Source organism: Arvicanthis niloticus (genome assembly GCF_011762505.2).
Source record: "Arvicanthis niloticus isolate mArvNil1 chromosome Y unlocalized genomic scaffold, mArvNil1.pat.X SUPER_Y_unloc_21, whole genome shotgun sequence".
Classification (NCBI taxonomy): domain Eukaryota; kingdom Metazoa; phylum Chordata; class Mammalia; order Rodentia; family Muridae; genus Arvicanthis; species Arvicanthis niloticus.
Genome location: NW_023045012.1, coordinates 15,489 through 87,577, shown reverse-complemented (window position 1 = coordinate 87,577; position 72,089 = coordinate 15,489). Strand labels below are relative to the sequence as shown.

The window sequence follows — 72,089 nt, the reverse complement described above, 5'->3', positions numbered from 1 at the left end:
TAGAACACAATGGGCATACAGGAAAGGTTTCAATGTCAATAAGTCAGGGAGTGACACTCTCAAATCGAATTGTACAGATGGAGAAGATCCTAGACTCACTATGGAAGATGGTGATAATTTTTAATATCCTTGTGAAGCATTGGTTATTCCTGGTTTTTATGTGTACAGGTATAACATTCCAGATTCTCCTGTAAAGACAGGCAAGGGCCTTCAGGTTCTTCAACAGATATCATATGTTCAGGATTTACTTGAACACATAGAGAAATTGTCAAAAGCCCTGGGGAAGATGATACAGATCCTAGTGTTTCTTGTCCAGATAAAGAAATTATCATAGGATATTTGGAAGAATGCATAGATCCTGAAGATTCTGAAGCAGATTGATCTATTTCTTGGACTCACTGAGTGAAATTCAAAGACTCTTTTGGTCTGCAGCATGAAGTTTAAGGTCATAGAGTACCCTATGTACATTTAGAGAGAACAAAATTCCCTTCTACAGAAAGGGAAGAATCTGAAAGCCTTAGAGAAGTAAGAAAGGGAATAAGCTGAGCAGATATTAAAAGTTATAGAAGTGAGCCACCAGATATCACATGTCCTGGGGTAGCTGTTGAATTTTTTGCACACCTGGTGCAGATGGTGAATATACTAGAGGCCCCTGGGGAGATGGCAAAGGCTGTATACACCCTTGTGCAGTTGCAGAAATCATCAGAGATCTTTGATCATATTTCAATGTTCTTGCCATCTTTTGATCAGGGTTGCTATGTCCCTGACATACTTGAGTAGATGGTGAGTCTGATACAGTGAACTATGTAGAAGTGGACTGTGTTCCTATATGTTGTATATGTGAAAAAGGACTTGAAAGCCTTTATGGAGATTTAGAATATTGGGCAGAGTTTTGTGTACATGTGGACTGACATACTGTCCTTTGTGAAGATAAACATGGACCCACAGCTTGATGAGCAGAACCTGAAGATGATTGAGTTCCCTGTACTTTTAAAGAAAGACCCAGAGGACTATAAGAAACTTCAGAACATTGTGATGTAATAATTATTGCCTGGGCTGAGATTTAAAGTTTCCAAAGCTGGTAGGATGATTGCAAGGGTGCTCAATACCCTTCACTGAATCCAGATGTTTCTGCACCTCCTGATGATGAATATGAATGTAGAAGATGAATGACTACCAGGTTCTAGAGGTTATGGGACAATGTTTCTAGAGTCTGTGGGGCAGGTTGAAAATATGCCACATTCTCCACTACAAAAGGCAAATGGCCCGAGGTATTCTGTGTTCTTCAGGCAAAGATCCCTCTGTTGTCCTGGAAATTTTCTTGGGCTTTTGAGAAGATAGCATATCTAGTAGATATCTTGGAGAAAGTCCAGGAGTCTGTGGGGAACATGGTGAGTATTGTACAATATGTTGAGTAGATGAGGAATATGTAAGAGAACTCTGAGAAAAGTTGCAGGTTTCAACTACATTAGGATAGATGATACAGCGTTTATATGTTCTTGTTTGAATGTGGACACTTTCAGAGACCCTTGGGCAGATAGGGAAGTTCCCCTAACTATTTGTGCAGATGGCAAAAATCTTACAGTTTTTTTCAGCAGATAAAGAATTCTCAGATGCACTTGGGCAGATGGAAAAGTTGCATGTTGGTGCTTGACACTTTAATTATATCCTAGAGTCCCTGAGCTAGGAAGCAAAGCTCCTTCATGTCCCCGGGCAGCTATGTGGTTTCCCAAAGTTTTTTCTCCATAAAGGGAAGCTTTTGCAGTCACCTGAGTAAATGGTGAAGGTAAGGAAGTAATTTGTGCAGAGGTGTTTAGCTCAAGAGCTGCTTGTGAATATAGGGAATTGGACACAGCTCTTGTCAAAGATGCTGAAGGGGTTGGACTTGCTTGTGTTTGTGAGGAATGGACCAAAGGCTTTGGGGTATGTGACAAAGTTTCTGTAGTCCTTGGAACACATGGAGACATTCCCAAAGAACCTGAGACAAAAGAGAAATCATTATGAGTACAGTGGGCAGACTCGGATGTTCCAATAATCCTTTGGGAAGATGATGACTGCTGGTGAGATTCTTGAGTATATGGTGACAGGTCCAGTGTTGCCTGAGCAAATATGCAAAGCTTGGTAGACAGCCAATGTGCTAGTTTACTTGAAACTCGTAAAGAAAATTTCCCAGATTTTTGATCATTTAGCAAATGTTCTGTAGGCTCTGAAGGAGATGGCAAAGTGCCTGTAGTCACTTGAAGAGATGGCAAGAAATTCTGAGATTCTACCATGGTGCTCTAGCTTCTTTTGGAAAGATGTTGAATTCTCTGGAAACTCTAAGGTAGATGTCAAAGAAACCACAGTCCCTGGGACAGACATAAAATTTTCTAGAGCCACTTGCTTACTTCTCACATTTGTTAGAGTCCCTGGTATTGTTTGGGGAGGTTTATAAGCACATGGTTCATATGATAAATTTTTCACACTCCCTTGGGAAGATAACAATTGTTTTTAGTTCCCTTAGTAGAACAAGAAGATCCTTGTTTAGATGGCAAAATTTCTAGAGTCCAAGTTTCATATTTGGGCCATCCCATAGCCCCTCTAGAAGACAGAAAATGTTTTTTCAGCCCCTTGATTAGTTGGCAATATTTGAGCCTTCCTATATGCTTGTCTAGTAGATCTTAAGCTTCCTTCTTACATGGTGAAGACCCTCAAGTCCCTTGAGTTTATATAGCCTGTCTCAGGTAGTCATTTTGATTGGTGTTTTGTCTTTATTGTTGGTCAGATACCAAAGGCCCAAGTGACCCTTGTGTAGAAGGATTTTTAGATGCTATAGAAGTCACAGAAGCTTTCTCACACATTTGAGATAATGACACACACTCTAGACATTTTGTTTGTACAATATCTCTTAGTCCCTTGGAAATATAGAAAATGTTGTGTACTTCTGAATTCTATTTTGCAGTGTTAGAAATAACTTTGAACATGGAAAACATATTCTGAAACTTTTGGTAGAGATGAAGAAATTCATTGAAGCCCTGGAGCAGATGGTGAAAATACTAAAGCATTTTTGATAGACAGAGAAAGCCAGAGACTTTTGGGAAAATATGGATTGTCCAGCATGACCCTGGGTAGATTGGCCGCTTACCACACTTTCTTGGTCATTTGTGGAACATTCCAAGGATTTTGAGACAGATATAAATGATGTGGGACAGATCTGAGGAGTAGATGTAGCTTCTGATGATTCTTTGGCAGTAGTAGACTATGCAAGACCCCATTTTGCAGAATGCTGGAGGTTCAAACTATCTTCATCAGACAGGAAAATTTAAGCCTCCTTTCTCAGAAAAATCAATGTTAACTTGTTTTTTTCCTCTGCAAGCTGGTTGCCTGGGGACCACTTTGGTAGAAAGAGAATGCCTACAATTCTTCCCAGAGAAGGCATGTAAAAGAAAATCTTTTGGATAGATGCAGGTAATTATAAAGCACCATGGTCAGATATGGTAGATCCTAAGGCATTTTGTTGAGATGAAGAAATTCTTAATGTGTTTTGTGTACCTGTGCAAGAATTGACTGTAACTTCAGACTGAGGGGAAAATACTAGAGCTACCTGTGTAGATGCGGTCTCTCTTGGTGCATTATGGACACATGAGAGAGGTCTAAGTGCCTCATGGGCAGACATGGAAGTTTCTAGACCTCCTTCTTGTGTACTTTGGAAGTTGGAAGGGAACTTTTGTTAGCTGGAAAAGAGCATAAAATCTTTTGTGTAGAATGTCATGTTTCATAGCCAACTTGATGGGCAAAACAGATTCCAAGGATGCTTTGGAAGATAAGGCTAAATCCATAGCCTTGGGAGTATTAGGAATATGTTCTGGACACACTAGTGTGCATGAAGAAGAACCAACTGTCCTCTATGCAGATTGGAAAGAGTCTATACTATCTTGTGTAGATGGAGAAGATAGCTGATACTCTTGAAGGAATAGGGAATTTCCCAGCCCCTTTTCAGAAGTTTGGGGAGATCCTATGGATTCTTGTGCACAGGCAGAATTTAATGTATCTCCTTCTTTAGATCTACAAGACACTACAGAATCTTGTGTATGAATATGATATCCCATAGGCCCTTGTTCACATGCAAATGGATTCATAGCCTTTTCTACAGATGAAATATGTCTTAGAACATCTGTTGTAGATGTGCAACATCCAAGAGCCATTTCAAAAATGGGATAGTGTCTAGAAATTTTTTTGTATATGTATTCTGTCTAACAGACCCTTTCTGAGTTAGGGTAGTACTTGAAGAACTTGGTACAGGTTTGGAAAATCTTAGCTTCTCTGATGTATTTGTTGTAAATTTAGGAGCCTCTCCTATCAAAGCTGAATGCTTTAGAGTCTCCTGGGTAGGCAGGGAATGTTGTATCTTCTGAGCACACTGTACAAGTATGGAGCTTGCATGGCTCACTGGCATGGTTTTGGCACAACCTTGGATCTTTTGGTCCTGATGACAATCAGGAGGGTCCTTTTGGATGGTAGGGGACATTTGAATAATTCTCTGTCAGATATGAATATTTGGAAGACTGGTTGTTTAGAAGGAGGATCTTTCAGTGTTGTTTTGCTAGAATCTAAATTTTCAGGGTCCCTTTTCATACAAGGAAAATAATTTTTTTTTTCTGTGGGAGAGCAGATTTGTCTTTGACCATCTTCTCTAGAGGGGGTCTATACTAGTGACCCATGACATATTGGGAATGGCCCAGAACCCTGGTAAAAATGGTGAATGTAATAGATTAGTTTGTGTGTGTGCAGAAGGCACAATAATAATTTGGGTGGATTCAGGGGTTTCTCCCACATCTTGTGTATGTGCGGAACACTCAAGAAACTCATCTGGAAATGGAAAGCATCCTTGAGCTCCTGATGTACTTGTAGAAAATGTTTTTCTTGCTTGGGGATGTGTTAGTATTGTGAGGCTCCCTTGTGGAACTACAATTGCATTTAATCCTCTTTGGACTGTAAGAGATGATTTAAGCCCATTTTTTAATGATGAAGGACTTTGATTTTCTTCCTGATCTGATGGGCAAGGTCTGAAATCACCTTGGTCAGCAAGCTCAGGTCTCAAGCTCACTTTACTGAAAGCAGATTACATAGGGAACTTTGTGGGAGTTGGAAATACCTTTGGTTGTCTTTGTGAGAAGACTTACTTATCTGCCATGGTTTGGCAGCTTTCAAATGTGTTAAACTCTCTTGGGACCAGTGGTCCGACTTAATCTATTTAAGAATTGTTAAAGGAGCATCATAATTGGAAAGTGAAAGGTGTGCTGAGAAGACTGTGCTCTCACGTCCTGCTTGCACCAGGATAGCACCCACTAATGGGAGGCCATCTGTGTTGTAAGAATGTCTGTTGGAGCTTTGTTAACTGAATGAGAAAGGCTGATTTAGAACCTTGCACCTCAGAAACTTTGGGGGCTAAACAATCACTTGGACATTGTGCTATTGAAGAACAAGTGATAAAATTTGAATACAGTGTATGGAATACATGGAATGATATTACAGATATTATTCTGTATTTTAAACATGACTTATCCTAGATAAATTTATGACAATTGTGAGTCATCCTGGATGCTGAAAGGCATCTTTAAATGACTAAAAATACCCACTACAATATAATTATTGTACAATAAATATTTTAAGTATTGTTTGGAGAATAAGAAAAAAACAATAGTCTCCATATGGTACAGTTGCCAGTTGCATTCCAAATACTCTCATCTGTGTGTGACTAAGTGCATCGATTGAGAACACAGATGCTGTTGTACTTGTGAATATAGCACATATGGACTTAAACAATTTCATTTCCTCTCATAGTTTACATGTTGCGTCTCTATATTATTTATATATTTGGGTTGCTTTTGAAAGATCATATAATTCTCCTGAAGGCACAATAGGCTAATGGCTCATATCAGTGGCTCCGCATGGGCCATTCACTTTCATTCCAATGGCACAGCTGGAACATAGTTGCACAGAATGATTTTTGAAACCCTTAGTCAAGTTGATTCTTTCAAATGTCCGGCTGTAGAGCTGTTAATACACTGAGAAAGTGTAAAATTGAGGATATATATGAAGATACCATTTTACTAACCGAAACTTGATTTGGTTGTTACACATCCTGCCAGTGTTTTATGCAGATTTTTGATCTTGCTGGTTGAACAGCATTTGTTTGCTTGTTTGTTTGTTTGTGTACTTTATTTTATTTTGGGAATGATTTCTGTTTCCGTTTGGCCACACAGCCAATAAGCCTGGCATCATTCAGACGCACAGGGGCACTTTACTTTCATCTAATTATTACTCTGTGCCATTACCTTAGTGCTTTGCTGCATTGTTTCTTTTTGGAATTTCAAAATTCTTAATTGCCCACTTTCTATTTTGGACCCAAATATATTCCAATAATTCTAATTTTAGAGGCATCTGCTCCCAGGAAATCCTTTCTTTTCCTACAACGTTGGGTAAATTCTGTTCGTGACTAATTCTGTATTCACAGTGGTTATAACTGTACTAGTACAAGTCATAACTTCTATCTCGCCTAAATAAAATTCCTGTTGCTATTTAAAGGCTCCCAGAGACGGTGTATTCTTGTTTTCAGAACTCCCTGACAAGAAAAATGACAGGAAGGCACCTGGGTGATCATCTTCTAGACAGGTCCAGTATTGGAAAAAAAAGAAATCCAGGGGCTTACTGAATATCCGAACCAGACTTTGTTTAACTGACTTCCAGTCTCAGGCTTCTCCCATCCTAAATTAATAAGGTTACTAATGTGGTTGTTGACAAGGCATGGTCTTCTCTGTCTTTCCAGTGCATCCAATTGTTTATTTATGCAAAGGAATGAACTTGGTAATCAACAAGACAACAGTAAAAAACTCTTTTAAAAACATGCAATATAATCAAAAAAACCATATGTATGTGAATATGTATATGAATAAAAGCGTATGCATGAAAGTGCTGTAATGAATCTTATTTCTTTGTAGTCTGACTAAGAAAAAGAATAACTTTGGAAAGCTTGAGAAAATAATATTAATCACTGAAGTAAATGCTACAATTATTTAGTTGTTTTAATTTTTAAATATACTATGAAAAAAAGTTATTTAATCTGAACAACTTTATAATGTTTGTATTAATGATATTATTTAGGAGATATTCACAAGTGTGGAAAATAATTCACAGAAATCTTAGCCAATCATAAGTCAAATAATGTCATACATGTAAATATAACTCCTACTCTGTTTACCTTGATACATTATGTGAGGTAAACATAGTCACTATAACTGAAATTGATAAACCCATTTAGTGTTGACATTAGAATTGCCAAGTTAATTCTCAAAAGGTATATATTATCTGAATTGATACTAATAATTTTCTGTCCATTAACACTGCAGCAAGTTCTTCATGCCTAGAAGGATTATTTTTGGTTTGTAAAATCAGTCTCTTCAAAGACTGTAAAAGACCAACTAGAAATTCAGATAAGCCAACCAAAATTATGATACTTACTAGCATGAGGATAAGGACTGTGAATACATAAATAGTCAAGAACAGAATTTACCACAGTTTGAAGAAAAATAATGGATTTCCTGGAAGCAGATAGATTCCTTTAAATGAAAATTATTTGCATATATTGGTATTAAAAAAGAAAGTGAATGATTAACATTTGGAAAATACAAGGAGAAAGAATGTTGCACAGCACTAAAGGAATTGCACAGTATTATAATTAGATAATAGAAAAGTGCTTATGTGCTTCTAAACTATACAAGGCTTATTGGCTGTGTAGCCAGAGGGAAACAGAAATTATTCACAAAATAAATCAAATAAAACAGAGAAACAAACAAAGCCCTTTCAACCAACAAGATCAAAATTCTGCTTAAATATACTGACAAGGTGTGTGAATACCAAATCAAGTTTCTCTGTCAGTAAAACGGTATCTTCATACATATCTTCAATCTTACACATGCTCTCTGTACTAACTGCTCTACAAACATGACCTTTCAAAGAATCACCTTGACTAAGGGTTTCAAAAATTATTCTGTGCAACTATGCTCCAGCTGTGTCATTGGAATGAAAGCAAATGGCCCAAGTAGAACCACCAAGATGAGCCAGTAGCCTATTGTGCCTTCAGGAGAATTATGTGCTCTTCCAAACACAATCCAAATACATAAATATTATAAGAACTCAACAAGTACACTGTGACAGGCAAAGCAATTACTTAAGGTGCTACATTCAAGAGTCCCACTGCATCTGTGTTCTGAATCTATACAGTTAGTCAAGCACAGATAAAAGTATCAACTTGCATCTATACTCCAAGTAAAATAATATTTTGTCTTTATTTTCTAAACAATACCTATAATAGTATATAATTTGCACAATAACAATATTGCAATATATATTATTTAGTCTTTCGGCACCCAGAAAGACTAAGATTTGTCATAAATTTTTCTAGGATATGTTATCTTTACAATACAGAATAATATCTGTAATATCATTCCATATATTTTATGTTCTATTCAAATTCTATCACTTCTTCTTTCAATAGCACAATACCAAAGTGATTGTCTACTCCACACAGTCTCTGAGGAGCAGGGTTCTGGATCAGCAATATATATTATTTAGTCTTTCAGCATCCAGAAAGACTAAGATTTGTCATAAATTTTTCTAGGATATGACATCTTTACAATACAGAATAATATCTGTAATATCATTCCATACATTTTATGTTCTATTCAAATTCTATCACTTCTTCTTTCAATAGCACAATACCAAAGTGATTGTCTACTCCACACAGTCTCTGAGGAGCAGGGTTCTGGATCAGCATTTTCCATTCAGTTACGAGGCTCCAATAGACATCTCTGCAACACTGATGGCCTCCAGTTAGAGGGTAATATACTGGAGCAAGAAGGACTTGAGAGCTCAGTCTTTTCAGCATCCTTTGCCCTTTCCAATCATGATGCTTCTTTAACAATTCTTTGTCATGGCCACTGACAGTGGCACCAGACCAGGTAGCACTCTGGATTCTAAGGTAAAGGGTCCTCAGTGTCCCTCCACATTCAGAATGCTTGGATGATTGCCCTGCTACTGCAAGCACAGCTTCCAGGTGAGACACCTTGAGACAGGCCCATGCAAGTCCAAGCAGACACTCTGGAGCTTTACTTGATTCTATAGAACAATGGTCATTCTAGTTCTCTGCCCTTTGCCTCCCAGATGTGTCCACAGTTGTCGGGAGAGAAATCTTCTCTCAAATGGTCCTGCTTAACTGCTTTTTTTCTGTAATTTACCATTGGCAAGTACATTCACTGTCTCTTCAAGCAATGGTAGCTTATTTCCCATTTCTGCTGTCAATTTTGTTAAAGACTGAAAATGATCAGACATGTGAAAAAAGGCCAGCGAGCCTCAACTCGGACTTTAACCTCTGACCATAGACCTCCGGTTTCTCAGCCTCCTTGGCCTGAGATTCCTTACATTATCTGCCATCCAAATATTTACATTCTACCCCAAAGGGGCAAGCAGTTGCTGAGTTCCCAGACTACATGTCCTGGAGAGCCCCTTCAGTGTCCCACAATGGGGGAAGCATTTGACTAGCAAAGACATGAGGGACTTTGCACCTCATGGTCTCATTAGACCAACTTGTCACAAGTTCAGGTGTCCAAAGATTCAAAAAACTGGATGCTAAGTTACAGAACAGCTACAAAGGAACTCTGGCAATTAGTGAAGCAATTTTTCATGCCCTAAAACAGCACCTTCTATTGGATTCACTGGGCAGGCACTTTGTAATTTACAGTTGGTACTGAGCATCCAATTGTAGCTTAGAGCTTGGGGCAGTGGACAACCCATGATTAGTCTACATTCAGGCCCAAGAACACATGAGAAGGACCCTATGTCCAACACTGTATAGATGGTCAGGATCTAAAATTTTATTGGCACAAAATGCTAAGTTAGAACCAAAGGGGACTTTGGCAACAAAAGTCATTGAAATAATTGTTGATATTTGGCTATACCAAAACAAGTTTCTCTGTCAGTAAAATGGTATCTTCATACATATCTTCAATCTTACACATGCTCACTGTACCACCTGCTGTACAAACATGACCTTTCAAAGAATCACCTTGACTAAGGGTTTCAAAAATTATTCTGTGCAACTATGCTCCAGCTGTGTCATTGGAATGAAAGCAAATGGCCCAAGTAGAACCACCAAGATGAGCTAGTACCCTATTGTGCTTTCAGGCTATACCAAATATCAAGATCACTGTCTTACCTAAGCATCAGCGACATTTCTATAGCAGCTGATGGTAGCATATACAGAGATCCACAGCCAAGCATTTAGTAGAGATCAGGAAATTGAGTAGATGATGAGGAAGTATTGTAGGAACCAGAGGGTCAAGGACACCAGAAGAGGACGGCCCACAGCATTAACTAAGCAAGGTTCATAAGGGTTCAAGATAGAACCACAGATCTCCTGTGGGTCTTCAGTAGGCCCTCTGCATACATGCTGTGGTTGTTTAACTTGTTATTCTTGGACTACTCACAGTGGGAGTGGGGATGATTCTGACAGTTTTTTCTGTTTATGGGACAGTTTTGTTCCTAATTGATTGCCTCATCCAGCCTTGATATGATAGTTTATGTTTACTCTTGCTCTATTTTTTTGGCATGTTTAGTTGATATGCCAAGGAATACTTCTCTTTTGGAAAGGAAACAAAGGAGCAGTGAATGAGAGGAAGAAGGAAGGTGAAGGAATGACTAAGAAAAGTGAGTTGGGAAGGCTGCAGATGGCATGCATTACATGACAGAAAATAAAAAAAAAATCAATGTAGCCTTAGAGGTTACACACATGTACAAGGTTTAATGTGACCAATGTCTTTGACCAAAAGGAATATACATTTCTTTTCTGCCAAAGGTTAAATTTTATATACTTTTTTGAATAATATTACCTCATACCTTTCAGCATTATTTCATGCATGGTCAACTCAATTCCTTATGCATTGGGACAAATAAGTCCTAAGCTACTCTAAGTAAGAGAGACTTCCACTTTTAACCCAAGTGGCTAAAAAAATATTCTTATGACACAAGGAATTCATACTACACTGATTTATGTTTCCAGAGCCCACAACTCATGTTATGTGTCTTTATGCTGATAATCAGTCATAGTGGAAAATTCACCCTTCATACCAACCCCTAAGTAGCTGATGATAGATTTGAGATTACAGAAAGAATGCTATGAGACTGGTATATGTACTTTAATATTGTTCCCAGCCTGCAATGGACATTCCAAACTTATGTCTATTCTAGATTATGAGAATGAATAGAAGCCGAGTGGTATTGTGGATGTTACTGGTCACAAGGAATTACTTAATATGTCTCCACTTAACAAATTAATATGAAATGCTTTCATTTTGTTCAAGAGGGTTTGCTCCTGGCTCTTTGGCCTTCTCTGTCTGACACAACCCCTCTAGTGCCTGGCACAAGAGACTTTCTACATCTCCTCAAAAAGGTTTCATTTCTCCCCTTTCTAAAAAAACAGGATGGGTTCCTAAATTCTTCCTGACTTGAAATGCTTTTGGAAGACTCCATATTTCACCAAGGCTGTCCTCTCTGCTTAGAAGTCCATAAAATAAAAGCTGGTCCAGAAAATCAAGTATAGCCTTGAGTCCAATTACCCATAATGGTGTGGTTTCATCTACACACAGATCTGAGTAGCTGAACCCAAAACTGAAGAGTTAGTCTTGTTTGGCATAGCTATCCAACCTGTGCACAAATAATGCAATTGCTGCCTGGATTCTCAAAGTTTCTACTAATAATATGAACATCCTAAGCTGTAAGGAAGTGTAGACAGGGAACACCCCATTCATGTTAAAGGTATTAGAAAATTATGGATACAAGGCACACATCTGAACAAAATCAAAGCAGTACACAGAGCAACCCAATAGCCAAAGCCAATCTAAATGGAAAGAAACTTAAAGCAATTCTAGTAAAATCCTGGACAAGACAAGGCTGTCTACTCTCTCCCAATCTATTCAATATAGTACTTGAATTATAGCCAGAACAATAAGACAACTAGAAGAGATCAAGGGGATACAATTTGTACAGGAAGTCAAAGTATTGCTGTTCACAGATGATATGATAGGATACACAAATGACCCCCAAAATTCTACCAGAGAACTGCAGGTGACAAAGACCAACACTGTGGGTAGACACACAATTTGTTCAATGAAATTAGTAGCCTTCCTTTATATAAATGATAATCTGGCAAAGAAAGAAATCAGGGAAATAATACCCTTCAGAATAGCCACAAATAATATAAAATATCTTGGTAAAACTCTAACCAAGCAAGTAAAAGACAAGAACTCCAAGTCTCTGAAAAAAGAAATTGAAGAAAACATAAGAAGATTGAAGGATCTTTCATGCTCATGGATAGGTACAATTAACATAGTGAAAATGGCTATCTTACCAAGAGAAATCTACAGATTCAGTGTAATCCCCATAAAATTCCAACAATTTTTTTACAGACCTTGAAAGAACAATTCTCAACCTCATATGGAAAAAAATAATAAACTTAGGATAACCAAAACAATCCTGAACCAAAAAGGTCAGGTGTAATCCACTGACCAACCCTAGATATAACAACTATCTTTGACTGGTGGAGATACATGAATATCTGCCTCCCTGTCTCCCCCCTCTTTCTCTCTTTCATCACCTAGCTGCTCCTCTCCTTCCTCTTCTCCTCTTCTTACTCCTTTTCTTCCTCTCAGTACTCCTCCTAACTTGGCTCCTCCTACACATCACCCTTCCTGTTAAAATGAAACTTTTCTCTCAAAATACAATTAGAGCATAATTATGCCAATTTGTACCAGTGAGGTTCAGGATAGTCCTCATACCCAGTCCATCCTTTTGTTGACGAACCAGCTCCTCTGTCATGTATTCTAACTAAAACATTTAGTTCTGAACCTGGCTTTAGGATGAATGTCAGCTGACGACCATCCACTCAAATCTTTTCTCTTAAGGTCAATAGCTATATGTTTTCAACCCCATCAGAAATCCAGAATGACTGAGTTAACTATAATTGTGGGAAGCAGAAATCATAGTTTCTAAAACTTAGCCAATTTATAGAGACCTCTGAACACCTGGACACATGCTCTACTTCAGAACGTTGGAGCAACTGTTCTTCTGCCTTCTGGCCCAGGATCATCTGACAGACCTTAGTGCTGCAGAATTATTAAGGGCTGATTACTCTGAACTTAGAGCTCACTAATTGCCTAGGTTGGCCAATACTATTCAGATATCTACTAAGACCCTAGTGCAGTGTGAGCATTAAATCTGCAGATCTTCATACCTGGACTTTTCATGTGGGTTTTGTGGATCTGAACTTAGGTCCTCAGGCTCATGCATGGCAAACAGTTTACTAACAGAGCCATCTTACCAGCACCTATATAAGTTTTCTTTTTTAAAAACCACACTTTAAAGTCACTAAGAACAAAGGGTTGAATATGCAACTTTGGAGAAAATTTTGCCATACATAAAAGGCCCTAAGTTTAATTCCTAGCATTGCTAACAAACAAACAAACCGATACATAACGTAAATGTGAACAAAACCAGCCCAGAAGAATGATTTGTACTGTTGACAGTTTGACACTTGGATGTATCTTCCGTGATAAATTTGATACCACAGATTATTGTCTACTCTTTAAGAAAGAAATGTGTTACGGTAATGTGATTTCACAGTAAATTATTTTTATAGGAACCTGCTTACCCTAGGATATAGAAAAATAGCAAGTATAATCTCAGCCTTTCTTTTAATGGCATAAGCCTGAGAATTATAACCCTTCTTATTATAAAGATTTATTTTATATATAGCTCTGTTACAGTATTTTCACTTCTATTACATCATATTTTACATGTCTTTATTCTTGTCCACCAGCCTGAGTACTGGAGCTTTATGACAAGCCTTGATATCTAGTATGTAAAGACCCATTCTTTTTTACATTCTTGTTCTTATATTATTATAGGGACTTGGGGCTCTTTATTTTCCACAGCTAGTTGAACGGCAAAGACTTTCTGAATTAATCATAAAATATCGAGCTGTTGTTATGGTTCATTTGGGTTCCATCTCAGCCATGCAGGAGTTGTGCATGATGGCAGAGACCTCTAATTCCAGTACCTGTGAGCGGGATGCAGGAGGATCTAGAGCTTAAGGTCAATTCTTGGGAGTTAAGGGAGCAGCTAATTTAAATTTCATTCATATGATAGGTCAAAGAAAACAAATAAAACAAAAATTTAAAAATTAAAATATCCACAGTAATCTGACGTGGGGAGCCAACAGATGGCGGCTATCATCCTTGCAGCCATCTTGAGCCATATACCCTGACAAGAGACTTGTTTTCAACAGCCTACAACAGCTGAGCACATTCTGATAACATCTTGTTTTATATACCCAGGATATTCCCTTGGGTGTGTGACTTAAAGGTGTGACTTAAAGGCATGACTTAAGAAGTGATACTTATAAAAGTTGAGAGGCAGACAGAAGAAGGAACTGGAAACGTGGAACTTGGAGGCACTAGGGACTAGGAACTAGACTTGGGACTTGGACTAGGAACAAGGGACTTGGAAAGTGAGAAGAGGAGAGACTTCAGAATAAACGGGACTGAATCAAACTGTCCTCTCTCTCGCTCTCGCTCTCGCTCTCGCTCTCGCTCTCGCTCTCGCTCTCGCTCTCGTTCTCTCTCTCTCTCTCTCTCTCTCTCTCTCTCTCTCTCTCTCTCTCTCTCACTGAACCCTGACCCATGGACTGGAGCAGCAATATGAGCCAGGACAATTTAGCCCCATATGCTTGGGGCAGTGTGGGCTCTAACAATTTTGGCCCCCATGCTTTTGGCAGTGTGGGTTCCAACATTTGGCAGAGAGGTACCTGAAACTTTGGTGCCCGAAGTGTGGCAATGAGAATGAGAGACCCAGTGAGTGACATTACTGGAAGAAGGATCTGCCGAAAATTCAGATGTGAAACAAGGGTGATCATTGAGAATCCGCCGTGTTGAGGAAGGTAAGTCATGATAATGAAAATGAAGCAAGAAATAAGTCAGCCTGAACTCAAATCTCTGTTTTTATTTTGCTGTTTACTCCTCATGGGTGTTAATTGTCTGCTTTTGCTTCATTCCTTAAATGCTATCTTTCATATTCAAAATAAAAAGAAACATATTTATCCCAAATTAGAATCTAAAATACAACCAAAGGTTGATGACGATTTGTCAGAGCCAGGTTGTGCTGATCAATTAATGACAAAAGCAGGGAGGATTTTTGGTTATGTAGAAGCAGGAGTAGATTATGTGAACCAACTTGCATACGAAAATGCCAATCCTACCTGCCAAGTGACCATTAGATCCTATAGGAAAATGACAGACTTTATTGGGTATATCAGACCCTGTTCTGAAATAGGTCTCTCCTACCAACAGGGATTAGCTATGATGGTTGCCATGCAAGGACAATCAGTAAAGGTTTTTGGGGCTAGTAGAAATCAAAAGGCCTGTTTTAAATGTGGCAAGCATAGACACTTTCAAGAGATTCTGCAGAAAATCAGTTAACCCAGAGACAGCCCAGAAAACAGCCTGAGATAAGCCCACTTTGCAAATGTGGAAGGCATTGGGCTAGTGAATGTAGGTCCAAAAGGAAACACCCTTTCTCAGAATCAGGGAAATGGGAACAGAGGCCAGTTCCAGTCCCCGAACCAACACAAGCCAAAACAGGCTTATGGAGCAGTCAGTTTTATACCAGCAAGCAACAACCCCTTTCAGAACTTAGTTGAGCCACACCAGAAATGCAGGACTAGACTTCAGTTCTGCCACCCACACAGTATTAACCCCAAAAATGGGACATCAGGCCTTACCCACTGGTTTGTATGGACTGCTCTATCCAAATGTGTTTGACCTGAAAGTGGGAAGAAGTAGTGCTAAAATTCACGGACTACATTTTTTTTCCTGTAGTCATAGACAATGAGTATCAAGGTGAGATTAAGTTAATAGCACAGGCAATTCAGAATATAGTCAGCATTCCTACAGAGAGGAGGATAGTTTAATTATTGTTACATTCATTCGTCCCTACTAATCACAAATATAAGCATCCTAAGAGAGGGGATCAAGGCTTTGGTTCCTCTGATGCATATTGGGTACAGCCTACAGTTAAACAAAAACCTATGATGACACTATGGCTGGATGGAAAGGAATTCTAAGGCTTGGTTGACATAGGAGCTGATGCGAGTATTCTAAAACAAAGTGACTGGCCTGCCACTTGGCCTCTGACCCCAATCTTAACCAATCTAAGAGGTATTGGCCAAAGTCAAAATCCACAACAATGCTCTTAATTGCTGATGTGGAAAGATAAAGAAGGTAATACAGGGAATATACAACCCTATGTCATCCTGGGCCTCCCCATTAATCTCTGGTGCAGAGGTCTTTTATCCCAGTTGAGATGGATTATTTGCAGACCTGATGAAGTAATCATGGCTCAAATGGTAAACTCTGGATGTTCCCCAGGGAAAGAATGAAGAAAACATGAAGAAGGGATTATTCATCCTGTTGAGGTCCATGGTAACACTGGAAGGAGGCTTGGGGTTTTTTGAATGGGGGGCTACAAATAAAGCTGAACCCCTAGGGCATTGTGCAGACCCCATTACCTGGAAGGGGGACTCGCTCATCTGGGTGGATCATTAGTCCCTAACCACCAAAAATTTCAAACTGCTCTTTTGCTAGTGCAGGAGCAATTATAGGCAGGACATTTAGAGGAGAGTAACTCTCCCTAGAATACCCTTATATACACCAATATTTCTCATTAGGAAAAAGTCAGGAAAGTGGAGATTGTTGTAAGACTTAAGGGCTGTTAAAATGACCATGATTAGGATGGGAGCCTTACAACCTGAACTGCCCACACCGGTGGCCATATATTTAGGTTATTATAAAATAGTTATAAATTTAAAAGACTTTTTTTTCCCATCCCATTGCATGCTAAGGACAGAAAACACTTTGCTTTCAGTGTTCCCACTATAAATTTTAGAGAACCTATGAAGAGATATCACTGGAAAGTCTTGCCTCCGGGTATGGCTAAGAGTCCAACCTTGTGCCAAAAGTTTGTGGCTTCCACTATAGAGGGTGTTAGAACCATGAGGAAGCAAATCTATATAATTCATTTCATGGATGATATTTTAATAGCAGGAAAAGATGGAAAACATGGACTCCAGTGCTTTGATGATCTTAGAACAGCTTTACAGACTGCAGGATTACCAATAGCACCAGCAAAGGTACAATTACAAGATCCATATTCTTCTTTAGGATTTCAGATTAAAGGTCCACATATTATTAATAGTAAGGTCACCTTGAGGACTGATTCCCTTAAGACACTTAATGATTTTCAAAAATTATTGGGAGACATTAATTGGCTAAGACCATAATTGAAACTCATGACAGGAGAATTGAAGCCTCTGTTTGAGATTCTCAAAGGAGATCCTCACCATAAGTCTGATAGGGCTCTAACAGAGGAGGGTAGAAAATCCTTACCAAAGGTGAAAAGTGCTATTTCATCCCAATTTGTAACTCATATTAATTATTCTAGGCCTTTATATTTTCTTATTTTTAACACTAAACAAACTCCTACTGCAGTTTTTTGGCAAAATGCACCCATATTATGGGTTCATCTTCCCTCATCCCCTAAGAAGGTTCTTTATCCATACTATGTTGCTGTAGCTGATATAATTATGTTGGGCAGAGATAATAGTCAAAAATGTTTTGGAAAGGATCCTCATGTAATAGTACAACCCTATAGAAGGCATCAGGTTGATTGGCTTATGCAGAGTTCTGAAGTCTGGTCTATTGCATGTGTCTCATTTGCTGGTCAGATAGATAACCATTATCCACCAGATAAATTGATTCACTTTTGTAATCACCATGCATTCATTTTTCCAACTCGGACTGAACATGCACCTATCAAGAGAGCATTGTTAGTTTGCACTGATGGTTTCTCATCAGGAAAAGCTGCTTATGCCTTTCAAGATCAAGTAATCTCCTTTGATACATCATCTCTGTCAGCTCACTTCATTGATTTACATGCTGTTATTGCCGTGTTTTAAGCTTTTCCAAATCACACACATTAATATTTATACAGATAGCTCATATATAGTTCAAGCTATCCCTCTGGTAGAAACTGCTGCACAAATAAAGCATTCCTCAGAAGCAGCCAGTTTTTTTTACAGTGCCAACAATTAATTTTGAGGAGAAATTTCTTTATAGGACACCTGAGAGCCCACACTGGGCTACTAGGTCCTCTCTCTGAGGAAAAAAACAAGGCAGATCTAGCTACTCGTGTAACTGCAGTGCCTTTGTCAGATCTGCCATCTAACTTGGATCAGGCCATAAAGGCTCATGAGTTACATTACCTTGATTCTAAATCTTTACAAATTATGTTTAAAATTACCAGAGGACAAGCTAGACAAATTGTTAAGCAATGCCAATCATGTGTTACACTTTTACCAGTCCTCATTTGGGCATAAATTTAAAGGGACTGATAACAAACAGTCTCTGGCAAATGGATGTTACTCATTATAATGAATTTGGATATCGAAAATATATACATGTATGTGTGGATACATACAATGGTTTCATGTATGTGACATTACAATCTGGAGAAACAAGCAAGCATGTAATCACTCATATGCTTGCTACAATTGCTGTTTTGGGTGTGCCTAAACAGATAAAGACTGACAATGTCCCAGGTTATAAAAGCTCCAGTTTCCACCAATTCTGTGAAAAATTGTAAATACTACATAAAATGGGTATTTCATATAATCCACAGGGCCAAGTTATGGTAGAAAGAGTGCATCGAACCATTATATGTCAATTTGAAAATAAATCAAAAAGGGGAAAGGAACCCTACCATGGAATACCCCAGAAATATCCTTCATTGAGCCAAGCCAACCCTGACCAGCAGGAGTTAAAACAAGGAACAACCGGTTCCTTCTCACAGCAGTTTACTCAGGATGCTTAGCAGTTGCTAATCAAGATGGCAAGCCCGTGATCCCTTCCCAGGCACAGCTTATAAACCTTGCCAGGAGCCCATGAACTCATTCCAAGAGCACCATATGTAGGGCACTGAGCTGAGAGACAACCAGGTGTCTGGTTGAACGAGTTTCAAACCCCGGTGACCCTTTGAGGGACGGTAGGCTGTTTGGCTCTGTTCCTGGCCCCCTGGTGCTCTCAGCTTCTGCCCTTTACCGCTTCACAGCCCCTCCCTCAGAGAGGTTGAGGTCTACGACCATCGGGTCACGTATTAATGGTGCCCCAGGCTCTCCTCACATGCATATGAGGCATCCCCAAAACCTAGACCAAGCCAATGAGGTTACCTGTTGCTAAAACCTTCACCCACCCCAAACTGTATATATTGAGCCTAATTGACAAGTAAAACACACAAGAGAACCATCCAGGTGTCTGTGAACTTCCTTTCCTCGTTGACCCGCCGCCACCGCTGCCCTTCTCTGCTACCTGGCCGCCACTTCCCGGCTTGAGAGCCGCAACCCTTTAGAGCCCGCTGGGCTCCTACCTAGCCGGCACCCCGGCTTAAGAGCTGTAACACTTCAGAGCCGAACACTAGGCTCTTCTGCTGTCTAGCCGCATTCCCCGGCTAAACAAAGAGCTGTACCGCTTGTGACTGCCGGCTCTCTCTGGAGCCTGCCTGGAGCGCCCGGCTGCCTTTCCGTCAGCTAGACTGGCTCCTTATCGGCCTGGCCCGAGCCTGGACCAGTTTAGCACGGAGTAGCAGGGCAACACCTGAAGAAGATTAGCCGGTGGACGCCAGCGGCTGGGGCAGGCAATCCCCCCCTCCCCACTCACGCCCTGCCACCAGCCGGGAGACCACCGTGGGACATCCGCAGGACCAGGTCCCCACACCATACAGCTGAGGTCTTTAAACAGTAAAACAAGCTGTGTGGGATAAGCAATATATTTATCAGAGTGTGCTTCAGCTGTTATAGGCTTTTGAAAACCAAGTCTTTCATGAGGGTATATGGTTCCAGATGGCTGCAAAGTTGATCTAGCTGCTTTCTACTAAAATTGGCTCCCAACAGGTCCCCTTTTTAAATCTTTTCAAAAGGGAAGGATGTGAAAACTTATGGAAACCGTGCCTGTGCTAGGTTGGAACAAAAGACCCCAGCCTGACTTAAGATGGTGAGGCCTCCCTTATTTTAGGGTCAAGGGTCTCGATATGCTCTCTTACCTGTCATTGGCTATCTGGCTTAACATGTAAGTTAGGGGTTAATCCTCATCAGTCTTGATGACAGAGGTTTTAGAGTCCACTACTTCCAGCCTGTAATAGTGGACCTGTATGGGTTTCATTTGTTATATGTTGCCTTACCAAAGACATCAGTTTGTTGAACAGCATGAACCTGAGAGACAAGAGACTTAATATCTAAACTGTTGATATAAAAGCAACACTCTTTAAGGCAACACACAACTTCCCCTGTTGGAGAAGTGAAAGGTCTAAGCCTTGTACCCACAAATTTATACCAATGAAATCCTTGAATTTTGCATCAGCTTAGTAACAATTATACAGATAAAGACAGCCTAATATTTACCACCTCAGTCCCCAAGTCCAGGGAATTGGGGCACCAACACTTCATTAACTTCTTCAAGCTGAACATGGGCATTGAGATATTAGAAGAGGGATGAGGGGAAGCGTAAATTGATAAGCCTCTGACATCTGTCTTAACTGCATCCAGCTGGAAGTCCAGGTCATCAGTGAACATGCAGGTAATAAGAAGATTTATTCAACAAAGCTTTGTATTCTGTAATATATAAGACTCAAAACAAAGTTTAGTATCAAGATAATTGTTTTGACTCTCTGGAATCTAGTGTTCTGGAGGTCTACCTCTGTCATGTCTGATCTATATAATTCTGGAAGACATGACTACTACATTAATGACCTCTTCAGAAAACTCATAGAAAAAAACTTCTTTTTTTTCCAAATTAGACTTTCCTTTAGCCAGTAACCAGAAAAGCCTTTACATTGTTTTTATCCAGAAAAAATATAACTATACAACTCAGAATCATACCCATTTTGAAAGTTAAATCAATTAACATTATCTTTCTTGGACCCTTCATTACTTGGCCATCATAAGATCCTTCCCTGAAACTGAAACCTCATCCACGGCCTGTAAGAACTTTTCCAAAGTAGCCTTCTTAAGCTCTACTCCTTTCGCTTTTTCTACTTAACTTGTCCCAAAATTGGGAACTTTATAGAACTTGTCCCCAAACCTGTAGCTTTATAGTAACTTGTCCCAAACCAGGAACTTTATAGTCTCTGAACCGAGAACATGTCCTTGTCCCATTTACCTGGGAACATTATAGTCTCTGAACCGAGAACTTATCCTTGTCCCATTTTCCTGGGAACTTTACCAGCTAGTTGCCCTGACCGAGTTGGGTTCTGAAGTTCGTCATACGGGGAAGTTGGCTCCCAACACTTTATCATATGCTCTTTATTTTAAATTTTTAAACTTTGGAATCTGAAGGAAAATCTGCTGTAGATAGATTCTGGCATCCTGATACCACGAAGCATTTTGCAACAGTCCTCTGGAAAGACTCATTAACTGGAACCTGGAATGGGCCAGATCCAGTGCTTATCTGGGGAAGATGTTCTGTCTGTATATATACCCAAACTGTAGATGCCACATGCTGGCTTCCAGAGAGACTGATTAAACAAATAGACAACAATAACAAACCCAGGGAGGTTAACTGCCTGAGAAGCATAATTTTTTCTGCAGGAAACATGAAGATGCTTCTCAATTGCCTTCAATCCTGACTTGGGAAGTCTTCAAAGTGGAAGGAGACATCACCACCCATACCTCCAGGGTGTCTCTATTGGACTCTTGGTTGCCCAACTTATGATTTAGTGGGGAACATTGTTTAGACACAGGAAAAAACAAACTACCACAGTTACTATTGTTGTTTTTGGGTTTGAGATTGAGTGGAGCAGTAATAATTATTTCTCTACTTGTTTTGTTAAGATCAAAGCTATGATCCCTTCTGTATTTCTATAGATTTAGATTCTGCTATACCACATTTGTAAACAGAATAGAAGGACTTATTCTTTTTACTCTTCAGACAGAGGGAGTTATGTGTTGCCCTATAAAAAAGAGTGTTGCTGTTGTACTAACTATTCAGGCATTGTTTAGACTCTTGTCTCTAGGGTCCAGGCTGTTCCACAAACTGATGGCTTTTGTATGACAACAGATAGATACTAGTCAATTGAAACCCATACAGGTCTATTATTACAGGCTGGAAGTAGGGGATTTTCTAAAACCTTTGTCATCAAGACTAATGAGGATTAACCCCTAACTTATGCTCTAAGCCAGATAGTCAATGACTGGTAAGAGAACACTTCAAGACCCTTGCCCCTAAAACAGGAGGCCTCCCTATCCTAAGACAGGAGCTCAATCAATGGCTGTTGAATATCCAAAGATGGGAAAAGGAGGCTTGGGTCCTTTGTTCTGGCCTAAGGTAGGCACGGTGTCCCTAATTTTTCCTAGCCTTACCTTTTGAAAAACAATTTAAAAAAGGGGACCTGTGGTGAGCTGACAGAAAGGCAGCTATCATCCTTGCAGCCATCTTGAGCCACATGCCCTGACAAGACACTTGTTTCAACAGCCTACAACAGCTGAGCACACTCTGAAAACATCTTGTTATATATACTCAGTATTTTCCCTTGGGTGTGTTTGACTTAAAGGTGTGACTTAACAAGTGAGACTTATAAAAGGTGAGAGGCAGACAGAAGAGGGGACTGGAAACTTGGAACTTGGAGGCATTAGGGACTAGGAACTTGAAACTTGGGACTTGGACTAGGAACAAGAAACTTGGAAAGAAAGAAGAAGTGAGGCTTGAGAATAAACTGGACTGTATCATACTCTGTCTGGTCTGCATTCTTAGCATCTGCCCTCACTCTCTTGCTGAACCCTGATCCGAAGACTTGAGCAGCAATATGAGCCCAGACAATTTAGCCCCCAAAGCTTGGGGCAATGTGAGCATCTTCAGTCTTCTGCTGTGCTTAAACATGCAGGTCTAAGGCTAGGAAATTGAAATATCTCAGCCTTTGGAAGCAGCCAGTTTTCTAGGTCTTGTATATACATAGAAGGTAGGGGATTTCTTAGCTATGAACACAAACTAGCATTAGAGCTATTAGCTGGCAACTGGGAACACTTCTTCCTCCTCAGGTCTATTCCTGCTTTTGTTGTTGTTCTTCTGCCTTTCTTTCTCCCATAGGCATTCTTAAACTGTTCAGCTATTGTTTCTGTAGCTGTAGCTGTGTGAACAGCTACCTTGCTGCTTTCATAGTTCAGTCTGCTGACACCTAAGCTGCCATTGCTGCTTTGCTGCCTGTTCTATATCTCTCTTTCATGTGATTGTTTATTCCTGAGTTACCATCATAGATTAGATTATAAATAGAAGGCAAGAAAATTTCCCTTGAGGGGGATGAAGAAATGGATTTCCTGTTAGGAATGCGTCTTGCTGCAGTATATGACCTAGGTTTGGTTCCCAGAACTTATTTCATGGCTTACAACTATTTGTAATTCAAATTGCAGAAAATCCAACATAGTTTTCTGACCTCTGTAGGTTTCATACATGCACATGGTATACACACACACACAGACACACACACACACACACACACACACACACACACACACACACACACACACACATATATATATATATATATATATATATATATATATATATATATATATATATATATATTTGGGCCAAACATTTACATAAAATAGAAGTAAAAATATATAAAGATATAGATATATTTACAAGTATTCTTAAGAGAAATCTTTTATTGGGACTGGTGATACATACCAGGAAACAAAAGGCAGCAACTGGTGAATGTCTTCTTACAGACACCTTGAGCCCAAATGCTATGCCTTGTAGAACCAGTCACAGTCTTCGAGGCTTATATTTTAGGCCAATCACAACCATGCCACTAACCACCAATCACATTCACTAAGGATTATGTTTAGACTAATCACAATGGTGAGTCTTAAGACCAATCATAGTAACATTAACTTTGTAATTTAGGTCAATCAAAGCCTGGCTCTTAACAGCCACTACAGCCATTTAAATTATTTTCTGACCAATCACAGCCTTGCCTTTTAGGACCAATCATAATCAGTGAGTCTTATATTCTCAACCAATCTCATAAGCAGAGTATGTTCTATAGTTGCCAGGATACAGTAAACATGAGACTACTTGACTTCAAGTGAGTGGAGAGGTAAGGTTGACTAAGATGGAGCTGTGTTTTAAGGGCAAAATCCTTAGATATTTCTTGTTTAATCTTGTCCCAATCATTGAAATAGGGATGGTGAACTCACCAACAGTAAACTGTGAATGTGATAATTTCATATTTCAGTTGTATCAGTTAATAGTTAATATAAAGCTGTATAGTTAACTGTCTGAGTTATCCAGGCTTAATTGTCTAACTTGGTCTTTAGGAAATAGCTTTTCTTTTCTTGAGGAATACTATTTATAGCAAAGTTCACAATTTCTGGTACCTTCGATTGAAAAACAAAACAAAACAGACTGGCTGTATTTTTAAATACTGACCAGTTTTATCATGAGGGTCATACAGTACAACAACTACATAAAAGATGGTTAATAATAAGTGATAAGTTATAGATCATTAATTTAAAATGATGATAGATTATAAACAACAGATAATAAATTATAGAATATAGAATATAAAGGATTAGATAGTAGATAATAAATTGAAGAATTGAAGAGTATCCGAGAAGAAGAAAGATGAACATTAGCTAATATATGATAGAGGAGAGATATGGGATAAAGAAAAAGTGATCTGATTATAGACACAGAATGTATAAAGTGTAGAAGAGAGAGAAAAGGATGATGTATGTAGAAGATCTAGAGGATAGATGCTAAATAGATGGAGATAGAGACACTGTAGGCAACATACAGATGGGACATAGACACAGGTTAAAGACAGAGAATAGACAGATAGAAGATAGACATAGGATAACAAGAAGTAGATAATAGATAGATAGAAGACAGACAAAATAGCTACACTCTAGCTTCTAGAGGATACATGATAGATAAATAGGAGATAAACAAAGAATATGTAAAGGAAAGAGGATAATTATATGAAACAGAGACACAGAGGAACTAGATGTTAAGGATAGATGAAAGAGTGAAAAAGGTGGCCAGAGGATAAATGATACATAGATTGTAAACAGACACAGGACAGCTAGAGGATAGATGGTAGATACATGGCAAACAGACACAAGGTTGTTAGGAGACAGATGATACATGAAAGACAGACACAGGATAGCTAGAGGATAGATGATAGATAGAACAGAAACACAGGATAGCTAGAGGATAAATGAACCATAGATGGAAGGAAGGCACGGGAGAGCTAGAGGATTGATGATAGTTGGAAGTCATATACAGGAGACTATTGAATTGTAGATATATAGATAGATAGATAGATAGATAGATAGATAGATAGATAGATAGATAGATAGATATGCAGGCTAGCTAGCAGATACATGAACTATGGATGGCATAGAGTCACACTGTAGTTGGAAGAAAGATATTGGATATAAGGATGGAATCCAGGCACAGAATAGCCAGAGTATAGTTGATGGTTTACAGAGTCAGGGTAACTAGATGATAGGTGATATATTAATGGTATAGACATACAGGATAGGGAGAGGATAGATGACATATAGGTGATGGAATACAGGCACAGGATAGGTAGATGATAGATGATAGATGATACATAGCTGAAACATACACACAGAAAATTTGGAAGATTGATGATAGATAGGAGATAAGCAGGGCAGCTAGAAGATAGATGGCACATGGGTAAAATATAGACCTAAGGTTGCTAGAGGATAGTTGGTAGATCTATGGATACAAGATAGCTAGAAGATAAAGAATAGAGAGATCAGAGATTCAGGGTAACTAGATGATAAGTGGTGCATTGATGGAATAGAGATATCGGATAGCTAGAGGATAGAATATAGATAGATGGAAGATAGGCAAAATATATCCAGAGAGTAGTTGATAGAAGACATGCACAGGAAAGCTAGATGATTGATGATTGATAGATAGATGATAGATAGATAGATAGATAGATAGATAGATAGATAGATAGATAGATAGATAGACATATTTCTGTTAGTCAAAGGTATCTAGGTATAGCCTAGAGACTCAGATTAGCTACATGATAGCTGATAGGTAGTATAATAAAGACAAGATAGCTATAGAATAGATGGTAGATGCAGCACAGTGAGAAGACAAAGGATAGATAGTAGACAGGAGACCTACCAGGTGGATAGACACAGGATAGCTGGAATGTAGATAATTTGAAAGATAGAAACAGCATAGTTAGGATTTCTAGGGAATAGATGATAGTTGGGTAGAAGGCATATAGCAGATTGTTCGGAGGATAGGCCATAGACATATTGATGATATACAGAGGTGTGTAGAAAGATAGATGACTGATTGGTGGAAGATAATAGAGATAATGTAGACACAGGAGAACTATTTGATAATTGACAGATGAAAATTAAACACATGATAGTTAGAGGGAATATGATAGGGAGAGACACAGGCTATCTAGAACATAGATGATTCATAGATGGAACAAGGGCACATGATAGCTGGGGTATAGATGATCCATAAATGGAAGATAGACTCAGAATAGCTGCAGTGTAGGAGATCCTTTGATGGGAGATAGACTCAAGATAACAACAGGATACATGCAAACAAAGACATAGATGATTATCAGGCATAGAGCAAGATAGACATAAGACAGCTACAGCAAGGAGATGCTATAGATTGTAGAAAGATGTTTACTTAGTAAAAGAATGGTCTTATTTGGTTTTAGAATCCACCTCTAACCGACTGAAAAAAATGGAGAGGAATACACAAAAAATGAGGAGGTAAGAATTTGTAATACAATTGGCAAAGCTTTGTGTTCTGACCTCTGTTGTTATTTCAGATGTAGACAAACTTTGTCAGGGAAGTTGAGGGTATTTTGGTCTCTTCTGTGGGTTTTCTCTTCCCCCAGTTTCATTGTAAGACCTGGTAAGAATTACTGTTAAAGCAGGTGAGAACAGAAGGGAAGCTAAGTCTTGCCATTTCACTCAAGCTAATTCAGGTTTAACTTAAGTGATTGCTAAACAACAGTGCCAGACATTGTATTAGGCTGTACTGGGAAGACATGGAAATGGATTGGTTTTTACTTTTAACAGCCTCACAGCCAAAGGGTGGCAACATTGACTTTCATGTTATTGTTTTAATAGAAATAGATCTTATTTGTTTGCTTGTTCATTTATCATTTATTTTGGAAACTAGCTCATGATATTTAGCCCAAGACTTGCATCAAATCCACAATCCTTCTGCCATCTCACCGGAGTACTGGGATTAAGGCCATTTTCTGACATATTCTGCCACAGAAGTTATAGTGTATAATGAAGAACTTGGATGTTATATGAATGAAAAAGATCTGTCTTTCTGTCGTCTTAGTCCTCTTTTGGGGCACTATATCAGTAATTAGCCTCAGCTTTACCATACATAAAGCTCATGTTTACTTCTCTGTAAATTAGTGGTGCCTCTAATCCATGCCAGAGGATAACCCATGAAGATCTTTGCAATTTGCTGAAGAGACTTCAGAAACTGATGAATAGACTTGGATATGGATCATCTAGAAAGAGACCCAGAGAACAGCCTGCTATTGCCTCTCTGTCTTCTCAAAGAGGTTTGACTTAGGTCCATTTCCCTGATTCTATGCACTCTTTGTGGCTAAACTTTCCAAATATATTTTTTAGGCTGTGCCCACTCCCTTACAATGCATTTCTTCTTCAACCCTCTTCAAAATGCCTATAGCTGCTAGCACCCTACTTCACGAGTTCTACACACACCTTGTTCTCATCACTTTCACAGAGCTCACATAAAGATGGAAGGAGAGATTCAACCCCCCAAAGTTGTTTTTGAATCTCTACACATGAGTAATGGAACACATAAGCACCCCCTACCAAACTAACAAAGTATTTCTCTAAATTATAAGCTGAGAATTCTAATATCAATAGTTATCTTAATTTAACACCTGCCATTTCTTTTATGCAAAGGAATGTTCAATGTACAAACAAATTATGAACAAAACACAGTTCCTGTTTTTAATACCTATGAAGAATACCATAAGACGGTTCTTCAGGTAAGGGTCTTTTAATTTGTTGTTTACATTTACATGTCGATCACCTAGAATGCAAGATGCACTACATCACGTTTCAAAGCACAGCTGGAAAGAACAAGTTTTCAAACAATAACAGAGCAAATATTATAACAATACACACTCTTAGATGGAAACCTAAACCATGTGCAGGCATCTTTTATCCTTTCAAGCACTTTTATTTAAAAACACAAGGTAGGTAGGTAGGTATCATCTGTTGAAATCTGTGTTGTGAAGAGGCTTCAGAATATCTCATTTGAAATCTGTCAATACTTTTATGAAACCAAATGCACATTTAAACTATTCCAGAAGCTGACTATCAACTGCAGAGATGGTTGTAGACAAAAGTGCAGGCCGTGTGCTGTGAAACTGTGAGAGTCACTCTTCTATAACCTTTTAGCTTTTGTCTGGTGTTAGTAACTTCCCTGGAAAACCTTTTCTTAGAGAAGATTTTTTATGGCACAAATGTGTTGCAAGTATGATCACAGCTGTTTTTAAGCACAAAAATGGGAAAAAAATAATTTTAGTGCCTGTGGAAACAGGGACACATTGTTTTCATATTTTGACTCATGAAAAAAAGTTGACATTTTTGTTTTTCAATTGAGCTGGGGGATGTTAGCTCAATAATAGCACTTGTCTAGCATGTGGGTAATCCTTAATTCAATACTCAGCAAAAGTAGCATACAATTTTTGATTAACACAATGATTCTAGGAGGTGGTCAGTTGCTATTTATGTGCTACAAATATCTTCTCTTGCATGAACGTTTGAGTGAGGATAAACTCAAACCAGTTCCAAAACACAACAGGTAATAAGAGAATATTTGAAACTAATTTTTTGTTTCACTAATGATTATGGTATGAAGATATTCATGATCACATAGGAGTACTGGCTGCTCTTGCAGAGGAGGTAGGTTTAATTCTCTGCACTCACACTGAAGCACACAATGGTCTGTAGTTCCAGCTACAGAGGATGTGATGCCTTCTTCTGGCCTGTATGGGTACCAGGTACACACATGGTACACAGACACATATGCAGGGAAATCCACTCACACACACAAAATAAAAATATTTTAAAACGTTTGTGCTTTTTTATTGTACAATTCACTTTATCAGAGATTTATCACCAATATTGCTTCTTTCTGAGGACTTATTGCCATTTTGTGTTTACAATGAGGTACTGTTACTTGCAACTATCTACTTGTATGAATTCTATGAGCTTGTTTCTTAAAATAATCATTTTATTGCAGAATAGGTTAAGGAAGTACTGCTTTAAAATAAATATTGAAATTGAGGATCACACATCAGTATCTGGATCACAACTCTAAATTTAAATGAATGAGTACATTGGATTAGCAGTAATTCCTAGGAGAGCCTCACTTTATTTGTCCTCTTCTTAGAGGTGATACTGAGGCAGGCACACAGGTATCCACATCTCCTTTTTCTGGACAACATTTTGGTATTTCACATGCTCTAAATGTCACCTTCTGGGAAACCTGACTTCACACCATTATACATTAGAAAATTGATAGCACTAACTATATTTTTAAGTTGAACACTAGGCTAAGTATAAATGAATGTGTCTTTAAAAACGTTTAGCATTCAAATACTTAACATATTTAAAGTGTGACCATCTACACTAAGAAATGAATATTTCTAGTGTGAGATGGAAAGTTTAGTTATTGATTTTGGGTACACTGAAGTATGTTTGTCCAAGTGGTACATCATTGATAAATATCTCATGCTTAAGGTGAAGTAGATTCTGTGTAGGAGGCAGAATAATAGAATTTTAATTAAAGATGTGCCTACTTTATAGATATGTAAGAAATGCAATACATTTTCTGTGTTCTATTCTAATAATTTATACACTCAGAAACAAAGCTATCATTTTATTATTGTTCCACTATTTAATTATGTTATTATTCTGTCTTTATTAGTCATTTGAAAATATTTCAATTGTACTGAACATAGAAGGAAAAGTTGTTTTTGTATCTCAGAATGTGACACCTCTTCTTGGCTATCTTCCAGTAAGTACGTGCAGCTTTTGGGGAAATTGGTCATTCTGGATTGTTGTTCATAAGTTATTTCATTTTATGTTCATATAAGTCATTGGTGTTCAGCTATGACTCTGTGACATCATCTTTTCTACTAGTTTCAGTGTTTAGTCAATAAAAACATGCTGGGATTCCGGCAAAAGTTCTTAATCTTCCCTCACCCTATCCAATCCTCTCATGTGTGTCTAAGATGAAATGTCTGTCAGAAAAATAAAACATGCTTTTTGTTAAGAGTCTCAGAAAATGGCACTGAGCAGGGTTAATGCCTGACTTCTTTTGTAATGACTGAGTGCTTGTGCTTTCACTCCTGATTTAAAGAAAGGCCTTGTCGCTATCAGGTGAGCATACACCTACTGAGCTAGTCTCCAACCCAATGATTCTATAGTAATGATGCCACCTCTCTTGCAATGGAAGAATAGGTAACACCCCTTGGTTCTTTATATTTCACATCAAATTTGTTGAATTTTTAATTTTTAACTTTTGTCAAACTCCTTTAAAAAATTAACACACAAAATAATTGGGTTTCACTATGGCTTTCTTTCTTTTTTTTCATTCTTTTTTCCTTTCATTCTTGGCAAGATAAGGTAGCATTCTATAGTTCAGCCCGCCCCAAAACTCCTTATGTAGCCTCAGGTTGTTCTTGGACTCAGGGCATTCCATTTGATATATGGACCAATGAAAATATTTTTATTGAAAAGATAAGTGTCCCTTTATGGTACAGGGGGAAGAGTTGAACTTTTTCCATCAAAATAAACAAGGATAAATTAAAATGTAGAGAGAGCATGGGACTTGAAAGTATGAGGAAGGTGCAAACAAGAAAGGATTCACATTGAAGAGTGAGAAAGTGCAGAGTCAGGGGAAAGGCTTTCTGGCAGAGTTGTATAGTCACTGGTTGTGTGGCACGGTTGTGTGGCATGGTTCTGTGGCATGGTTGTGTGGCACAGTTTACTGGCAAGGTTGTGTGGCACAGTTGTGTGGGGTTTTCCATCCAGATTCACTTGCTTGGTTCAAGACTGGAGACAAAGTTATGGGTGAGGAGCTGAGAATTTTTTCCAGGCTCATAGCAAAGAGGGAAACAAGACAGGGTGAGGATTACAGCATCTGAGGTCTATGAGATGGGTAGGGAAGAATCCAACTACATGAGGGAGATAATTCACAGGAAAACTGTGGACAGAATGGATTGTAATGTGGGGTAATCACTAGAGGGTAATGCAAACTGACTGAAGCACTGCACCTATAGGTATAAATGGCATGGGCAGCACTAAACACCTATGGCAAGGACACAGGGCAGACTAATGGTATTAGTATTGAAAGCAAAATCTGTTCTTTCTCCTGCTCCCTAGGAAGATATAATTGGGACGAGCCTATTAAATCTTGTTCATGATGAACAAAAGGATGACATATCTGAGAAGATCATTCTAAATCTTCCATTGGCAAATAAAGGTATGCATACATGGTTTTGTTTTCTTTTTTAATTTAATTTTTGAATTGTGTGTGAAAAGTAATACTTAGCTGAACAATTCCTTGCTCTCTTACACCTTAGTATTTTTTGAAAAAAAATCAGTGTAGTTGCTGATAATATATCTATTTAAGTTAATAGCCTATAATTTCAAATACTACATTTCTCACACTAAAAATTATTTCCTCTAGAGACTTATGGAGGAGCTCAATAGGACAATACTGTCAGATGACAAGCCCTCATAAGCTGTGGAAGTGCTCAAGAGAGCTGATGGATGCTGTGGGAGGAAGAGTGGGGTACCTCTAAGGATGTAGCCCCTAGCAGTGGTTCTCAACCTTCCTAATGCTGAGACCTTTTAATACAGTCTCTCATGCTGTGGTAACCCCCCACCATAAATTTATTTTCATTGCTACCTCATAACTGTACTTTGGCTACTGTTTTGAATGGTAATGTAAATATCTGATATGTACATGGTCTTAGGTGACTCCTATGAAAGAGTTGTTCTACCCCCAAAGGGCTGAGAACTGTTGCTCTAGTGGAAGGATATGGGTAGTACACATTGAAATTGTGTATTTTGGGGGACACAAATTTAGGAAGGACTGAGTCGATATGTGGAACTGGATCTGAGCTAAGTTGGAGGGAATGGGAACATGATTAAAATATATCACATGCATATATGAAATTCTAAAAGAGTCAATAAAATTAATTAATTGAGAAATCATCCCACCCTGTCTTAGTCTTTACAATAAAACATAATTACAGCAGCCTTTCTCGAATTTTAGTAGTGCTATACAAATACTAGTGTATTGTGTTCCAGCTAGTGCCTATTTTATGGATATAAGAATGATATCTCTTCTGAGGACCAGCATTTATGGAAAGAAAGTTGTGTTCTTTACAATATTGTCTTGACTAAGGTAGACTATTATTGTCTGAAATAATCCATCAGACTACGTAACTTTACTTGTATCTTGCTCTCTTTAGTGGGAAGCATAATCGAATTTTGCTGTTATATAAGAAAAGGAAATGTAGGTCAGAGTGGCCAGGACACATATTGTTACAGGACCATGTACCAAGGGAGATATACATATGAGTACATGAAATTCATCTTGTACCTACAGGATTCTTATGATGGTAAGCAACCCAGATGATGATACTTACATGATGTCCATGAGTGCTGTATTCCCTGATTGCTAGCATACTAATTCTTGTATTACTGTCACTGTGAAATACCTGATACTGCTACACTCACAATTTCTGACTACATTAGATATTTAAAAATACTGAAATTTATAAGGTGAGGTCATAAAGAAACATGGATGATTATATAGGTTGAGGATGTGGATGTCTCCTCTGACAAAACAAAATAATTTTAAAAACCTAATCCAAAAAATGTTTACTGCACTGAATAGCTTAAAGGGAGCTCCATGAATAACTTGAATAAGTTACAGATGGATTTTGTAGTTTGTAAACCATACCACAAATTAGATTCACTGGAGTCTAGAATTCTAACATTATATCAAGGGCCAATATATAGAATATAAACTCTAAATCTCTATACACTGACCTGGGGAAAGAAATCATTTCACCTAAATTTTTCAACAGATAACATTTATGTCAGGTGTAGTATGAAACCTAGTTTTTGTGGGTTAAGGAAGTACAAGCCTAGAAATCAAGATATAAAATTAAAATTGACCCTTAAAATATCTGAGTTAATCAGAGGTAAGGTATAATACCTTTTGCTTCAGGTACACAAATGCATGTTAAAATATTTCTCCTCTTTCTTTCTTGAAAGTTAAAGGTGAAATATCATTAAAAATCACTTGGACAGATGCATGAATACACACACACACACACACACACACACACACACACACACACACACACACACACACAATTTCTTTTAGAGACTAACTCAAGAATCCATAGGTCAAAAGAAAAAGATTGACATCAGCACAAAAATCACACCTTTGATTTTTCAGGATGCATGCCTCATACATTAGTGGTGACCATGTGGGAAACTGGGGATCTTAGCTGGAAGGGAAGGAAGATAAAGAGAAGCCCATGGCTCAGAATCTTGAAAACTGCCAGTGAGGTGACAAACAGCATTGTGATGTGGAAGTTGTCTGCCTGCTCTCTTAGCCAGGATTGCTTCTGATTTAATTGCCATTATGTCTGTCACCCTTAGAGTCATTTGTATTTTTTGGAAACTTCGGTCCTAATAGCAGAAAGATTTGGTCTTCTGCTCCAAGGCTGTTATGGGAGGAAAAGTACTATGTTGTGGGAAACATTTCTGTTCTACGTACGCCGGATGAGACAGTGAGTATGCTCTATATCTCTCTCTTATTGATGGGCACAGCATTTTCTCTTCCAGCTACTGGACATCCGTGTACATACATTTAGTATTCAGCAAATAAAGAACAACTTGTATATTAGTTTTATAAAGTGAATTTTCATGTCCTCCCTCCCTCACAACCTTAGGTACTTGATTGTAAAGGCTTTTTACAGGCCAAAGGAAAAGCTAGTTATTAAAATTCATGTGTTAGACTGAAAATCATTTAGTTTGTATTTTCAATGACATGAAATACTTTTCATGTCCTAGATACTGCAGTAAGTACCAGGGAATCACATACAGGCAGCTAACAGACAAGGCACTGATAAAAGGTGTCATGGGAAAGTGAGCTGGTGATTTCTGTTTTGAATAGGGTACCCCCAAGTCTAACAAAGGCAGTCTATACAGAGAGTGCACTGACCTCAATTTGGAGAGTTTGAAGGAATAAAATTGCTTATGTGACTCAAATAAGGGAAAGAGTGAAGGGGATGGTGGAGACAGGAAAGTGATAGATTGTGCAGAACTTTGCTCACTGTAGTAATACATACAGAATTTATGCTAAGCAGAGTATGATCTAGACTGAAATCCCTAGGCTGCTTTGAATGTGGAACATGAAGTATAAAGAAACAAGAATGGAGATAACCAGATGTGAATGGCAGGAATTTGGGTTGATTTTAGTCATGGGGATGGAAACTCCAGGATTTGGAATGAATGGATACAGGGCTAACTAGAACATTGAAGACTGGGTAGTGTTAGCAGCCTATATAAAGAGCTCTGTTTGGCTGTGGACCAGGTTTCTATTGTGATGCCATAGTAGATCCCTCCTAGATTCAATTTCAGAACAAACCACTTTTCCATATTGAAGAGAGTGTGGAAAGTTGTATAGAGGAGAAGACTGAAGGAAGTTGTCTGATTTGATTGCCTCATTCACTCTTCCTTCATACCAACCCTCTGGGATCTGAGTTTCATCTTCTGCCACAAGAATGTAGACTTCTAATATACAGGATGACTCAGCCCCCAGATCTGTTTCCTATTCTGAGAAAGAGAAAAAAAATTTTTTTGTCCCACCCATATTTCACTAGTCTCCATCATGGCACCAGAAAGTCTATTTGTGATTTCCTCCAGTTTTTCTCTCTGTGCCTAAAGGATATTGTTTCTATACCAGTTGATATTTTGGAAAACAAATTAAAGAGAACAGAGATAGCAGTCAGAGGAGTCTTTATAGTGTGAGGGTGTAAAATAGCAAGCAGTGAACTTGAATCAAAGTGAAATTCCTTGATCTACTAGTGTTGGACTAAACCACTGTATGTGCATAAGATGTTTTTGTACCTGTAAACCTAGCAATTTTTTCACACCGACGTGACACTTGGATTAACTTGAATATATAATGCATGTTAGAAATGTCAAGTTTTTCTAGTACATAGGTACATTTAATGCCAATTAGGGGGTTAGAAGAAGGTGTAACTCTTCTCTGTACAAAGCTGTAGATTTGATTCTCAGAGATGCTAAAATGGTGACAACTGATGATGCTAATTTTTTGCAGGCACAACCAGTTAACATTCAAACAAATGCTGTAGATGATGATTCTGATGATGACAGTACTTTACAACACCATAGGTAAGAGGTATCATGGTTGTAAATAATGAAGAGCTGAAACAAGTTTTTTTTTTTTTTTGCTAAATAAAGCCAAAATAAGAAAGATTAAGAGTTTTAAAATGACCAATTAGCTGTTCTGAACCTACCATATCATTTAATATAATTTATTGTCTTCCAACAGAATGAACATTGATAAATGGTTTTTTATTTTTAATTTTTAACATAGTCAAATTATGTTTAAAACTACGGAATTTTCCTTGCCTTTCTGTCTATTTTTCTCTCACTTACCTTCCTGCCTACCTACCTACCTACCTACCTACCTACCTACCTACCTACATACATACATCTGTATGTGTATTTGAGTAGCCCACCACCAATACCTCTTCCAGTTTCCAGATCTGTACATTTTAATGTATGGAAGGAATCGTTTAACTACTGTCTGTTACATCATTTCGTAGATTAATCCAATAATGGACCTAGAAAAAAAGTGACAGAAAAGAGGACATAATATACATCTGAGGTTGTTCCCTAATGATGCAGCAGTGGCTTATATCCTGCTCCATCCACACAGGACAATGGAGCAAAACATTCACTTGCTGTCAGGTGTAAAGATGTCTACTGCAGGTCACATTATTTGTCAGTTTGTTTGTGGGAGAGAGGAGGGGAAAGGGGAGGGACAAGAGGGAGAAAAAAGGAAAGTGAAAAGGAAAGGGAGAGGGAGAATGGGGAGAGAGGCTCGAGGAGAGAGAAAGCCTGAGTGCAAGAGAAAGTGAGAAAGAGTGATACAGAAAGAGAGAGAGAGAAAGAGAGAGAGAGAGATAGTGAGAGACAGAGTTAGAGAGAAAGAGTTAGTGAGAGAGAGAGAGAGAAGAGAGAGAGAGAGAGATTTTCTGACTTTCCAGGAACTCACTATATAAAGCAGGCTGGCCTCCAACTCACAGAGATCCTCATGCCTCTGCCTCCCATGTTCCAGGGTTTCATGAGTGGGCCACCATGCACAGCCTGCAAGACAATTCAAAGGCAAAAATTTGCCTTATGCTTTCAAAGGAAATGCAAGCTTGGCTTTAAGACAGTTCTGCCAAGCCAAGTAAATTTAAGGTGAAAGATAGATTAATGTCTGAAGTACATGGGAGAGCTACGGGTCCCAGGTTACTTACTACCTTAAAAGAATGAGGATTGGGAACAGATGGATAAAAAGTAACAATATTTTGCAGCCAAGGCTCAGGGCTTACAAAAAGTCCAGGATGATGTCAAGTGTTTAAACTTCAGTGACTGGTTTCAATTGAAACAAGGGGGAATCTGAGCATTGTATGGTTGTCTGTTAAGACCCAGGGCTTACAATCAGAAGCCTGTGAAGGCTCTGTTCAAAGCCTGCTGGCCACCAAGCCTACCTGCTGTGAAGCCTGCCTAGACAAACTGAATTTTGCTCATCTGTAAATTCACAACACAGAACTCAACAGAGGCAGAAGGTGGATTAGAGGTTGCCTCTGGCAAGGTATTGTGTGCAGAGTGGATGGGGACAGGGAGGAATGGTAGCTAGAACAGTGGAATACCTTTTCTGAGCTATGAAAATGTTCTCAAACTGTCTTGGGGTTGGAGAGTTATCTTAGTGCTTCCCCAGAGTAAGTCACCAGCATATAAAGAAATATGTAAATATGAAAGGGCTAAAAATGCAAAGGGAACTAAAATCATTGTAATCATCTTATGATCTGAATCGACCAGAAATCCTCTAATTGAAAGCTTTAATTGAAGTGTTTGAAATGTGTGTTTTGTCACTTTTTTTTTTTTTTTTTAAATAGGGTTTCTCCACTGGCAGGGAATGTAGCTCAGTTGACAGAGGGCTTGCCTAGCATAAACCTAGCAGTATATACCTGTGATATCTGAGTTGAGAGGTGGGGGCACATAGAGCAATTTAAAGACAATCATTATCTGTGTATTTTGCCTACATGTATGTCTGTGAGCCACATATCTCCAGTGAAAAACAGCAGTTGGAAAGGGGTGTGAGATACTCTGGAACTGGAGTTACAGAGAGGTGTAGGCTTCCATTGAGGGAGCTGGGAATTGAAACTAGGGCCTCTGAAAGAGAAGTCAGTATTCTTAACTGCTGAGTCATTCCTCCAGCCCCAAAATAAAAAGTCTAATGTCTTCCTTGACAACATACTGAGTTTAAGCCTAGCCAGGGATATGTGAGATCCTACCTTCAAGAAGAAATCAACATGTGTGTTGTATATATGTACACCCATACACATGTATGTGTGTTGTGTTAGAATTTTCTCTAAGTGTTAACTATTGTAAATAATATGCTTGTGTTTAAATTATTTCACACTGAAAATCAAACCAGTAAGAGTAAAAATTGTACATTTCTTGCACAGATAATATATGCAGATGGCTGCAATAACTCATTAACTGGCTTTTCCTGTTTTAACTCTTCTTAATGACATCAGAATCTCATAAATATCACTTAGCACATTTACTGTTAGATTATCTTGTTTGGTTTTTTTCTTTCTTTCTTTCTTTCTTTCTTTTTCTTTTTTTTTTTTTCTGAGATAGCGTTTCTCTGTATAGCCCTGGCTGTCCTGAAACTTATTCTGTAGATGAGGCTGGCCTTGAACTCAGAAATCCGCCTGCCTCTGCCTGCCAAGTGCTGGGACTAAAGGCGTGCACCACCACTGCCTGGCTGTTTATTTTTTTACAGTCAGACATATTACTATATCTCAACTTCTCATATTTTGTACTGACGGTGGATTTCTTCTTGCTTGACCTCCCAAATATAAATATAATATCTTGTTTTTGTGTTCTTGTCTTTGCAAGACTAGAATATGATTTAGAACCAGAACATAAACTATGTTGGCTAAGTGTTTTTCCACAGAATCAAACCTCTAATCCTATGACACAGCACATTTTAAAGTTAGACATACTTTAACTTTAAAAACCCCTAATTTTAAGTAGTGGGTTTACTTATGGTATTTCCATGCATACATATCATTATACAATGTTATTTTCAATATGATTTTATTCATTCTTTAAGAATTTCACACAATGTATTTAGGTCATATAATCTCCAACTTCTCTTCCTAACGCTTCACAGATCAGTTCCTATGTATTTTCTCCTGTGGTGTGGCCATCAATCCAGTCAGAAATTGGTTGGTTGCACCTATAACATTGTAATGCCATGATTGTAAACATGAGCATGTCTTGTCATGCTAGGCATTATCCTTGATCACAGTGTTCACAGCTAGTAAGCCTGTTGATGAATTTCTTTCCTCAATCCCCTTCCAGTACTATGAAAGTTATCCAGCAATGAGGAAGCTTCCTGACCAATACACAAAAGACATATTAATAATGATTTCTTTATGGCTTTATTAAGGCTTCGAAAACGCCACCGTAGGAACAAAATGCAAACAGATGATCAGGCTGAAGCTGTGAATGTGGAGGAGTGTCCTGAAGCAGGCACAGAAGTATGTACATTGGCAGTCACCCAGAGAACCATTGGGGCCTTTATTCTTGTTATATCATTATTTAGTTAATGTGTGTTATCAATATAGAAAGACTTTCATTTCAATAAATGTCTTATGAGCATGACAGTTTCTGTTATTTTTTCCTTACTGTAAGTAACTGCCATGCATAGAATAGTCCTTGTGCTTATCCTGACCCTAAGTTGATCATCTACAAATGGTTTAAAATAACATTTGACTAAAACATAAGCATGCTTAAGGAAAACTGACATCTTTTGTTCCTTTTATTCTTTTATTCTCCTAACTTGCTCTATAACCTTAACCTTAGAAATTCTAGTGTCCTACAATTCATTTTTTTCTTACAGCCAAAATACTCGTACTGATATTTTCCATTTAATCAGCCTGAAACATTATGTCATACTTGGCATTTATTGTGTTTGAAGCCTACCTTACATGTGTAGGAACTCTGAGAAAACCCATCAGTGGCCACTTCCTCTTTGAGGCTTAGTACCCCAACAATATTTTTAAGGATGTGTAGGTGTGTGTGTGTGTGTGTGTGAAGATTTTGGGTCTTTCTTCAATTACTGAAGTATATTGTGAGGTATGTCTAAGGTTTGGGACAGGTCTGCCTGTTTTTCCTAGTATGCCTATCTTATTCTATCTTGTAAGTGAAATGTGTTATCTTCTGTTGCAAATTCAGGTTGAGATTGTAGAAGTTCAAGCAGCCACTCAGCGAATGCCATTTGACTTAATTCAGGTCCGGACACCCTCTCACTCAAGCATAAACCCAGAATTAAGTGCAGCTACAAGCATAAGCACTGGCATGAGGACAAGCACAAGTTCTTCATCTACAAATATTTCATCAACAACACCAGTATCAAGTAGGTACAATTAGCTATTTGGATGTGGTCTAAAGAAATGGGATGACCTTCAAGGGCATAGCAAGCTTTAAAATAAAAACCGTGCTCAGTTTATAATGGTGTGAAATCACAAATGTCAAGTCTAAATTTGCCTGTTTTCTGTAAAATTTTGGAGATGATGATTTCAGAGCAATAAAGGTAAATATCTCTTCACAGATTCAATCAATCCCTAGTCTTGTACCTCCTAGAAATCCCAATTAGAAATGTGCAGATTCTCCCTCTTCCAATAGGAAGAATTCAATAGAATTCTTATTATTCACTTGCTTTTTCCTTTTTTGGCACATTTTACTGTTTTGTCACAATCTTCTCTGTGCTTTCTTCCTTAGCCCCTACATCTAGACAGGGGTATGAGATAGATCCAAAATATATGCTAGAGCCCCAAGACAGAGAATTTGAAGTAGGTCCAGAGTTCCTCCTAAATGACAGCCAAGACACAGAGGCCACTCCAGAACAAGGAGAATGCACTGAAGAGGATGTGAAGAAACCCTTGGTAGAGGCAAAGCTATCCAATCCTAAGGAACATGTAATTGATGAATATTCTGCATGTCATGATGCTTCTTCAGATGATGATTTCTGTATAATAACAGAAGATACTGAACACAAGAAAGACCCTAAGTTTCAAGAAGTCGTTGTGGGTCAAGAACAAGGACATCAGAAGGTATCTGAGGCTGCCCCATCTTGTCCAACCACACCATTACAAGCTGTGCACCCAGAAGCTAGCTTAAATTCACTTTGCCCAGGTTAACTTTATAGTTTCTAATCTACTAGCTTTTCAAATATACAAGAATGTTTTGTGCTTCAGAGAATAGTTGAAGTAAGTTGAGCTGCTATGAAAATACTGGATTTCTACTGGTCCAGATTTTCCTCATGTGTGGGCAAATCTCAAGAGAGGGCAGCTCTTTTGAAGACTTATCCCAACCTTCTCCTCAGCAAACAGCAGCATAAGCTAGTTTCTTTTCTTCTGCTTGCCTTCATTTCTTCTATCTGTGATTGTGGATATAACCATGTATTTAAATAATGATTTTCTAAAAGGCAGGATTCTTAAATATGCAGGATGATCAAGCAAGGAAGTGAGTTTTTATCAGTTATGCAGAATTGTTTGTATCTCTTACAGATCCAAAAGGCAGATACTCCACCGCCAATTCCCCAGGCAATCTCCATAGACTAAAACCTAAAAGATGGTTGTTTCAGTTTAGCCCCAGCAATGTGACAATGGCAAATTCCTGAGTCTTAGCATCTTTGTTTTTGAAAAGGCCTTTTTGCCTTGCAGGGATTTTTTTTTTTTTTTTTTTTTTTTTGGAGTACCATGAAATTTCATTGAACTATTTAGAAGAAAAAGCATGTGAATACATTAATCCTTTTTAAAAAAGTTTTTTAAACAAAAATGTTTTGGGTTTTTTTCTTTTTGAATTAGTACACAATTAAATTCTCAGTGTAGATATAATTTTTTTAATTCTTATAATAATGAGTAATGGGTCTGCAATCTGGTTATGTACAGGAGGTGATGGCCCAGGCAGGTCTTAGCAGGGCCCAGTGTAACATCTATATGTCTGGGGTTTCTTAAGGGCTTGGGTAAGCAATCCCTCCCCATGTCCACTGTGTTTCGTACATTAAAGAAAAGCATAGACTAACAACAGATCCTTGTTACTTTATGTACTTACAAATGCAGCCAAAGAGAACATATCAATACCATCATCCACTTTTTGGGGAAAAGTTTGCCCAACTCTGTGGCCCACAAGTGAAGATGACAGAGGTCTATGATTTGAATATAAGTAGATCCTTCCATGGTGAACAACCTTCTTACCCAGATATTGAAGAGGAGGTATAGAAATTTAGTTTACTTTTATAACTGAAACAACATTTCATTTTAAAAAAAATGTTGGGTTGCTTCCTTTACTTGGCTTAGCCTACTCCATACGTTGCAATTCAGTGGTCCCAGAAAGTGAAAAGTATCTGTGCAAGGTAGACCTGAATATAGGCTAGATGATATACACATGTTTGTGTGGGTGTTCTGGATTTTTAGAAGTCTGTAACCCAGGGGCATGTCCCTGAATACTGTGCTAGCAAAGCAGTCAGTAGTTCCTATAGCCTCATATGTACAGAGACCAGACTTTTATTGTTTTTGAATTCATTTGAATGTTAAGTTCATTTCTTGGGAGGCGGTGTCTTTTTCCGACATTGAATTACTTTTATGTTTATTTTTTTATGCATCAAAACCTGTAGCATAGGGAACAAGAACAATGTGAATATGAATTCTCCCAGTGTACTGGAATGCTTCGAAACTTAAAATATGAACGGCCTGGGCAGCAACATACTGGGCAAGGACAAGGACCTCCTGTATGTCATCCAGGAGAACAGGTACAGGGATAGTCTGAGCCTGAAATGTAAGACGGGGTTGTATGGTATACCTGTATTTTTTTTTACAATAAGCCTATTGGTTTCTACAGGTGGTGACTGTTATAGATGACATGGGGTCACCCACCATGGAATTTTTTGGAAATGACAATTCTCAGCATTCATGAAATGAGACACATAGGTGAGAGATAGATTGGGAAGAAGGGTGGAGGCCATCACCTTTTCCCTTTTTCCTGCCTAGTAGTGCCTATCTGAGTACCTATTAATAGAATGGAGGATCTTTCACAAAGAAAGCCTAGATAAGACAGCCTCAAAGTGAGAGACTTCAAATCTAAGCCTTGAAATTAGTTGGCTTCATTGCTCAAGTTCAGAGTCTCTGCATAGGGTGTTTGTAGAGAGACTTTATTGACCATAGCTGAGTAATTCCCCAGTTTCATGTCTGTTCTTTAACATTTTGGAATGAAGGCACTGGCTATGAAAACCAGGGATGTAGATGTAAGATTTCTGTTACATGCTGTGAAGAGCTAATAATATATAAATGTGGGTCAGGTTATATGTAGCATGGAGAATTTCTCATGAGCCATCATTCTTTGACTTATGTCACTGCTCCAAACTTCTTCTCTTACAGACATTGGGAGGATCCTATTGATTGTGCCCCTCCACCTCTGCATCATTCATCAAGATCATTCCAAGAAATGACTGGATCACATCAAACATTGGCAGCCTCATTTCAAGCATCATTACTGTCATGTCAAGCATCATTAGTGTCATGTCCAGCATCTTTACCATCATGTTCAGCATCTGCACCATCATGTATAGTACCTGTACCGATACATAAAGAATCTGTACCAATATGTCAAGTTTCTGCACCAATAAGTGTAGCATATGCACCATTAATCCAAGTGTATGCATCAACACGTCAACCATCTGCACAGTTATGTCAAGCATTGGCAGCTTCACGTCAGGCATCTGGACTGTTATGTCAAACATCTGTAGTGACACATCAAGTATCTGCACCTCGATGTCAATCATTGGCAGTGTCACATCAAGCATCTGCACCATCACGTCAAGCATCAGTGGTGTCACAACAAGTATTGGCAGAATCATATCACCAATCAGCAATGTCACCTGTAGGTGATTCTCAATCATCTGGAAACCTTGATTTAAAAATACATGGCCTGGAATCCTCAGAAAATTTTATGGAGCTTTAGAATAATATCATGGGTCCCATTACAGAACATTATCATTTAGTAAAGATCCACTCTTGGGTTTACAGGCAAAGAGAGAATCAGTATTAAAAGTTGATATATTCTATAGCTTTTATTATTTTGCATTTCATAGGATTCTGGGCCTCTTCTTCATGAGGGAAACACACTAGAAATATAGTCTCTACTTGAAATGCCGACTTGAAGTATTATCAAGTTGAGGAAGTTACACATGTAGAACTCATTGGTTTGTAAAACCAGTGTCTACTAGGATCTGTATATTACTGAGTTAGATTGATGTTTCTCAGGTACAATCCTACTTTCTGTCTTCCTCAGCACAGATTATGTAATGAAAGAGCTCTAGACAAGCATTTAATTTTACCACTCTCACCCCCCCTTTATTTTCTCAGCATGTTTCTTTTGACCACCGAAGAGAGAAAATTCCACGCTTTCTGCCCCCTGGACATGATCACTCTGGTTCCATTCAGGCTGAATAGGACACTAATCCTCACCCATGAGCGGAAGATGAGGCTGAAGACAGACCTCCACTGTCTGCATGGCAAAGGGCCATACAAAATGGGAGAGTCCCTTGATGGGAGAGGGTGGGTGGGTCATACTGCTTTACTTGCAAATTAAGTTTGTAGTTATTCTTAAGCATAGTCAGTTTATTGTAAATATTGCTGCAGAAGTTGACTGTTACATCCTACTTGGTGTGTGATAACAGGTGATCCCTGGCCCCTGCTTTTTCAACACCACTTTGTGTATATGTATATCCAGATGTGCTTTTGTTGTGGCATGAGCAGTGTGTCAGGGTCCTACATATTTTTCTTGATGAAATTTAAAATACCATAGAATTGCAAGACAGGGGGGGAACCTGTTCTATCATGTAGTTTTCCCAAATTCTGAGGCCTTGTTTATTTTTTTTTATTTCTATCTCTTTTCTGTAGCCCGGTGCTATTTGATATCCTATGTTAAATGGTTACCCAATTGTGAGCAAGTAATATCTGTTCAAAATAGTATACATATTTACTTAATAAACGCTATGCTCGACTACAAGTCTTATGTCTGTGTTGTTGACTGTGATATCCTAGGAATATTACTGACTTGGTAGACTGTGCTTATGTCCTGATGAAGAGCCCACATTTAGAGCTAAACATCTCATGCAATACCTTTTCCTAGTGTATTAGCATTTTTTTGCCACACTTACAAATGTCACTGGCTGCTACTCTTGCATGTGGCCATGAGTATAGACACTGTCCTCCTGAGTGCAGCCTTTCTTTTTGGTTTGTCTTTATGTGTGTGTTGTCTCAGCTTTACTTTTAAAGTAAACAAACCAATGAAATAAAACCAAGAATAATCTGGCATGCCTCTAGGCTCACGGATTATGCCCGAGGGTTAGAAAATGAAAGTTTCTGTGCTCCCTAAATTCACTGGGATCTTTAATCTCCAGTGTGATGGATTTGGAGATGAGGACTTGGAGAGGTGATTGTGGTTCTGAGGATAGGAGTATGGAAGTGGCTTATGATAGCTCCTCAACCATCCTGGTAGCAGAGTGACTTTGGAGTTGCCTTTGTCTTCGCACATATCACTTATAGTTCTTACAATCACAGGTATAGCTCTAGATTTTGAAAGGGACTTTAGTACTTTTGTCTTCTGTTGCAGAATAGGACATGGGAGAACAGAACACTTTACTCCCAAACACAGGACTGCAGAATGCAGCAATCAGAAAGAGCAAGTCTCAGGGAGAGACATGGGAATCCCAGGAGATTAGAGGCCACCTGTGGAGAGAACTGGGTTACTTCACTGTTTAGAGTGTGGCTGTTCTTGGTGATAACCTCCTCAAGAAGCCCTGGGACATCTGAGCACAGTTGCCCTCACATTGTGAGGTTGTTGGGTAAATACTGAGACATTAGCAAAACTACACAAATAATTTTATGGTTGCGGGTCACTACAATATTAAGAAGGTTGAGAATCACTGACCTAGGACATGCCTGTTTGTCTCTTCTCCTGTCATGCAGAAGGAAAAAATAAAGAGTAAATGAATGAGAGATAAAGGCAAAAATGAGTAGATTTGATATTGCCTCATTAGCCCATGTTCATCTTAGGCCTGACCACAAGACATTAGGGAAGATTTACTAGCTAGTGGCTCCCTTCATCAGCAAGAACCCATTGGAAAGGCTCTGCACATTGGGTTCCAGGATTGCTGTGGTTTAGGTTCAGCCTGTGATACTACATAGGATGGTCTCAGGCTCAAGCCAAAGGTATAATGGCCTTTTAAGACCAGAATATAAATTAAGATTCATCTTCACATCAACTTCCCATACCTTCGGGTGTCCAAGAACACACAGTGTGTGCTTTCTGTGCTTATTTTAAAGGTGGCGTCTTGTCAAAGCCCTACACATGGACCAGGAACTCAAGACAAGCACAGATAAAGAAGGTTCCCATTGTTTCTTGATGCTCACAGATTCTTCTGTTCTTGCCTACCAAACCATACCATCATACTACCACACCAACACAGGCTACCACAGCATACCACTGCACAGCACATCATAGCACAGCACAGTACAGAACACCATTCCACACCACACCACACCACACCACACCACACCACACCACACCACACCACACCACACCACACCACACCACACCAAACCACACCACACCACACCACACCACATATCAGCCATTGGATGGGTATGAGCAATGGTCCCAGCTTAGTAAGTATCTCCAGGCACCATGAAGTTCAAGATGTGTTTAGAGGGGACAGTAGAGCCAAAGATACTCTGGACACAAGAGTCCCAAGCAAGATAGGAAGTGGTCAGACTCATTTCTGGTCATCTTTTGCCCCTGCGTGTACAGCATAGGAATTGTGGCCTTTCTTGTGATCTTTCAAGTTAATATTTCCCATGTGTTCTGTTCTCACCCTTTTCAGACATTATGTTCTCTTACCACAGTCAGTCTTTTGCCCTCCTTGCCTGTGCTCCAGTTGAGGGACAAGTATCCAATATTGGATGATATCCATGTGTTCTCGTCTAGCAAGACAGTTCTCTACTCAATTTATGAGCCCTTGTCATCATTCATTTCTCTCTCTCTCCCTGCTCACAATAATCTTTATCACACACATCTGCAGCCTCCATGCCTACCACTTTATGGAACCAGCTCTTACCAAAGAAAATAAAAATCAGCATGTTGTCAAATCCCCCATTTACTCCCATGTTCTTTGGCTCATGGCAATGTTGTTTCATTTGCTAACCACTTCCCTTTTGCCTCCTCTGGCTAAGGACCTTCTCCTTGTTACTCTTGCTTGCTGACTATTCCTCTCTATATTAAATGGATTAGTTCTTGGAACTTAGTTTTATCTAAATTCTTTATACCATAGGTGATCTCTCTGTCTCTTTCTCTCTCTATCTCTGTCTCTCTCTGTCTCACTCACTGTCTCACTCTCTCTCTCTGTCTGTCTCTGTCTCTGTCTCTCTCTATCTCTGTCTCTGTCTCTCTCTCTGTCTCTCTCTGTCTCTCTCTGTCTCTCTCTCCTTTCCTCTTTACCTAATATATAATTCTATGACTTATGGCTACTTATTTTTACCCTAAAATACAGATACCTGACTGGCTTTTTAGCTGTAACATGCATTGAAGAAAAATTTAAAACCCTCCATTTTCCCGCATGTTTTTACAAATAGAACTGCCATCTTACAGGTGACATTATCTAGAAATGTGGTGTCATTGTTTAATAGTATCTTCACAATATTTCTGTGTGAAGTACTCAGATCCAGTATATCAGAAGTAGGCTTCTGTATTTATACAGCCTTCTTACATGGAAGTAATAGAAGATTTGATATGAGAAAGGAGAAACTCAAAGTTGGCCTTGAAGTGTTTTCTGGAAACACAATAAAAAAATTCCCATGTCTTCTTTCACTGTTTTTTTCAATCTTATACAATCTGTCAGCTGTAACAAAAATCCAATGCTCCATCTCATCTGCTCCAAATGTTTCACTGACATTCTAATTAGGTATTATTCCCCATGGCTTATAAAATCTTACATTTACTTTTTTAAATTTCAAATTATTTTTTAATTTAAAAGGATGAAATCTGTTTTGAATATAAAACAAATTCAGAATTTGCTACACTTTCAATTAAGTAATTGGAAGCACAATTAGTTCCTGGCTGTTTATTCTGAAATAACGACTGCTTCCCTGTGTCAGTAAATATTCATACATAAAATTTTGCACTTTTGAACTTTGGCAAATCATTAAATCATGCAGTTAAATTATGCACCACTATTGGACATAGAAGAACAAAACACAAATAGAGAAACCTGAAAAGGGAACTCTTATAAAGGATGGGCAGCTGTCTCATGTCTTTTCAGTGAATTTTTATACTTAAGGTGAGAGATTTGTTTATAAGAAATTTCTCTGCCTGTACTGTTGTTCCCAGAAATCCTTAGGATGCATGGAAGAGTTGAAGGTCTTTGAAAAAATCCATAGATTTCTCTCTGGAAAATCACAAATGGGGGGAGGGATTATGAACCAGACCCTTGGATCTCCCCATCTTCAAGGGAGATTTAATTTAACATTTCTGGTGATAAGGAGAAGCATGTAGAAAATTTTGTCTTCTCTATTATCTCCTGCTGCAATCCCCACAGTCAAATACAAAATGCAATCTTCCCACAGAAAGGCCTACAGCAGGTTTCTGGGCATTGGTTATATACTCTATGATTGTCTTCCATTTTTACTTTTAGTAGATTCTTATATAGAGGCCATAAGAAATTTAAAATTTGTATGTATTAATGTGTGTGTATTTATGTGTGTGCACATGAACACATACATGCATATCAAGGTGTGCTTTGGGAGATCACAGGATAATTTGACAGTTGATTCTCTTTATCCACTCTGTGGGTTTCAGGGATTGAACTGATTAGTGTTGGCTATAAGTACCTTTACCCACAGAGTCATTGTGTTGACATTAGGACATTTTTGAGACAGGGTTTCTTCTTGTCTCCATAGCTCTGAGGATAATCTTGAGCTTTTTCCTGTTGCCTATGTTGCCCAGGTGTTTGGATTATTATAGGCATGTATGCCTCTTTTGGTTTATGTGGTCCCAAAAATAGAACCCCTTTCTTTGTGCATACTAGGTAATCATTCTGCCAACTGACCTACATCCTAAGCCCAATCCCAAAAGACTTTCTATGTTTTTGGTTGTTCCTGAAAAAGTGCCTGAGTCAAGTCATCTCAGGAACAATTTCCATCTTGCTGACAGGGTCAAAACTGAGTTCATGCTTCCAAGCTCTTGCATTCACTCCTATCCTGCTTCTTTAGGTGTTTCATGTTTGGCTGTCAACTAGTAAAGAATGTGAAGAGTGAAGTGTCCTTCTATCTAAACTAACACCCCCCAAGTTGTAAATGTATTGCCTCTTATGACTTAATTGACTACAGGTAGTCATTCCATTCCTTTGTTACTGGACTAAATGTTCACCAGAAGACCAAAAGTCCACTAGAAGGACCACTAATACTATTAATCAAGGATCTGAAAAGCATGTGATGCAGATAAGGGTTAGTCACCAATGCTTACATCCTTGCTCAACTCTGTGTGTCAAAATATGATTGGACAATGCTACAGCCCACCCACTCCCCCTGGCTTTGTGATCTCATCCTTTAAAAATAATGTACAATTTCCCTTCAGAGTCACAGGTCAGCTACTGAATCTGTTCTGTGTCCCTTATGGATCAGTAGGGGCCTGAGTACAATAAAAATTTGCCATCTGTATACTTATTATGATTAAATGTCAAAGGCCCAGCACCTGACTCTGTGCTGTTATCCCTGAGTGGTCAATTTTTGCTACCTAATCCAAATGAAGATCTTGCTTTGTCTGACTCTTGTGACTATTCAGGTTGTTTTGGTTTTTTGAACCCAAACACTTTTAGTTATCAAATCCATTTTTTAATCATATTATCTTTAGTGATTATAAAAAAATTACCTCTTTCAAATAATGCTAAGTAAAATCTTGAGAAAGAGAGCTGTTTTGAGTTGGTTCTAACCATGGGAATATGTACACACTCACACACACACACACACACACACACACACACAATCACATCAGAGAGAGAGAGAGTAAGAGAGAGAGAAGAAGAGAGGAAGAGGGGAGGGGTAGAGAGGAGGGAGGGGAAGAGAGAGAATGAAAAAGAGATGGGGAGAAGAAAAGTGGAGGGGGAGGGAGACCTAGAGAAACAGAGATGGGGAAGGGAAAAGGAAAGAGAGAGAGAGTGAGAGCAAGAGAGAAAGAGAGAGACAAAGAGAGAAAGAGAGAGAGAGAGAGAGAGAGAGAGAGAGAGAGAGAGAGAGAGAGATATATACAGAGCATATTTTGTGCCTGATGGTCATTGTTAGTCTTACAAAATAAGACCCTTTTTCTAAGATTTTTTTCACCAAGCTATATAGGGCACACACAGCATCTAGAATTTTTAGTTATGTCTGTACTCCTGGGTTAGCAATTGAGGCCACTATAGACTTGATAGATTTATATGAAAGGCATATAGATATAAAGGTGTATACTTTCAAGGTTCATCAGTTGATGTGTAAAATTTCAAAGTTAATTAATATGACACTATTTCCTCTATGAGTTTATCTCTCATAAACAGACTTGATTGAGTATGTAGTTTAGTTGAAAGTGTTTGTTGAGCATGAGTAAAGTCCTGCATTTCGTTTCCTATACCACTCACCAAAGACAAAACTAAATAAAACAGACAACAGGGAGTAGATTTGTTCAAAATGCATATCATTATCTAGCAATATGTGAAACTTGGAGACTTTTGATAGAAGTTCATTTCATACATTAATATATTTCAGGTATTTTTTGTTTTGTTTTATGATTTAAGATTGAGTCTCATGTAGTCCCAGTTGGCTTTGAACTTGCTATATAATTGAGGATTCCCTTGCACTCTCAATCCTTCTGTATATAGGTCCCAGAGAGGTGCATGTGCTGTTTTGAATTTCTTATCAATGCATAAAGGAACCTCATGGTCTGGACCTGATTGGAGAGACTTTTGCTGAAGGTAATGGCTTGTCACAAATGGCTTTCTAGTCTGCGTTGAAGAAACAAAAGTGTTCATTTCATATCACTTGTATAAACTATTTTTGTAGCTAGAGAAATCAATTGATGTTTGATATTCGTTATCTTGATTTTCTGTTCCTAAACTTACCCTGTAAATTCACACTGCTTATAAGTAGTAATGCAGTTGGTAGTTGTATAAAGCCATGTGCAAGGACTTTGTAATTTAACTAAAGAAACAAAACAGCATTGGATTGTGTAGGCTTCCAGGTTTGACAAAGGGAGTGCTCATAGTGGAGGACATTTGCAGCTTGCAGAACAAGGAGTCCTGGACTTAGACTCGGTTAAAAGTAAGGTTTCAAGAAATTGAGCCCTTTTATTTTTTCAAAATTGAAAGACCTGAATAAATATTTACATTTTTCTCAGGTTGAATGAAATAGCTTTGAAATCTGGCATGACCAGGTTATGGTTAAGATTACAAATGGCAGAGACCTTGAAAGTCATGCTGCCTGCTTTTTTCTCTAGAATTAATTCAACACTAGGATTCATACAAATATCTTTCATTATTTAAATAGGAGAAGTCTGTATTATTATATTTTTTATTTATTTTGTAAGTGGTGTGTGTGTGTGAGAGAGAGAGAGACAGAGAGAGAGAGAGAGAAACAGAGAGAGAGAGAGAGAGAGAGAAAGAGAGAGAGAGAGAGAGAACATTTGTGCACACATGTGCAGACCATTCATATGTATGATGTTTAGAAGACAGCTTTTGAGACTTTTCTCCTCCTACTTTGTGGTTCTTGGCATTGGTTTCAGATTATCAGGATGGACAGAAAGTACCTTTAAATACTAAGCCAGCTCATCTGTCCCCATTACTAATTCTTTTACTTTACATTTCAACAAAAGTAAATAATAGGATAGAAAAAATATTATAGTGAATAACTCTGTAAAATAGCTGTATTTTTCCTTTTAGTTTAAAATGCTGAGTGAGAAGCTTCCTATTTCTAATTGCTGAGAAATCATACCATTTTTTGTTCAAGTTGAGGAAGGAACCACAGGAGTAATTTTCATTACTGAATTAGGAGAAGCTTGTATTATTATTATTATTATTCTTTTGGTTGTGTGTGTGTGTGTGTGTGTGTGTGTGTGTGTGTGTGTGTCCATACAAGTGTGTCTGACTACCTAAGTGTTTCTGCCTATGTGTGCTCACTTGACTGCCTACATACTCATAGAGGTCAGAGGGAAATTTTCAGGTGTTAGTTCTTTCCTTCCACCAAACATGTTTAAAAGATGGAACTCAGATCCTCAAGCTTAGTAGTAAAAAGGAACATCTTTATTCACTGAGTCATCTTGCCAGTCCCCATTGATATTTTATTATTTATTTTTAAGAAGATAAAATAATGTGATAGATTAAATTCCTCTAGCTACAATATAGTCAAGCCATCCCATCAATAGTAGGTAGCCACCTTAATTATGTCAAAAAGAATTAATGGTACCTGTGGGTCCATATGCTTTACTATCCTACAGGAATAACTGTGAAGGTAACAATCCTCACCATGTGACTTCTTACAGGTGAGAATCGGTGTTGCACTGAGCTCTGTACTTTAGATTTAGTAACCTTCATATGGCAGAGAAAGTAGATTAAAGAGTGTGAGGATTTAGATTCTTATTTAATCTTTCAGATTAATTTTATTTCGCATATATTCATGTTCTGCCTGCATGTATGTATGTGTATCACATATTCATCTGGTATCCATGGAGAAGAGGGTGTTGAATCCTCTAGAACTTGGGTTCCCAATGATTGCACAACATGTCATAGGTACTGAGAAAGATCCTGATTTTTGTGCAAGAGCAATCAGAGCTCTTAGCCATGAAGCTACCTCTCCAGGCCTCACTGGGATTTCATTTGTAAAGACAGTGTTCTTTCTCTGCAGCCCAGGCTGGCCTGGATTCCTGAACCCCCAGTTGGTTTCCTTTGTGATCAAGAACTTAAAGTTTCTGCATGGCTTTTCCTAAGTAGAATATAAATATTAAATTGACTCATGCTAATTACAAGAAGCAGAACAGTGTTCCTGTTACTTGCTATGCATTTGTGGAGTGTGTGTCTTCTGACTTGACTTTCCGTAATGTCCCTAAAGAGGAGGATGTGAGCAGGTTAATGAGTTCCTCTTCAGATTCTAATAATTAAGTCCACTGTTTAAGTAATAGGATGCTCTTTGATTTTAGTGCTCATGACTGGCAATAAATGTCTTCCATATTTACACACAGAATTTGTACCTCTGAGAAGACAGAGAGCTGAGGGCGGTCAGCTTAGTCATAAGGCACACTACATATTACTGAGTTAAGTTAGTATTCATTTAGCTTTGGAAAAGAGAACATAAATGTACCGATTTTGTTACTGTTCTTTGTATAGTGATGATATATGTATGCACTAATTGTTCCCAGAAATTCCTCTTGCTTTGTATACATTGAATTTCAAGATTCATTTAAGATCTTACCAGACATATTGGGTAAAACTCTAAGTTAACCTGTAAGCTCCATTCACCAAAGGACCAGGTAACTTTTGGAATGCTGAGAATTGTAGTTCTTGAAAAAATAACAACATCACATGGGAAAATTTGGTGGCTATATGGATTTGTTCTTAATAATTAAATAGCTCTTACAAAACATGTTTCCAGGGTGTGTGTGTATATATATGTATATATATGTATGTATATATATATATATATATATATATATATATATATATATATACACACACACATATATATATCTATATATATACACATATATATATATATGAGTATGTGTGTATATATGTATGTATATATATGAGTATGTGTGTATATATGTTTATGTGTGTGTTATATTTCCTTCACATCCAATGGCAGCTTCCTCTCCCTACTTTCCTTCCCCATATTCCTCCTTTCTCACCCGAAAATAGGGGGCCTTTTTGTAAATATCAACCAGCCATGGCCTATCAAGTTGCAGTGAGACTAGGCATATTTTCTTTTGAAGCTAGACAAGGCAGCCCAGTTGAGGAAAAGGCATCCAAAGGCAGCCAATGTAATCAGAGACAACACCTGCTCCTGCTGTTTGGAGTCCCACATGAAGACCCAGCTGCACAACTATTACATATGTGCAGAGGCCCTAATTTATTCCTCCCATGCATTCTTTCTGAATTCCAGTGCAGACCCTATGAGACCTTATGGCCCAGGTTAATTGATTCTGTAGGTTTTCTTTTGCTGTCCTTGATCACTCTTGCTCCTCAATACTTCTTTCCCTTCTTACACAGGACTGCCTGGGCTCCACCTCATGTTTGACTGTGAGTCACTGCATGTGTTTGCATCAGTTTCTGGGTGAAGCCTCTGTGATAACAGTTATGCTAGGTTTCTGTCTTCAAGTATAGCAGAATATCATTAATAGTGTTAAGGGTGTGGTCAACTCAAATATATTAGTAGCCTTTCTATACTCAAAAGGTAAACAGGCTGATAATTAAATTAGGGAAATGACATCCTTTACAATAGTTACAAATGATATAAAATATCTTGGAGTGAATATAACCAAGCAAGTGAAAGATCTGTATGACAAGAACTTCAAGTCTCTGAAAAAAGAAATAGAAGAAGATCTCAGAAGATGGAAAGATCTCCCATACTCCTGGATTGACAGGATTAATTTAGTAAAAATGGCCATCTTGCCAGAAACCATCTATAGATGCAATGCAATCCCCATCAAAACTGAAGGAGGGGCTATCAGGAGATAATTCCACCTGGGAATTCATCCTATGTACTGTCACCTTAGCTAGACACTTATGTGGATGACTGCAGGTGCATGCTGTCAAGAATATGATATAGCTGATATAATATGATATAGTTAGAGGTCTGCCAAAGACTAACACATTCAGAGGACGATGCTCACAGCTAACCACTGATATGATCAAGGGTCTTCCAATGGAGAACTTAGACAGAAGACTGAAAGAGCAGAAAGGGTTTGTGACCCCAGGAGCAGGAGGAAAGCAAAAATACTAAATAACCAGAGCCCCCCAGGTTCTAAACCACCAGCCTGGGAGAACATAGGGAATGACCCATGACTCCAGCAGTATACGTAGGGGAGGATGTCCTTGTCAGGCATAAGTGGGAGAGGAGATTCTTTGTACCATAAAAAACAAACTCAGACTGGGGGGGACCTGAGGGTGGAAAGGCGGTAGTGGGGGGATAAGTGTGGGCACTGCCTCATAGAAGCATGGAAAAGGGGGATAGAATAGGAGGTTTTTGGGTCTTGGGAGGAAGTGGGGTAAGGGCATAAAATCTGAAATGTAAATATAATACCCAATTTAAAAAAAAAAGAGACTAAAAAGGGAAAAATGAGGAAAAAAAGGAAAGAAAAAATAGGAGATTTGATAACATAAAGGGAAGGACTTAGAAATTTAGGAGGCAATTTATGTAAATGGAAACAGCATCATAGAAACTGTAAAATCATACCTTCATAGAAGCACAAGGGGGGAGGGAGGATGGGATAAAGGGTTCCTGGGTGGTGGTGGAAATGGGATAAGGGGATAAAATTTGAACTAAAAATATCACAACTATTTTTAACAAGGGAAAAATAAAGAAAAGTTGCTAAAACCAACATCTTTAAAAAATGTCAAACCTCTAGGAAAAAAATTTTTCTTGATACTAAAACTTTTTCTGAGAATTGTATACTGCAGAATTCACAACCTTGGTGTATCTACTCATCAAGCATACTGAGCAGACCTTCCCAAACTTCTGATATCCTGGAATTCCATCTGGATGCATTGAAGACACAGCATCAGAGGCTTCTCAATTTACTCTTCCCACCACCCCTCTTCTAATATCTCAATGCTCATAATCAGCTGGAAGAAGTTAAAGAAGAGTCAGTGCCCCTATTCCCTGGGCATGGGGACTAAGGTGGTTAATATTGGTCTGTCTTTCTAGGGAAAAGTAGTAGTTTTGTTGGAACAGGAAGAATTACCTAGAACTTATTGCATGGCCATAACCTATTGGTAGAAATCTGTATAATTAATATCAAGATGAAGTTATAATTTCTTAAATGGTACAAAATTTACTTTGATTTCAAATTTAAGGTTTTTATTGGTATGAGCTTCTTATTGATATAAATGTGAGATGAATATTGATACTCTCATGGGCATTGTGCCTGTATAACACACTGAGGAATACAAGGCTTAGACCCAGTTCTTCTTTAACTTTTATAAATGATTTGGGACGGTTAGCCTATGAGTTAACGGACTATAGCAAATTCATGGCTTTGAGTTTATTGTTACAGTGTTTTCAATATTTTACTTAGAAAAAGCTGAGAGGAGATAACAGTCAACAGTCCAGGCTACCTTACATTGATAGTTGGTTTTCAAAACATCAGAAGTCCATAGAATTGACGTTACAAACATTTCTATAGTTAGGTTCATTATGAATAAAGATCCATCTGCTCCTGAAAGCTTTCTGTTGTGGATTCTTAGGAAAAATTGAGCATCCTTGAAATTACTCCAGTTGTGCAATGTGAACCACTAGGCAAGAATTGCCTCTTTCGATCTACAGAAAAATTACTGTCCAGAAAAAGACACACTTGCAGAATAGTCAACTGATTATATCTGCCTAAACAGAGTAATCAGCCCTTAATAATTCTCCACCAATAAAATCTGTCATATGATCCTGGGGCAGAAGGCTGAAGATCAGATGCTCCAATATTTTGTAATACAGGGACTGTCCAGGTGTTCAGCGGTATCTATAAATTGGCAAAGTCTGAAAAGCAATGCTTTGTGCTTCCCATAATTTCAGTTAACTCAGTCATTCTGGATTTCTGATGGAGTTGAGGACCTATAGTCTCATAGCCAATCCTGGCTATTTACTTTGAGAGAAAAGGTATGAGTGGATGGTTTTCAGCTGATATTCATTCTAAAAGGAATGAATATCAAGGAAAGATGCCAGGTTCAGAACTAAGTGCTTTAGTTAGGAGAGATGACAGAGGTTCTGGTTAGTTAACCAAATGATGGACTGGGAATTAGAACTATCTTCTACCTCACTGGTACAATTAGGAATAAGTATGCTCTAATTGCATTTGAGAGAAAAGTTTTATTTTAACAGGAAGTGTGAAGCTAGGTGATGAGAGAGAGAAAGAGAGAGAAAGAGAGTGTGGACATGGAGGCAGATGTTCACGTGTCTCCACCAGTCAGAGAGTTGATACATCTAGGTTGGGTATTGGGTTACGCTTCTGACTGAGCATTAACAAACATTTAAAGCCTTTGATTAACATTTTAAAAGTGTATAAAAGCAAAAAGAAAAGGGGGCATGGGATAGGGTTTTCTAGGGAGGGGAAATAAGAAAGGGGATGACATCTGAAATATAAATAAAACATAAAAATAAATAAATAAAAAGAAAAAACTGCAATTAGTTGTGATAACAGAGATTTTCTCTTCCCACTGTGATTTTGCTGTATTTCTAAGCAGACAATGTAGGTTATTATTGTTAATAGATGAGAAAATCAATTTCCATATTTTGTCACATATGAAGTGAGACAAAGTAGTCATCTCTGCTCTCTCTTATCACAAAGAGTAGGAAACATCATCATTGCCAGGAATATAAAAACTTGAGCTTTGTTTAATAAATAAAAGACCCTTTCCTGTATTTCTTTCAGTGAGTTGTTACGTCCTTCCTAAAGGCCTTTAACATCTTCATGAAATGGTATGGTAGATCAGAATCTTGCTTTTCAGGTGTATTAGGGTCTCCAAGGCTTGCTGTGTTGGGAGATCTGGGTTCTGATGATATCAAGTTACATTGGTTTCTGTTGCTTGTGTTCTTGTGCTTCCCTCTCACCATCTGGTTATCTCTGGTGTCAATGTGCATGGGTGTCTCTGACTGGAGTCTGACACTCTTGGTATCCAGGTAGAGCTCTGTGACATGGGTTGGAGCAGGCCTTTTATGAGGCAGAGAGTGCTGTCTTTGGTGGGGAGGATTCCTTTGTCCCTGGTTACAGCAGAGCTCCTGAAAGGTGGTCAGGTTGTGGCATAAGTGAGAGGCTACCATCTCTTCAGAGGGGAGTTGAAGGCTGGTTAGAAAGTTAAATCAAGAGCAGATAAGCCATGTAAACAGTCTTATAACCCCTAAAGAAATAGCAGCAATCATTAAAATTCTCCCTGCCCAAAATGCCCAGGACCAGATGGTTTTAGTTTAAAATTCTATCAGACCTTAAAGGAAGACCTAATACCAATTCTCTTCAAAGTATTCCACAAAATAGAAACAAAAGGAACATTGTCCAATTAGATCAATGTTGCCACAATCACACCCATACCTAAACCACACAAAGACACAACAAAGGAAGAGAACTTCAAACCAATCTTTCTTAAGAATATCGATGCAAAAATACTCAATAAAATTCTCACAGATCGTACCCAAGAGCACAACAAAACCATCATCCATCAGGATCAAGTAGGCTTTATCCCAGGAATGTAGGGGTAGCTCAATATTTGGAAAGCCATCTATGTAATCCACTATATAAACAAACTCAGAGGAAAAACATGAACCACGTGGTCATTTCAGTACATGTTGAGAAAGAATTTGACATAATTCAACAACCCTTCATGTTAAAAGTCTTGGAAAAATGAGGAACACATCATAAAATCATATAAAAATTACCTCAAACCCACTTGAGAGTAAATCGGTTAATTCCCTATTTCTAAAACTGTGTTACTTCCCTCCTGCAGTCTGAGGCCTGCGGGTAAGTGCAACCAGGAGCCCCCCAGACACATTCTGGGGGATCCATAGACCCATAGCCAGCGCTAGCACGTCCCTTCCGCCGCTCGCCCCTCCTGCAGTCTGAGGCCTGCGGGTAAGTGCACCCAGGAGCCCCCCAGACACATTCTGGGGGATCCATAGAACCCATAGCCGGTGCTAGCACGCTCCTTCTGCTGCTCGCACCCCCTCCGGCCTGAGGCCTGCAGGGTCTGAGCCCCAGACCAGACCTCTACCAGGTCTGCAGTTGTGTGGACCCCGGATTCCACCTGAAACATACTGGAAGGTCCGCTCAACCCAGAGCCACAGAGGAACAACTGAACTCAGAGTGTCAGACAACATACCCTGAGATATCCAAGAGGAGACACTGCACCCAGAACAGCAGACATCTAGCTGGACTGCTACCTTGGAGGCACCATATCCTGAGGCATCCTAGAGATACCACTGTAATCAGGGCAGCTGGAAAAAATTCACAAAGGCATCTGGACTCCTAGAAGACCAAACAAAAGCGAGACAACTGGAAAGACAGGCTTCAATCAGAGACAGAAGTACAGGTAACACTAGAATTAACCAGATGGCAAAAGGCAGGCGCAAGAACGTAAGCAACAGAAACCAAAGTTACATGGAATCATCAGAACCAAGTTCCCCCATCATAGCAAGCCCTGAACACCCCATCACACCAGAAAAGCAGGAATCAGAATTAAAATCACTTCTCATGATGATGATAGAGGACTTTAAGAAAGACATAAATAACACTCTCAAAGAACAGATAGAAACCCTTAGAGAGGAAACACAAAAATCCCTTAAGGAATTACAAGAAAATGCAACCAAACGGGAGAAGGAATTAAACAAAACCATGCAGGATCTAGAAACGGAAGTAGAAACAATAAAGAAATCACAAAGGGAGAACACCCTGGAGATAGAAAACTTAAAAAAACGATCAGGAGTCATAGATACAAGTATTACCAACAGAATACAAGAGATGGAAGAGAGAATCTCATGTGCAGAAGATACCATGGAAAACATTGACACAACTGTCAAAGAAAATGCAAAATACAAAAAGCTACTAACCCAAAATATACAAGAAATCCAAGACACAATGAGAAGGCCAAACCTAAGGATAATAGGAATAGATGAGGGGGAAGACTCCCAACTTAAAGGACCAGTAAATATTCTCAACAAAATTATAGAGGAAAACTTCCCTCACCTAAAGAAAGAGATGTCCATAAATATACAAGAAGCCTACAGAACTCCAAATAGTTTAGACCAGAAAAGAAATACTTCCCGCCACATAATAGTCAAAACATCAAATGTACAAAACAAAGAAAAAATACTAAAAGCAGTAAGGGAAAAAGGCAAAGTAACATATAAAGGCAGACCTATAAGAATTACACCAGACTTTTCACCAGAGACCATAAAAGCCAGAAGATCCTGGACTGATATCATACAGACCCTAAAAGAACATAAATGTCAGCCCAGACTACTATACCCAGCAAAACTCTCAATCATTATTGATGGAGAAACCAAAATATTCCATGACAAATCCAAATTTACACAGTATCTCAACACAAACCCAGCACTTCAAAGGATAATTGGTGGAAAACTCCATCACAAGGAGGGAAACTACAACCTGGAAAAAGCATGAAAGTAATCCTCCAAAAACCGTAAAAGAAGGTAGCTACACAAACATATCTCCATTGCCAATAACAAAAATAACAGGAAACAACACTCATTTTTCCTTAATATCTCTTAATATCAATGGACTCAATTCTCCAGTAAAAAGACATAGACTATCAGACTGGATACGTAAACAGGACCCAACATTTTGCTGCATTCAGGAAACGCACCTCTGTGGAAAGGACAGACACTACCTCAGAGTAAAAGGTTGGAAAACAATCTACCAAGCAAATGGTCCCAAGAAACAAGCTGGAGTAGCGATTCTAATATCAAATAAAATCAGTTTTCAACCAGAAGTAATCAAAAAAGATAAAGAAGGACACTTCATATTCATGAAAGGAAAAATGTACCAAGAGGAACTTGCAATTCTCAACATCTATGCCCCAAATGTAAGGGCACCCACATACATAAAAGACACATTACTAAAACTTAAAGCATACATTGCACCCTACACAATAATAGTGGGAGATTTCAACACCCCACTCTCAGCTATGGACAGATCATGGAAACAGAAACTAAACCGAGACACAATGAAACTAACAGAAGTTATGAACCAATTGGACTTAACTGACATCTATAGAACATTTCATCCTAAAACAAAATACACCTTCTTCTCAGCACCTCATGGTACCTTCTCGAAAATAGACCATATAATTGGTCACAAAACAGGCCTCAACAGATACAAAAAGATTGAAATAATCCCCAGCACCTTATCAGACCACCATGGATTAAGACTTGTCTTTGACGTGGACAAAAACATCAGAAAACCGACATACACTTGGCAACTGAACAATGCTCTACTCAATGATAACTTGGTCAAGGAAGAAATTAAGAAAGAAATTAAAGACTTTTTAGATTTAAATGAAAATGAGGACACATCATATCAAAACATGTGGGACTCATTGAAAGCAGTACTAAGAGGAAAAATCATAGCTCTAAGTGCTCACAAAAAGAAAGTGGAAAGAGCATACATCAACAACTTGACAGCAAACCTGAAAGCATTAGAACAAAAAGAAGCTAGTATACCCAAGAGGAGTAGACGGCAGGAAATAGTCAAACTCAGGGCTGAAATCAACCAAGTCGAAACAAAAAGAACTATACAAAATATCAACAAAACCAGGAGCTGGTTCTTTGAGAAAATCAACAAGATAGACAAACCCTTAGCCAGACTAACCAAAGGGCGCAGAGACAGCATTCAAATTAATAAAATCAGAACTGAAAAGGGAGACATAACAACAGAAACAGAGGAAATTAAAAAAATTATCAGATCCTAATACAAAGGCCTATACTCAACAAAATTGGAAAATCTGGAGGAAATGGACAATTTTCTAGATAGATACCAGGTACCAAAGTTAAACGAGGAGGAGATAAATCACCTAAACAGTCCCATAACGCCTAAAGAAATAGACACAGTCATTAAAAATCTTCCCACCAAAAAATGTCCGGGGCCAGATGGTTTCAGTGCAGAATTCTTTCAGACCTTCAAGGAAGACCTAATACCAATCCTCTTCAAGTTATTCCATCGAATAGAAACAGAAGGAACACTACCCAATTCATTCTATGAAGCTACCATTACACTCATACCTAAACCACAGAAAGACCCAACAAAGAAAGAGAACTACAGACCAATCTCTCTTATGAATATTGATGCAAAAATACTCAATAAAATTCTCGCAAACCGAATCCAACAACACATCAAAACAATTATCCATCAAGATCAAGTAGGCTTTATCCCAGGAATGCAGGGATGGTTCAATATTCGGAAATCCATCAATGTAATCCACTACATAAATAAACTCAAAGAGAAAAACCACATGGTCATATCACTAGATGCTGAGAAAGCATTTGACAAAATTCAACATCCCTTCATGTTAAAAGTCTTGGAAAGATCAGGAATTCAAGGCCCATATCTAAACATAGTAAAAGCAATATACAGCAAGCCAGTAGCCAACATCAAACTAAATGGAGAGAAACTTGAAGCAATCCCACTAAGATCAGGGACTAGGCAAGGCTGCCCACTCTCACCTTACCTATTCAATATAGTACTGGAAGTCTTAGCTAGAGCAATTAGACAACAAAAGGAAGTCAAAGGTATACAGATAGGAAAGGAAGAAGTCAAAATTTCACTATTTGCAGATGATATGATAGTATACTTAAGTGAACCTAAAACTTCCACCAGAGAACTCCTAAACCTGATAAACAACTTTAGCAATGTGGCTGGATATAAAATCAACTCAAACAAATCAGTAGCCTTCCTCTACTCAAAGGATAAACAGGCAGAGAAAGAAATCAGGGAAATGACACCCTTCACAATAGCCACGAATAAAATAAATTATCTTGGAGTGAATCTAACAAAGCAAGTGAAAGATCTGTATGACAAGAACTTCAAGTCTCTCAAGAAAGAAATTGAAGAACATCTCAGAAGATGGAAAGATCTCCCATGCTCCTGGATTGGCAGGATTAACTTAGTAAAAATGGCTATCCTGCCAAAAGCAATCTATAGATTCAATGCAATACCCATCAAAATTCCAAATCAATTCTTCATAGAGATAGAAAGAGCAATTTACAAATTCATTTGGAATAACAAAAAACCGAGGATAGCGAGAACTATTCTCAACAATAAAAGAACCTCTGGGGGAATCACCATTCCGGACCTCAAACTGTACTACAGAGCAGTAGTGATAAAAACTGCTTGGTATTGGTACAGAGACAGAAAGGACGATCAATGGAACAGAATTGAAGACCCAGAAATGAACCCGCATACCTATGGTCACTTGATATTTGACAAGGGAGCTAAATTCATCCAGTGGAAAAAGGACAGCATTTTCAACAAGTGGTGCTGGCTCAACTGGAGGTCAACATGTAGAAGAATCCAAATTAATCCATTCTTATCCCCTTGCACAAAGCTCAACTCCAAGTGGATAAAGGACCTTCACATAAAGCCAGGTACACTGAAAATATTAGAAGAGAAGTTGGGGAAGACCCTCGAATACCTAGGCACAGGGGAAAAGTTCCTGAACAGAACACCAATGGCTTATGCTCTAAGATCAAGAGTCGACAAATGGGACCTCATCAAATTGCAAAGCTTCTGTAAGGCAAAGGACACTGTCAACAAGACAAAACGGCAACCAACAGATTGGGAAAAGATCATTACCAATCCTACATCTGATAGGGGGCTAATATCTAATATTTACAAAGAACTCAAGAAATTAGATGCCAAACAACAAAATAACCCCATTAAAAAATGGGGTACAGAGCTAAACAAAGAATTCTCAACTGAGGAAACTCGAATGGCCGAGAAGCACCTTAAGAAATGCTCAACATCCTTAGTCATCAGGGAAATGCAAATCAAAACAACACTGAGATACCACCTCACACCAGTCAGAATGGCTAAGATCAAAAACTCAGGTGATAGTAGATGTTGGCGAGGATGTGAAGAAAGAGGATCACTCCTGCATTGTTGGTGGGGTTGCAAGCTGGTACAACCACTTTGGAAGTCAGTCTGGTGGTTCCTCAGAAAATTGGACATAGCACTACCTGAGGACCCAGTTATACCACTCCTGGGTATATACCCAGAAAATGCCTCAACAAATAACAAAGACATATGCTCCACTATGTTCATAGCAGCCCTATTTATAATAGCCAGAACCTGGAAAGAACCCAGATGCCCTTCAACAGAGGAATGGATACAAAAAATGTGGTACATTTATACAATGGAATATTACTCAGCTATTAAAAATAATGAATTCGAGAAATTCTTAGGTAAATGGATGGATCTAGAAAATATCATCCTGAGTGACGTAACCCAATCACAAAAGAACACACATGGTATTTACTCACTGATAAGCGGAGATTAGCCCAAAAGTTTGAAACAACAAAGATTCAACTACCAGACGACATGAAGCTCATGAAGAAGAAAGAACAAGTGAGGATGCCTAGGTCTTTCTTAGAAGGAGTAACTAAATAACCAAGGGAGCAAATATGGAGACAAAGTGTGGGTCAGAATCTGAAGGGGGGGTTGTAGGGAGACCATTGTGTCTGGGTATTCATTCCATAGGCAGTCATCAAAAATAGACGCTGATAGGGATGTCAGGATGGGAAAGCTGACAGCAGCCTGATAAGGCTGTCTCCTTAGAGGTCTCTCAGAGTCGGACATACCCAGAGACAGGTACCCACAGCTATCCATTAATATGATCAAAGTTCCCAATGGAGGAGTCAGAGACTAAATTGAAGGAACCGTGAACCATAAGGGCTGGTGGCCCTGTGAGGAGAGCAAGAATACCAACCAGCCAGAGCTCCCCAGGGTCTAAACCACCAGCCCAGGAGCACATAGGGAGAGACACATGACTCCAGCTGTATATGTAGGGGAGGATGGCCCTGTTGGGCATAGGTGGGAGACAAGATCATTGGTACCCTGAAGGCTGAGCACTGAGGGGGGGGGGAATCTGAGGGTGGGGAGGGAGGCTGGGGGTAGGTGGGTAAACACCTTCATAGAGGCAGGAGGAGGGAGGATGGGATAAGGGGTTCCTGGGTGGTGGGGGAAATATGGTAAGGGGATAAAATTTGAAATGTAAATATTATATCCAATAAAAGGGGAAAAATAGAAAAGCGGTTAGAACCAACATTCTTAATAAAATGTCAGCCCTCTTTAAAAAAAAAAAAAAACCTATCTTGATACTAAAATTTGTTTTGAGAATTGTATATTGCAGAATGATCAACCTTGGTGTATCTACTCAACAAGCAAGCTGGGCAGACCTGCTCAAACCTCTGAGGTCCGTGAATTCTATCTGGAGGCAGCGAAGACACAGCATCAGAGGATTGTCAACTTGCACTCCCCCTCACCCCTCTTCTAATATCTCAACGCCCATAATCAGCTTGAAGAAGCTAATGATGAGTCAGCGCCCCTATTCCCTGGGCATGGGGACTAAGGTGGTAAATGTTGGGCTGTCTCCCTAGGAAAAAGTAGTGGTTTTGTCGGAATAGAGAGGATTAGCTAGGTTTATTGCATAGCCATAACCTATTAGTAGAAATCTGTATAATTAATATCAAGATGAAGATATAAATTCTTAAATGGCACCAATTAACTTTGTTTACAAATTTTAAGGTTTTCAGTGGCATGAGCTTCTTAGTGATATAAGAGTGAGATGAATATTGTTACTCTCATAGGCATTGTACCAGTATAACACACTTAGGAATACAAAGCTTAGACCCAGTCCTTCTTTAACTTTTTTAACTGATTTGAGATGGTCAGCCTGTGAGTTAAGGGACTATAGCAAATTCATGACTTGGAGTTTATTATAAGGGTGTTCTCTATGTTTTATTTAGAAATAGCTGAGTGGAGTTAACAGGCAACACTCCAGATTACCTTACATGGATAGCTGGTTTTCAAAACATCAGAAATCCTTAGAATTGACATGACAAACATTTCAGTATTAATGTTCACTTTCATTAGAGACCTGTCTGCTCCGGACAGCTTCCTATGTTAAACTCTAAGAAGAAATTGAGCATCCTTGGAGTTACTCCAGTTGTGGTGAGACAGCCACTAGGCAAGAATTGCCACTTTCCTTCTACAGAAAAATTACTGTCCAGAAAAGGACACACTTGCAGAATAGTCGACTGATTATATCTGCCTAGACAGAGTAATCAGCCCTTAATAATTCTGCAGCACTAAGGTCTGTCAGATGATCCTGGGCCAGAAGGCAGAAGAACAGATGCTCCAACGTTTCGAAGTAGAGCGATTGTCCAGGTGTTCAGAGGTCTCTATAAATAGGCTAAGTTTTAGATGCTATGCTTGGTGCTTCCCACAATTATAGTCAACTCAGTCATTCTGGATTTCTGATGGGGTTGAAAACTTATAGCTATTTACTTTGAGAGAAAAGATCTGAGTGTATGGTCATCAGCTGACATTCATCCTAAAGCCAAGGAAAAAGCCAGGTTCAGAACTAAGTGTTTTAATTAGGATAGATGACAGAGGTGCTGGTTAGTCAACAAAAGGATGGACTGGGTATTAGGACTATCTTGTACCTCACTGGTACAAATAGGCATAATTATGCTCTAATTGTATTTTGAGAGAAAAGTTTCTTTTTAACAGGAAGGGTGATGTGTAGGAGGAGCTAAGGTGGGAGGAGTACTGAGAGGAAGAAAAGGAGTAAGAAGAGGAGAAGAAGAAGGAGAGGAGAAGCTAGGTGATGAAAGAGAGATAGAGGGGGGAAACAGGGAAGCAGATGTTTATGTATCTCCACCAGTCAAAGATAGTTGATATATCTAGGTTGGGTAGTGGGTTACACCTCTGATTGAACAATACCAAACTTATAAAGCCTATGATTAACATTTCTTCAAAAAATTTATAAATGCAAAAAGGAAAAGGGGGCATGGGATAGGGGTTTTCTAAGGGGGGGGGGAATGGGGAAACGGGATGGTATCTGAAGTGTAAATGAAAGATCTAATAAAATAAAAAAGAAAAAAGAAAAAAAAAAAAACTGTGTTACTTCACCTAACATAACAATCACTCCTTTTATACAATTGTCTCCAAATGCCATGATTTCAGCTACCTTTTCAGTTGACTAAAATACCATTACATATGTTTATATGTATGTTTATGTGTGTATATATATATATATATATATATATATATATATATATATGTGTGTGTGTGTATATATGAATTACAGTTTTTCTAATAAGCTCATAATGGAAAGAAATGGTTCCATTTGTTTGGTAGTGTGAATACTGAAGCAATAAACATGCATTGCATGTATGTCAGTAGTAGGTCTTAGGGTCTTTTGAGTATTTATCCAGGAATGTGACAGCTAGGCCATATAATAAGTCTATGTTTGAAAACCTATGTAGTGATTTACACAGTGCTAAACTAGTTTACATACCCCCAGGGATACAAATAAGAGAGGAAGAAGTCAAATGATCCCTATTCACAGAAAATGTGATCGTGTGCTTACAATCCTTCAGCAGAAAACTCACATATGTACATTTTCAGCAAAGTGGAATGATCCAAAATCAACATTTAAAATTCAACAGCTTTTATGTATGCCACCAACCAACTTTTCAGAAAGAAAATAAAGGACATAAATGTCAATTTTTAATAATATTTTTCAAAAAATAATAGAGGTGGTTAGTTAGTTGAGTGGATAAAGCACTTGCCACACAAATGTGAGGACAAAAGTTTAGATCTCCAGTACTCAGTGTTGAGTGAGTGTGGCTGCTCTCCTATACTCTGGACAGTTGAAGACTGGGAATCCCGGGGACAAACTGGCTCTTGGTTTGTGGGTGACTCATCAAAGACACCTAACATTAACATTAACATGTGATCAGGCACATGCACATATATGCATACATACCCATACATATGTGCACCTACATACATGAAAACACACTACACATACAAGCCATTAATATCCACTTCCACTCAATCTCACCTAGCCAGTAATATGTGCACACACACACACAAACATAGAGAGAGCCAGAGAGAGAGAGAGAGAGAGAGAGAGAGAGAGAGAGAAAATTGAGAGAGAGAGAAAATTGAGAGAGAGAGAAACATACATTAGGAGGAGTTACAAGATGACAAGCATTAAGGAAAAACTAAGGCAGGCTCCCTGATATGTTGTGTTTTTGTTCTCAGAAGAGTCTGCCAAGAAAAATAGCAGGAAAACACCTTGGGGATTATTTAGACAGGTCAAATACTGGAAAGGAAGGGACACCAGGGGCCTATTAAATATTCAAACCATCATTTGTTCAACTGACTTCCAGTCTCAAGCTTCTCCCATTCTGAATATATAAAGTTACTAATTTGGACTTCTACAAGACTTAGTCTTCTGTCTTTCCAATGCATCCAGTTGCTTGTTCATGGAAATGAATAAACTTGGTAATTATCTAGACAACAATGGACAATTTCATTACACATGTGCAATAAAATCAATAAAAGCTTATTTATATAAATATGTATATGAATAAAAGCATATGCACAAAAGTGCTGTAATGAAACATTTCTTTGTATTCTGACAAAGAAAATGAATAACTTTTAAAAGTCTGAGAAAAGAACATTAATTACTGAGTTATCAATGCTATAAAATATACTATTCAGTTATCTTCATTTTTAAATTTACTGTGCAAATGTGAATTTATTGGAAGAACTTTATAATGTTATTATTAATAATGATATGATTTAGGAAACATTCACAAGTATGTAAAATAATTCACAGAAATCTTAGACAATCATAAATCAAGTAATCATCTTGAGACATTTAATTTCAAAATGAAAAATTGAAATTTCTTTTAACTATTGCCATGTTTAAAACAGTCATGATATAAAACTCATGATATCATGCCCTTAAAGTCACACTTGCAATGTCACACTTGTGATTTCACACTCGTGATGTCACACTTGTGATTTCACCCTCATGGTATAACACCTATGATTTCATACCCATGAGGTCATACCCATGAAATACACTTAATGACACATGCATGATGTCACACTGTGACACTCATGATGTCATATACACAATATCATACCCATAATGTAACACCCATGATGTCATGCCCATGATGTCACACAGATGATGTCATACTCATGATGTCATACTCATGATGTCATACCTCAGTGACTCACAAAACATCACCATGATCAAGAAAAATCATCATTGCAGTCAAAAAACAGAATAAAAATAAGTAATAGTAGTAATAATAATGAATAAGGTCAACCTCAACCTATAGATAAAGAGTATTGATCACAGATATTGAACATTGATGGCGAAGGCTGAATCAATATTCAGAGTTATTCATTTATACATTTATTTATTTATCATTTCTTATGGTGTTGAGCACAGCTTGGTCTGGGAAGGTTAGGTTCAATGTAGTAAAAAACCTTAAGGTGGTATGTGTGACCACGCCATAGCATAGGATGATACAAGGTTTAGAAATACTTATTGTGGACAACAGGGAAATTGTTCCTGATGGTACCTCTCTGTCTTGGTAAAAGGATGAGACAATTGTTTAGCAATACATAATATAGAGGGTGACAGGATTCTTCCTTGTTTGGGGTGGTGGGCCTTGGACCTCTGAGAACTCAGAGCAGGACTGCCTGGATAGAAAGAGCTGTCTTGATTCTGTCAGAGCAGATGCCTCAAGAAAGCTTGGTAGGGAGGCAGAAGTGGAAATCAATGCCAGACTTCTCTCCTGGTGGTTGTTAGATGGGTCTATTTACACCAGCTGTGACTTAAGCTCTTAAGAGTGCAGGAGAGGACCTCTGGAGACTCTCACTGCTCAGGAAAGGAAGGCTTCCTGGTGGATAGTGAAAATCATTTCAGAATTGACCACAGAATTCATTATCTGGTAAACAAAGAGGTGGTTCCGCCCTAGAAAATGTACCTGGATGTGTATGTATTGGCAAGCCAAAAAAAGATAGAAGGAGGTAGGTAGGTAGTTAGGTAGATAGAAAAAGATACATAGATAGATAGATAGATAGATAGATAGATAGATAGATAGATAGATAGATAAAAAGATAGGAGGTATGTAAGAAGGTTGGAAGGTTGGTAGGTAGGTAGATATGTATATAGGTTGGTAGGTAGAAAAAGATAAATGATAGATAGATTGCCAGATAGATAGATAGATAGATAGATAGATAGATAGATAGATAGGTGGATAGCTAGCCAGTTGCTATAATGCTGTGGTATTGAACACTTGGAGAGAAAGTTTTAAGACACCTTGAGTATTTCCAATGTGCACCCTCAGAAGACCTTGGTGTGAATATGTCTAGGAGGAGTTGGTGAGGAATTGTGATACAGGGATCCTGGTGAGACAAGTGAGACATGCTCATTGTGCTTTGTCCCTAGTTACCTGTCATCTTGAGTTCACTTGAATCTATTCAGAAAGCTCTGAGTTGCATGTGTGCCTGGTCCCTGCACAGGTAGGTATGTGGTTGTGTGTTAGGATATAGAAAGAAGGATCCATGGTGAACGTGACTTGGGGACTTTAGAGGCAGGAGGATGATCAAAGTGTCCACAGAGTGTTCCATGGCAGTTGGTGAATGGCTGGGGTGTGATGGAGGTGGGGTGGAGGTTTTCAGAGAGGAGAGAGATTCTGAGGGAGCTTGAATTAGCTCATAATGGTTGCCAGGTATCCTGGTCAGTTGCCTGGAGATGCTTATTTTGTAGTTGCTTAGAATTGGGGGCCTGAGTCCAGAGCAGAGTTTTCAAATGGGAATGTCGAGATGAAATATTCCCTCCTTGTTTAGATATGTCCTTGTCCTCAGCTCATCATGCTAGCTGGAATGCAGGTGAGATTTTGGAAGTGGGCAGCAAGACCATCTGGGCCTTTGTGCACAACAGATGATTGGATGTCTTTGTGAGGTAGCATCTACCAGAATTCATTGATGGATACCTGAGATACCAACCTGTGTGACTGGGTAAGTAGACCAAGGTTTTTGTGGGGGCCCTTCTTTTCATCTCCCACCACACTATGGGCTCAATCAAGGGAAACTGAAGGCATCGTGGATGCACAGAGCAGCTCACAGAGTGCCATGTGTCCAGTGCTGTGCCTCCTGCTGCTATGTGGGATGCCAGTGTTGAGACTAATGCCAATGGAGAACATTGGTTCCACAAGTCCCCATGTGGCCTCTGTTCAACTTCCCTTGTCTCTTGAGCTCTCTGATTCCATCAGTCCTGTTCTTTTTTATCTAAGTTGGTACTATCCAAAATGGCTACCTATTTACAAGGTCTATGACAACTTTCTACGACAACAGGTCTATGGTAATTTTCCACCAAAGTTGCTTGTTTACAATAGCTAATAACCATCCGTTTCTGTGCTTTTCCACAGAGACCCAAGATCATGTATGTCAAGCCTATTGCTGATTTTAGTCTTATGATTGATTTTAGGTTTACAGTGAATATGCGGGGCTGCCCCTGACATTTCCTTCATTCTTTAAGTATAGAAGGGCATTGGCAATGCTAATATTGTGAAGGCCTTAAAGAAAATTTAGTTAATAGACTTGTTTGTGAGCCATGGGCAGAAGAGATCGTTTTTTGGATCTTCATTTGCTAGTTGACCTGAAGTCTTCTAGTGTAGAAGATGGAGGTTTAAAACACCCCTTTGACACAGTGCTAGTATTGAGAGCCTTTTCAATAGACTTTGATTCCCAAGTTCCCCTTTTGTAGAAATTGAAGGTCTAAAATCCATTTTGTTTGTGGAGGTAGACAATAGAGCCACAATCCTATTGGGAAGACAGGGAATGTTAGATGTTCTTTTATGTTGAATAAGTGGTATAAGGCTCCCTTGATCTGACAGCCCTTTAAGGAAAAAAGACTGAAAGCAACTTGGAAGGACTAGGAATATATAAAGACCACGTAAGGTGTAATAAGTGCTCAAGGCCTCACTTGGCAAATGAGGTCTAGGGAAATGCTAGTCCTAGGAGAGTTCTGCAATTCTGTTCAATGTAGTGAGTAGTAAGTTAACACTCAGAAAAGTGAACCCCATGTAAGAAAGAAAAACTCTGATGCCCTATTGACAGAATCTCCTTCAGGCAGTGTGAAGGTGCCATATAAAATTCTGTCAAATGTAAAGGTCCTAGGTATTTTATACAGTGGAGAAACTTTACAGCAGTTATCCTAAGTTTCCAGTTATTATTCAGAGTTTTTTATCTTTTTAGTTTGTGTTCATTCTTAGAGAAAGCAGGCACCAACTTATTTCTCTTCCCCAATGTTTTTGTTTTAGGCTTGAGTCCAATTACCCATAATGGTGTGGTTTCATCTACACACAGATCTGAGTAGCTGAACCCAAAACTGAAGAGTTAGTCTTGTTTGGCATAGCTATCCAACCTGTGCATAAATAATGCAATTGCTGCCTGGATTCTCAAAGTTTCTACTAATAATATGCACATCCTAAGTTGTAAGGAACTGTAGACTGAGAGGACAATAAACGTAAGGGTGGAAGTTATTATTAAATTTATTAACATTAAATAAAGAAAAATC

The 72,089-nt window shown here is 38.6% G+C and overlaps 1 protein-coding gene across 2 annotated transcripts; it reads left to right on the top strand.

The window, feature by feature from the left end:
- Nucleotides 1-24,252: 24,252 nt before the first annotated feature.
- LOC117701269 (uncharacterized) lies at nucleotides 24,253-44,690 on the top strand. Of its 2 annotated transcripts, XM_076706212.1 has the most exons (16): nucleotides 24,253-24,288; nucleotides 26,923-26,977; nucleotides 27,644-27,795; nucleotides 28,166-28,251; nucleotides 30,201-30,290; nucleotides 31,661-31,760; nucleotides 32,758-32,907; nucleotides 33,962-34,092; nucleotides 35,649-35,722; nucleotides 39,069-39,159; nucleotides 39,857-40,037; nucleotides 40,403-40,734; nucleotides 42,300-42,434; nucleotides 42,524-42,612; nucleotides 43,060-43,561; nucleotides 44,047-44,690. In XM_076706212.1, exons 2-14 carry the CDS (start codon nucleotides 26,949-26,951, stop codon nucleotides 42,596-42,598), a joined length of 1,626 nt encoding a protein of 541 aa, XP_076562327.1. In that variant the 5' UTR covers nucleotides 24,253-24,288; nucleotides 26,923-26,948; the 3' UTR covers nucleotides 42,599-42,612; nucleotides 43,060-43,561; nucleotides 44,047-44,690. The 2 variants fall into 2 exon arrangements, with proteins under 2 accessions (XP_076562327.1, XP_034348961.1); XM_034493070.2 differs by having other exon boundaries at nucleotides 24,283-26,977.
- Nucleotides 44,691-72,089: the final 27,399 nt, after the last annotated feature.

Excerpts from the sequence above, each read along its gene's own strand:
- LOC117701269 (XM_076706212.1), top strand. The coding sequence starts at position 26,949 with ATGGAGAGGAATACACAAAAAATGAGGAG. Across the intron at positions 28,252-30,200 it reads ACCATAAGACGGTTCTTCAG|TCATTTGAAAATATTTCAAT; the intron begins GTAAGGGTCTTT and ends TGTCTTTATTAG. Across the intron at positions 30,291-31,660 it reads CTCTTCTTGGCTATCTTCCA|GAAGATATAATTGGGACGAG; the intron begins GTAAGTACGTGC and ends CCTGCTCCCTAG.